The sequence below is a fragment of the Cynocephalus volans genome, chromosome 1 (assembly GCF_027409185.1).
Source record: "Cynocephalus volans isolate mCynVol1 chromosome 1, mCynVol1.pri, whole genome shotgun sequence".
Taxonomy (NCBI): domain Eukaryota; kingdom Metazoa; phylum Chordata; class Mammalia; order Dermoptera; family Cynocephalidae; genus Cynocephalus; species Cynocephalus volans.
This window is the reverse complement of record NC_084460.1, coordinates 76945292-77017380: the sequence shown is the minus strand read 5'-3', so window position 1 is coordinate 77017380 and position 72089 is coordinate 76945292. Positions and strand designations below refer to the sequence as shown.

Genomic DNA, 72089 nt, shown 5'->3' with positions numbered 1-72089 from the left:
GATGGGGAAGAATGGGGACAGCCCCTCTAGATGTTCCCCACATTCAGGGGACAGGAGCTAGAACAAGTCTGGATCTGCAAACTCTCTCCTGAGGCCACTTGCTCCTGAGAGAGTCTGTGGCCGAGAGAGAGGAAACACCAGCAATCATTCTGAAGAATCCCAATCCCAAGGGCAAGACACAGGACCTGCACAGCGAGAGGGTGCGTCTGAGGCCGGAGAAGGAAGTACCCAGAAGGTGCATCAAAGCTGTCAGAAGCCAACAGGGATCTGGGAGGATGAAATGAAGAGGGCCGGGCATAGAGACAGAGCTGAATTCGGATGTCAAGTAGAAATGGTTCAAGAATATGCCTTGAAGGTACTGGACTGTGATTTGATGCTGTATCTCAAGAAAGATGTGAATGTAATTGGGTTTAGTGAGGTCATTAGCAGGGCCTCAAAGAGACAGCCTCCCCCTACTATCTAACGAGGGATTCTTGGGTACAAAATAAGGACCCTGAACCAAAGCCCTGGCTTGTGTAGACAAGCCCCAGCACTCAGCAGGGTTCCTCACCTGCTCCATGGCAGCCTGGGCCTTGGTGAGTCTTGGGTCTGACCTCACTGGCTGAAGCAGTGGAAGCAGAGGTCTCACCCACTGTGTCTAAATCCCTATGCAGGACACTAAAGGAAAGAGGTCTTAAGGCTCAGTCTAGTACAGAGACTATGTTATCTACTGAAAAAATGGAGCCATGACTGCATGATAGCTAATAGCAAGAAGCCTTCTTACTATCGTGGCTTTTGATAAAAATGTACCCACCTGCCCCAAATCCTCTTTGGATTGTACATTTTGGAAATAATGATGCTCAGGCACTGAAGAAGGATAAAAGTATGTGAAACACACCAGGAGACACTCAACCTGGGATTCCCTGCCTCTGAAGAGGGCACACTCACCCACCGTAGATTCCCTTCCAATGTCCCAGCTCCTCCTGTCTGAAAGCCTGACTTTCTACATGTGAATTCACAGGGCAGTCTCTGAACTACCGGAGACTGGGTCTTGTGTCCTCATTAGCAGGGCAATCTCCTGTTGTGTCACATGCATGGTTAATTTCCCATTACAGCTTCTCCATTACTTAGCTCCAATCATTCTATATTAGTGTTTTCCCATGGCACACCGAGAAGGGAGGAGCAAAGCCTCTTCTCTCTCTTTGAATGTCTCATCTGTTCCTCACCCTCAAAACATTCAGAGACAGGTGGCCTAGCTACCCAGGACTCTAATTGCCTCTGACAAAACAGAGTGTTGGCAGCATGACCTTTCAGAGGTGGGGAACAATGAAAGTGAGACGTATCCATCTGATTCCAACATGCCTTTTGTCACAAGCTCACCAAACCTTTCAATGATTTCTGCATTTGAAAAGCAGAAATTGTTCATTCAAGGATGGGGGGAAGCTTCAACATTATTGTTATATTCACCAGTGTCAGCTACAGAACAGGAAAATGCACAGGATATGGATATGTTGATTCATCCCATCTCAAAGCTCTCTCTGAGGAGTTCATGATTGAAGTTAATTATGTTTTTTTTCTTTTTCTGTTTTTTTGATTGAATCATAATGGATCATACATATTTTGGGGGTTCAACATTGACGTGTGTTATCAAATCAATATTATTAGCACATATATTATTACAAATTGTACTTATTCTTTATGCCCCTTATCCAATCTCTCCCTATCCTCCTCACCCTCCCCCCTCCCCCCTCTGGTAACCCTAGATATCTTCTCTTCCTCTGAAAGAGTAATGGTTACTCTGTTGCTTTGTTGCCTAGATGATTTGTCCAGTGCTGAGAGAGGTGTATTCAGGTTCCCCAATATTATTATAGAGCAGATGCTGCTTCTATCACTCTGGAATGGGCTTTGTGGAGAGAGACATCCTCGTCTTTTCTTTGGTTTCTCTGCTGGTGACTTTCCTTGTGTCAATGCACTCAAGTGGCTGGCGGGCCATCTGCATGGTGGTTGTGGTGTCTAGCTGCTTTTGGAGCAGCTGTGGCTATTGTGGTGGCTGTGGTGGGCCACCCACATGGAAGTGGTGTTTTTGGCATGCTCCTTGCCTGGTTGCAGGAGGAGGGGTCAGTCCCCGGGTCCATGCCTCAGGACCCTGGGTGGCCCCATGGCAGCTGCAGCATGCCTGATTGTAGAAGGAGGGGTCAGGCCCCAGATCAATCTGTTTTTACATTCTAAGATGCTGTTGCAGAGCAGTTGGGTGGGAGGGAGAGAGGGGAAGGGGGAAGGAAATAGGGTGGGAGAAGGAGTAAGGAGAGAGGATATGTTGAGGCCCATGGCACCCCCCTCATTCCTGCGAGGGAGACCAGGGGGTTTCCAGTGGTGGCTTGGTCATCCCTGGGCTGGCTGCAGGTGTTGGGTAGGCATGGTTGATGCTACAGGCCCACACCACCCCAGCTCAGGAGCCTGGGGCACTTCCTGTGGTGGTTTGGTGGTCATTGCTGGGCTGGTTGTGGGTGTCGGGGGGCATGGCTGAGGTCCCCAGCCCTCCCCTCTCCCTGGCTTGGGAGTCCAGGGGACTTCGGGTCCTTCTAGGTGTTTTAGGTGTTCTTCGGGGATGTGAGACCTTTACTAGTTAATTTCAAACTTTGTCTCTGGTTTGTGGGTATTTTGTTTTTTCTTCCAGTTCTGTGTTGGATTATTTGCTGTTCCCACCACTTAAACTCTGCACTGGAACTAATTTGTTGTCCTTTGCTTACTTCTAAAATGGGAGAACTTCCTGTGGGGACCAGCACTTGAGCTCTGTGGTTGAGCTAAATTGCTGCTTTGCTGCTGATTCCCTAGGGAAGGCTTTTTGTGCAGCTCAGGTTTTAATAGTTGACCTTGTATGTAGTTTTACGTCTCATGAGATCTGGTACACCTGGGATGTGTAGAAACTCTGGTCTGGACCTGAGTCTTTTCATCAAACTGCACCCCATGCAATTCTATATTCCTGATCACTCTCCACTGAGTGGTCCTGCACTGATTGGGGGGCAGGTCAGCTGTCCTTGCTGTGCCCCAGTGTTCCCCAGTGGGCCCGTCTCCCCCACCACCCGTGCTGCAAACACTTCCCATGGGACAGGCCATGTGCTGGTCCCTTGCGATGACTCGCCAGCCTCTGAGTGGCTCCTTTTTTCATTTGTTGTGGTTCCTCGCTCCTATGTGGGTCCATGGGAATCCTATTAGTGGTCTTGCTGTCCTGGGGTCCACTGAGGCCCTCCTCTCCCCTGCAGCCTCCAAGGGCACAGAAGTGGCTTTTGCCAGCTCTTGCTCTATGTGCTCACCAGGGCCAGCCTTGAAGTGGTCAGAGCTCAAAATGATCAGAGCAGTCCTTTCTTTCTCTCATCGTGGCTTCTCCCACCTTCATGAACTCTGTAGGTCTCTCCTCCTCTTCCCTTGAGCTCTAGCAGCCCCAGCTTAGCTGTCATTGCTTTTTAATAGTTGTAAATTGGTTGCTTTGTGGGAGAGAGTGATGCTGGGGACAGTCTACTCCACCATCTTGACCGGTACCCTGAGGTTAATTATGTGCATGCATTATTTCTTTCACTAGACTGGAAAGTTGCAAGGGCAGAGACAATATCTATTGCATCTTAACTTTTGGGGACAAGCTGGAAAATATATTCATGCATACACAAATTCACACATACACATCATATGTCCCACAGCCTACACAATGTCTTTCCTATTATTGTAATAACTTTGACTGAATGATACTCTTCAACCATTAAAAACAAAACCAGAAGATGTTTTCAAAGATTTAATGACAAAAGCAAGATGTAAACCTGCCAATACAGATTGTTCCCTATATTGTCAAATATAGCTGCATAGAGATTGATGCAATAAAAGGAGGTAGAAAACAACAAAGTGTTAACAATACTTATTCTGAGTGGTAGAATTTTTTTTGGTGTTTATTCACAGTTTCCAAGTTTTGTTTGTTTGTTTCACAATGAATATATATTATTTTTACAATCAAGAAAATATTATTTCTAAAAACATTTCTGTAACATGGTTGTATATCTAAATTGTTAAATGGATTCATGCATCAATGTCCAAGATGTTAAAGCATCTGAGTTTGCCAATGAGGGTTTAAGAGTTTAAAGGAGAAAAGGGAGAAAAAGATGAGATTATACTACATTCTGTTTTTCAGACCCCAAGATCTGCTGCCTTCTGAACACGACTGTATGAGAAAGACTTCCCACTTCCACAATCATCACAATGACACTGGAGCCCCAAACCGCAGATGAGTCTGAGTTCCTATCAGCAGAGGCCTAAAGTCCTCACATTGGGAAGGCGGTGGACTGGAGGAAGAATGTTAGGTGTGGACACCCAGGGCCAGGGCATCCACTAACATGTAAGGGGCCTCTGTGCAGATTACAGAAAACCTCCCCTGGCAGATGAATTACACGAAGGCCCCTTCCCTACCAGGCTGCTAGGCTTGGTGAGCCTGGGACTGGATGTTCTCTTCCCTACCAAACTTTGGCACCTTCATGCAGGGTGCAAACTGTGATCCTTTGCTTCGGTCTGTCCAGTTAACAGGTAAATGCATACGTGTTGCTAGATCTTTGTCAAAACTCCTCCAGAGGGATTGTGCCATTTTTCATTCCCACCAGCAATGTAAGAGTTTCCGTTTCCCCCAGTCTTGTCAAACTTTTGAATTTCTGCCAGTTTTACATCTCAGCAGAGTGGTTTTTATTACTATTATGTTGTTGTTGTTGTCTTGAGTTCAGTTTTTATTCATCTTTGAGGGGTGGCTGTATTGTCTCCTGTATTACTAATGCTTGAGTAGTACTAATGTCCTCTTCGTATATCATTGCCACTTTGAAGCCATTGTCCCTCCTCTCCCTGAATCCCCGGCTCTGAATCTCGTGTGTAATTATCTTCTCCCTCTCACTTCTCCATGAGCTCAGTTCCTCTCCATGTCATTTTACCTGCCATTTCTCTCTCTGTCTCTCTCTCTCTTTTTAAAGAAAATTTAATATATAATTCATTGTTTTTAATCAAGAAATCTCAAAATTCACTGTACCACTTCCTTATAATGTTTCTCTTTGCTTAGAGTGTGTCTAATTTATGGATTCTGAGAACTCACTTATTGAATGTGTGCTTCCGCAGCCTATATGCAGAGGCTCGTCCCTTTGTTTAAGGTTTAATAGGATTCTCTTGCATTTCTTTTATTCTGAATGAAACTAAACATTTTCATTATGAGGATAAGCTACTTGCAATTCTTTTTCTGTGAACACTTTGTTCATATATCTTATCCGTTTTTTTTTATCAGCCTGCTTATTTTCAAAAGATGAATCATCCAAGGGAGAATTTCATGAAAGCAAAGCAAAGAGAACATCAATTAGAAACTGAGTGCTAAAAATAACTTTTTTCCTGTGTCTAAACACAAGGAAATATTTTCTGCTATTCTCAATACTCATCCCAAGAACTTGTCATTAGCTGGAAAGCAAAGCAACCTGGAGCAGCCAAAGCAGTAGAGATTAGTGATGCTGATTCTTTTAAATGTAACAAAAGTATTTTCCAGATTAATTGATCACATTCTCAAGACATATTGGAATTAACCTATGAGTAATATCTTCTCAGATTCAGTGTATATTGTTAATCATCTAGTTAAAACGTATTTTATTATATGTCATGAAACTTTTATCTTAATTAGAGTAAAATTTCATTTATTTCATTTTATAAAATGTTTAGTATTTTCTGACATCTATTAAAAAATAAAATTATATGCTAGCTGTTGGACCAATTAGTTTTTAGCCATATTTACCTTTCTCTTTTGTTAAATAAATTGGAAAAGTTTGATTATAATGTCACCCCCAAATTAAAATTATTTCAGACTATTATGCTAAATTCTAATATGTATTATTTTCCAAGACAGAACACCAGGGTTTCTATATGCTCCCACATTTAATTATAGGAGAAATACCATGCCTTTCTCAAACAACTAGCTTCCACAGTAAAATTACTTATAATGTTAGCTGCAAATTGCATTCCATTATTAGAAACTTTTTAAATTATAAAAATAGCTATTGATTTTAATTTATTTTTATAACTTACTGTATTAGTCAGGGTTCTATCAAAGAAGCAGAACCACTAAGATGGGATTTGTTATAGGAATTGGACCTCACACAATTGTGGGAGATGGCTCAGCAGCCTCTGTAAGGCTCTCATGTTCCAGTCTGATGCTGGCAGACAACTGGAAAGGGAAGGCAGATGGAAAGCAGGGGAGCAAGAACAAGCTGGAGCCCACAAAAGCCAGCTGAAAGCTCTGTCAGTTCTTGTTGCCTCTGACCTTAATGGTGTGAGTGTCCTGCAGAAGCCAGGTCCTTTTGTCATGTAGCTAAACACACACATGTGCCCAGGAATCAGAAAAGCTAAAGAAGGATCCAGGAGAAGGTACAGCAATTGCACATCCAGCTCTGCCCCTTGCCAAGGAGGTGAGCCAGCAGATAAATGCAGCCCGTGTGAACTACAGAAGGGCGTCTGCTTCACCTCCAGTCTCCAGATCCCCCGAGACTCTCCCTCGTGAAGCACCTGAACCAGAAACATGGGAAAGCGAGGTCTAAGCAATGTATTTCAGCCTAGCCAATTTGATGCATTTCAAAGCCACAACAGTCTACCCCTCGTCAACTGGCAGTCATACACATGTTCTTAAATCATACATCTCCAAATACAGAGACGAGCAGTCATACTTTTGCCTGACATGTTACAAATGTACCACACACGACCAAAAACACACTAATCCTTTCCTCAGGAATGGATGCAAGTCCCTCTTTTGTCCTTGGGTGTTGTTCATTCTTATAGATGATTCACACTCCCTTTTGCGAATGTGACTTAAATACTCAGATATAAAGTTAAATACATTTAACACATGTTATGTCAGATGATAAAAGGATAAGAGAGAAAAAAACAAAAATATTTGGTTAATATATATCAAAATAAGAGATACCCATATTACATTTTTTCAACTGGGCACGTGCTTATAGTTTTTGCCTTTCGTAGTCCTGTTGCCCTCAGCAAACACCTCCGCTAATCACAGCTCCTTGCCAGGTGGAGTCGATAAATCAATCCTAGCAGGTGCAGGAGATTTAAATAATAAAGTCACTGCTTTCATAATCTAGCTTGCAGGTTATTTTTCAGTTGTTGCTATATCCCTTGAAATGTGCAGAGTTCAGAGTTGAGTGCCATCGCTGTGGCAAAACTCCTTCCACTCCCATCTACTTACGTATGTGAACAAATGTTCTTATATCAATAAAAACAAAAATAGGAAAGTAATTGGTGATAAAACCTCGTTTGTCTAGAAATAAATTATACTCATCCAGATGCATAATTGAACAGAAAAATTTGTATTATTAAAGTTTATTTCCAATACAAGTTTCATTTTTGTCTACTATATGTTTATCAAAATTCATAGTATATTTGTTACTTTGATCAACTGTACACAAAAAAATAACTATCCCGATAACTCAGTCTAAGTAATGTTTTTAACAGAGCCTTAAGGTCACAGGAAATAAAACTAATTATAAAACTTTTATTTACAGAAAGTACGATAGGGTAATTGATAAAAGACTTTCAAGCACTAAAATGTATTATGTGAGAATAGATCATCATGTATTGTATACATATATTTAAATATAATTCTGTACCCCACGAATATGTACAATCAATACGTTTCAATAAAAAATTAATTTACAAAAAGAACAGAATTCTGTGGGGTAGTGGAATGGACATGCACATTCAAGAAGAAAAAGTAAAGAACTAAAATGTCCTACTTTAAATATTACAGAAGAGCTTTTACATTAAAGAAAAACTGGAGGTGGGAAAGGGAGAGGAGTTTGGGAGAAATTGGATAATGGACACAAAGCATAGTTACACTTTGTAATGATGAATATGCTAACAACACCGATTTGATCATCACATATCGTACATAAATACTAATAGTCAACTCTGTACCCCATGCATATGTATAATCAATTATGTTTCAATTAAAAATTAAGTTAAAAAAAAGAAAATCTTGTTCATGTGTTTTTAAAATAAGGATAGCAGGCATCAAATCATAGTGCTATTTATATACCATTGGATATATTTAAAAGATCAGTACATCGGTTTTAACTCAAAATGTTAATAGTTACTACATGGCAGAAATTACATCTTTTGCTAGTATATAAATCTGTACAGTAATGAAAAATTTTAGATGTCAACTGAAAGGTGTTCAATGGGTACATCATTTTCAAAAAAAGTTTGCTTAGGTGTATCCAAGCAAAAAATAACAGTATCAGCTAACACTTTCTGAGCCCTTACTGTTTACCACTGTATTAAGCTTTTCTTATAGTTTAATACTCTGGTGACAACTGTGTGAGGTAGGTATTATTATCCTCATTTTACAGAAGAGAAAACTAGGGTGTTAGAGGTATCCTGTCATCTATAATTTACTTTAAGATATTTAAACATAAACAGTGTGCTATAACTGTGTGGATTAGTTTAGGCTACACCATTGTGACAGTCATTGCCCTAATCAGGAATATACATTCCAGGAGTGGTTTGCTGCCATTTAATCAAAAGGTCCCACTCCAGAGAGGGCTACTATAAACTCCTCAGCTATTTTTATCTCAAACCAGCACTTGAACTTTTCTTATTAGCACAATAAATGCTTTCGCATCTTAAAAAACATGAGTTTTTATTGATAAATTGTTTGCTCAACATATATGGATGACTAAAATAATTTGAACAACCCACTTGCATAAATGGAATATAAGAAACAACTGTTTCAGTGACTTTCTAGGCTTGATTCATAAAAGTTCTCTTGCTGATTCCAAAGGATTCTTGGTTGCCTTACTCCAACCAAATTGTTCACAAAATCCTGCCACTAGAACAGAGTTGGATTAGTCTCAGATGCAACTTTTATGCAAAGAGCACTACAAGGAACTAAGAGCCTGGATTCCACCAAGCTTACTTGGGCAGGGAGTATGCACGCTTTGTACCTGCTTGCTGGGAAGTGTCTATGTGCAGCAGAATTCAGCCTGAGACCTCTTTTCCTTGAAACTCAGTAGTGAAGTTTCAGCAATTTGTGTAACACGGCCTCTACTGCTCCACATATTGAAACAGTACGTCCCAGGAGCAGTTTACTTTGCCAACCTGACTTAGGTGTGGTGGCACAATGGTTAAGAAACATGCTCAAGGTCACACACCTGGGATTGGAACCCGGGGCTGTCTGCCCCTAAAACCTGCCCTCTTAACTGTCCCACTCCACGGCCTCCCGTGGAATTCCCAGAAGGCAATAACCCAGCGTTACAGGAATGGAATCAGGGTCAGGGAGCAAGCTGCATGATAATCTTCAAGTGCCTCCTCCCAGGCAAGTTGGAGGCTTCGTTGAGCTTTCCTCCAGAGAAACAAATGTTTAAGCGTTAAGTGAGCACCGCAAACTGGAAATCCTCCTCCTAACTCAGACATGGGTCTACACACGACTCAGCTATGCAGATAGCACCCGTGACTGCGGGAAGCGTGGCTCTAGAGGGGATGTGCTCATCCCTGAGTTGTGGCCCATGGCAATCCAGCGATACAGCTGCTGTGACTTAGTCTCTAAGATTCTTCGTTCTCTCTCCTCGGAGGCCAGGCTCAGACATGAAGAGTTGTAATCAGTTTATGGAGGAGTGTGCCATTGCTAGTACTACAAACATGAAACAGTTTTGGGTTTTCTTCATGATTGAATCCCAGTTGTCTAAGTGTTGATTCGTATGTCCCCACTGGTAGCATGGCATCTTGGGCAGGTATAGCTTTCCAGCTACTGAAAGATCCACAGTTTATACTGTCCCATCAATGTTTGATGCAAAGCTTTTTCCTTCCAAGTTCAGCCATGCTGTGATACTGGGCCGGGTGTGGGGAGAGGTGGTGGTCTGCTCCATCTCCTGCTCTCACACAGAGTTCCCTGACTTGGGAGATGTGCTCCTGGCCCACCTCATCCAGCCCTTCAGCTCCTATCCCTGCCAGTCCTTCCAGAGCCTCTTGTTTCTGGGGCCTCTCACCTCCTTATCTAACGAGTCAGCAGTATCTGCCCCACTGCCATCACCTCCAGCTCCACCATCTCTCTCCAGTTCCCTTCTGCCCTGCTCAGGTAGGTGGTTGGCACTTCAACACGTCTACTGCCCAAGTCAATGTCCAATCAGGGAACTATGACTATGATAGGCTGAATAATGGTCCCTCATGATGTCCATGTCCTAATCCTTGCAACCTGTGCATATGTTACCTCACATGGTAAGAGTGACTTTCCAGATTATAACAGGCAAAAAATTATGATACCTTTCCTCACCTGTCATCGGGCATGGCCAACACTCCTATAACAAAAGACAGGTTCACAAGAGAAAAGCATAACAAATTTATTTAATCAAAGTTTTACCTGACGTGGGTGCCTTCAGAAATGAAGACCCAGGGAAAACTGTCCGTTTTTATGCTTAGGTGTGATGAAGAATGGATAGCCATGTGGAAATGTTATTGAACAAAGGGTGTGATCTAATGGTAATAGCCTGAGGGGAGAAACCCAGCAAGGCCTGTCCAGATTTTTCTTGGCCTCTCTGTGTTGCATTCCTTCCTCCCAGGTATGGGGTAGGACCCCCTCTGGAATGAGGGTCTTATGACTTACTTTAGACAAGGTAGGTCAGAAAATTTCTTTATGGCCAGCTCTTACACAGAAAGGTGGGGGAAGTTTAGGTTTTATGGCTGGCTTTGGGGGAGAGGGGTTCTAGTTTGTATGCCCCACCTTGGAAAAGAGAAATTCTGATTTCCATGGCTTCCTTTGGGGAGAAAGAGGGTCGGGAGATGGGAGGGCAGGAGAAGGTGAGAGAGACTTTGCTTCTGAGGCTGCTTCTAAGGCCTTCTGATCTCCTCTAGTTCAAAGTACTCAGCATGTCAAAGTGCCATACTTTAGAGTATCATTTTCTGAACCCCATAAAGATGCAGTTAAGTTAAGGATTTTGAGGTAGGGAGACCATCCTGGATTGTTCCAAGTCCGAATATATTCACAATGGTCCTCATGAGAGGAAGGAAGGGGGGTCAAAGTTAGGAGAAGGTCCTGTGACCCCCTTGGGATCCCTTCCCTTGACATTAGAATTGGGTAGGAAGAGCCACCACACTCCCACCCCCATAAGCTGGTGGCTCACACTCCAACACCGCTCTCTCTGCTGACCCCCATGCCCACCCCATTCCCTGCCCCCTGCGAGCTGTCTTTGGCCTGGGTAGAGGGGGAGGGACAGGGATGATGGCTGGGATCGGCAGGGCCTTTTTAGTCACCTCTTACTAAGCCCTGAGGAAGGTGACTGGCTCCAATTTTTAGAGGCTCCTTAGCATCTTTCTCTGTAGAATGTGAGGAAGATAAGACTCCTTTGTCTTTAGCTTTGGGTCCTGGTGACCAATCCCAGGCTAAGGAAAATTCCCATTCAGTATCCTATGAGAGTACTTCAAAAAGTTCATGGAAAAATGGAATTAGAAGATAATATGGAGATTATCATCTCTCCACGACCATTTTGAAGTACGTCATGTTGCTCAGGGATCTGATCCTGAAGCCGTAGGGAGCCACAACACTTTTCTCTGAGAAATCCCTTGTTCCTGCAGGGTTAGGTTCCACTCCCCTCACTCGGGACCTGAGTACACTTTGTGGGAATTTGGAACTCTTCATTATAAGAAAATATTAACAGATCTTTGTGATCATATTCTAAGAGATTAGCAATAGGGCCTCCCCTTTCCTTTTTTGCTTCTGTGCCTTGCCTCACCTCACTTCCAGCCACAGCAATGAAATCCAGCAATTAGAACCAAGATCACCCAAAGCTATGCAGTGCATACGCTCAATGAAATTGGTTCTATTACTAAAGGGGTCTCCTAGAGATTCCCACTCACCCTCTGTCCTTTACTGACTGGTGTTATCACTTAGGATGCATCGAGACTGCAAATAATAATAATTATACCTGCCACACAGTAGCAGCCATCTATGCAGAACCAGCTAGAAAGAGATATTCCACATAATGGAAACTTACATAGCTGATAAAAGGCATAAAGATGCTGATATGGAAACATCTCTGAGACATACTGTTAAGTGCAAAAAGTAAGTTGTGAAACAGTATACATATAATGTTGCCGTTTCTGTTAAGAAAGGGGGAAAGTGCATATTTGCTCATTTTTGCCTATAAAACACTGAAAGGCTACTAAAGCAGTTTTTACAGTTACCTGTAAAAAAGGAGAGGGGCAATGAAGACAAGACGAACGAAGACAGAGGTAAGAATGAAGCTTCTCTATGCACAATCTTATACTGTTTTCATTTTGAACCAGGTGAATGCATTACATAGCAAAATTTTTTATCTTTTAAAAAATCTGGTTACATAAAATGTTACTATTTGGAGGATCTGTGCAAAGAATTCTTTGTACTATGTTTCGCAACGTTTTTGTAAGTGAAATCATTCCAAAATGAAAAGTTTACAAATCTTAGAGATAGTGTTAGAAGGGTAATAAATAAAAGACCAAAAAAAAAAATCATATAAATATCAAACAGCTGCTCAGAAGGAAATAGGAAAGGGGGATGTGTAGAAAGCGAAGTGGCTGAGAGCACCGGGGAAGGACTAATTAAAAAAAAGCAAAGCTGGCGTCCTAGACCTCATTTTCAAGGGTCCCATTGACATCTCCCCAGGCTTTTTACAGAGAAAAGAAGACTCTACACTACTGGCAACTCAGTGGTCTTGACGGCCGCCCTGGGACAACCCCCTCCTCCAAGCTTTGCTTTCCTGTTGGATTCTTTCCTTCCCTCCCTCTTTCTTTCTCCCCAAACTGTGCAGGGGGCATCAGTTCAGGAGATGAGGCTGGAGTGTTCACAGCAGGATTTGATTTGCGCCCTTTTGGTTGGAAGCACTTTACACAGCCAGCAGGATTCACACACTTCCCTCCGCAGGAGAGATCATGCAAATTAAATCCTCACACCACAGGTCAACAAAAGTAAAAGGCTTTACTGTGGGTAATATGTTTACCAACCCCGGTGCCTGGAAACCAGAGGCCTCAGAGTCTGGTTGCAAGTGTGCAGGAGAAATCACTGGGAGGTTGATGCAGGGAAGCAAGCTTCTGCTCACTCACAGGCTACCGCCTCCCGGTTCTCAAAAAGTTCTCACGTGCACAGAGATTGTGCTACCTGAGGCCCTAGCCTAAGACAGTCTCAAGGAGTCCCTAGGATGGTGGCTGTGACAATAGTGCCAGCATCCGGGCGGTAGCAACCGAAAGTGAAAAAGAGTTGCTACCCTGAAACCTTGTATTCAGGTCTATTTCTTTAGCTTAAACATTCCACACAATCATCTAGTTTTAATTCTTTCCAAAATACATGGGCTAAGGCTGTATTTTCTTCTTCAAGAATGGGGGGGCCAAGGTGGAGTCTATGGGCAGGTCTTTAGAGATTGTACAAGTTCTGCGCTAAGTAGTAACTTACATTTGTATAATAATACTATATTGTGCTGCTATTTATTGAGCATTTACCAAGTACCCAAGACCATTCAGCCACAATATTTAATCAAATCTCAGATGCCACTATTATTTCAAATACCACTAAGAAAAAAATTGCTGACAATTAAACGCTGATGCACCATCAATTTTAGGACACCTCCCAAGTCAGAGACATTAAGTGTAAAAACCCATGGGTCTCAGGTCCTGAAATGCAATAGTGAGTAGTAGAAACACTCTGCAGCTCTGCTGTTTACAGGGCATCTCCACAGTCTTTGTTGAATTTATTTCTCAGAACAACCCGGTGATATAAAGCAGGCATAATTACCCCCATTTTCAGCTGAGGAAATAGGCTCAGAAGTAGATAAGCCATTTGCCCAGTCACACAGCTTCTAGTTATAACTCAAATAATGAACTCCTGGCTCCTAACATAGCATTTTCTGTATCATGCAGCCTCCACTCACCCCAAGGAATGCCTTAGCTATTAGTCATTTATCAACAGAATTATCTGAACATGCATAGAGGACAGGCAGAAGATCTCTGATTGTTACAACCCTGACCATACCTTGCTGACCTCTTTCGTGGTGAGGGAAATAAATACTGGCCCTTATTCAATTTAATTCATGTAACACTTCTGAGCGTATGCAATGAACTAGCAGACACGGTGCCAGGCAGGAGATTGGGGCTACTTTAGTTCTCAAAGTTTGCTATAAAAACTTTCAAGCGTACAGAAAAATTGAAAGACTGATACAGTGAACCCTCATTACCTCCATCTGCATTGCACAATTATTAACCTTTTGCCATATTTGCTCTCGTCGTGTGTATGTTTGTAAACTAAGTGAGCATAAGTTGCAGACACTGTAACACTTCATCTTTAATATTTCAACACGTATCTTCTAAGAAAGAAGCTGTTTTTCTACATAACCATGATACCATCATAACTGTGAATGTCAGTTTTATGTGTCAGCTTGGCTAGGCTACAGTCCTGTTATTCAATCAAACACTAACCTTCGTGTTGCTGTAAAGGTAATTTGTAGGTGTGATTAATGTCCATAGTCAGTTGATGTTAAGTAAGGGAGGTTATCCTGAATAATCTGGGAAGGCCTCATTGGCTCAAATTGAAAGACCTTAAGAACAGAGCTGCAGCTTCCCAGAAGAAGACAGAAATCTGCCATGGACAGCAGTGTCACCCCGTGCCCACAAGTTCCAGGCTGTCCCTCCTGATAGCCTGCCCTCCAGTTGCAGCTTGAAACTGTATGCAGCATTTGAAATGTTTGTACATTTTGTTAATTTTCCCCAGGGAGAGGCTAGCTTTCCTCAAATCCTCAAAAAGTGCATTACACCCTAAATGGTCAAGAGACACTGCATTAAACACATCTTTCTAGCTCCGTAAACCTGGCAGCAGTGATAACAGAAGGAATGGAGGCTGACTGGCTTTACGTGAGGCCCAGGGAATCCCTACGCGAAAAATCCGATTGTGGCGGGAAACAGCCAGCGAGCCTGTGGTGGTTCCAGGGTTTCATTCTTGTCAGTTCATGGTGGCACAAGTTATTTACAACACATTGTGGACCTCCTACAGACAAGAACAAAGGAAATCCCTGCAAGCTCCATGTTCGTGGCTCCAAACACAAAGCAACTTAAATTTAGCCATCCTTATGGAGCAAAGAAGCACAGTAAGGTTTTGCATTTAATTTTGATCACATCTTTTTTTTATAAATATTCAGCATAAAAGGCTGAAAAATAAACTAGTCCTTTGGCCAACATTCCTTCTTGCCAAGATTAAAAAGTAAAGAGAGCAAAAATGTCTGTTACCCATGGTGGGAAGTGGGGAGTAGTTGCTGATTGACCGAGTGGGAGGATGCCAATTAATGTCAGTCAAGATTACAGAAAGCAGAAAAACCCTTTTAGAGTTTCTTCGACAAAAAGTAGTACATCCCTAAAGAATGATTTTTCCCCCACTTTTAATTTTATTAAATCTCCATAAGAGATCAGCTTCATAGCTGCAGGCATTCCTCTAATTTACAAAAATCTAACTTTCAAGCCACCATATTCCCTTCTTGTTATGCATCAGGTAGCCACTGCCCATAACAAGTTAGAAAAGGGCAGAGCAGAATCCCCCTGGAAATGTGCCCCTCTCTGAGAAGGAGGCAAGTGTCCTTCCCCCTGTTCGCTAAGCCCACAGGCTACACCCAGCCCAGGCCCTGGGCTCATCCTTGTCTGAGCAGGGAACAGCCAGCAGTTCCAGGTACACTGTCATGTTGGGCCTGGAGTTGGTCAGAGAGCATAAAGCTAATGTCCAATATTGCCAGGATATGCCCTGTGCCCAGCTGTGACCTCCCAGCTATTGCCTTGCCCCAGTGAGTTGGCTGGTTCCATAGCCCAGCTTCTGCCTATGTTTCCTTACTTATGACTTGAGTTCCCACCTATGACTGCAACCTTCCTCCAAATACCTAAGTTGATTCCACATAAAGGAAAGTAGAGTGCTTGAACTGAAAAGGACAGTCCATTTCAGACTTGACATGCATTTATGCCAATCTTCATTACTGGGATCAGGGAGAAGTTAGTGAGTTTCCTGAATTCTCAGATCAAGGTTTTAATGGGGCTGTCTTAGTTCCTTTGGGCTGCTGTAACAAAATACCTGAAACTGGGTAATTTATAAAGAACAGAAATTTATTTCTCACAGTTCTGGAGGCTGGGAAATCCAAGATCAAGACATTGACAGGTTTGGTGTTGTGTGAAGTCTGCTCTCTGCTTCTAAGGTGGTGCCTGGTTGGTGCATCCTCCAGAGGGGACGAATGCTGTGTCCTCACATGGTGGAAGGTGGAAAGGCAAAAGGCGCCTGGCTAATTATCTCCAGCCCTTTTATAAGGTCACTAATACCATGCAGATCCCTCATGACTGTTCACTTCCTAAAAAAACCCACCTCTTAATACTATCACACTGGGGATTAAGTTTCAATATGAATTTTGGAGGAGACACAAACATTTGAATATATCAGGGGCTGATGGAGAAAAATGTCAAGACTGACAAGAGGAATTCAAAGATTCTTCAGGATCAAGATGCCTGAGTGCCATCCGTTCCGGTGGCTTGCCACCAAGTAAAGCCAAGTAAGTTGAAACTTGACAATAAAAAAAAGAGAGAGAAATTGTAAATTGTTAAAAATCATAAAAAGACAAAGAAACTATAATAAAATGAAGGGGGAAAACAGAAATAAAAGCTATGAGAGAAAATAAGATGAAATAAATATAAGCTAATGCTATGAACTACATGTTTGTGTCCACCCAAAATTCATATGTTGAAAACCCAGGCAACAATGTGATGATATTAGAAGGTGGGGCCTTTGGAAAGTAAATTGATCATGAGGGGGATTCGTCCCCTTATAAAAGATGTTGAAGGGAATGTCTTGCCCCTTCCGCCTTTGCTGCGAGGATGCAGCAAGAGGCACCCTCTTTGGAGCACAGAGTGACCCCTCACCAGACACCAAATCTGCTGGTGCCTTGATCTTGGACTTCCCAGCCTGCAGACTGTGAGAAATAAAAAGAAGGTAGCATAAAATAAGAAAAGCGAGCCGTGACTATAAGACACCAGCAGAAAAAGAGGGCTCAAATATGTCAAAGATAACACCATAAAATAAACTATAATCCAAATAAAATTGGGCCTCCATGTGCCCACTTTAGGTCACAGCATGGAGCTGCATACAGAAGAAATACAAGCTTGACTCTAGATAGAATAAGAAAAAAATAGAGGGCTTTGCGGTGGGTCTTGTGAGGAGCAAGATAAGGGGAGCTGGGAGCCCGTGCAGCAGGACTGTTCCCTGAAAGCCTTTCTGTGGATCCCTCCTTAGAGAACTGCCTCTGAGCAGCGGCTGGGACCTCATCACTGGGTTCTCCACGGGGTTTCCTCACTACCAAGCTCTCCTCTCTGCCTTCCTCCTTCTCCAAGGGACACTGCTCAGGCACTGCCTCCTTCCAAAAGCCGCACAGCCTGAGAAGTCACTGATAAGCAACTGTTTCCCCAGGACCTGTCACATGTCTCCTGTTCTAAGGACTTTTATCCAAGAAAGGGAGTTTTATCTCCCTCAATCTGGAATTCTAGTGAATTAAATTCCCTTTATAAAATTCAAATGATACTACAAAAATATAAAGTATTTATGAGGCTAGGAATAGGGAAGTTACCCTGAAGAATATTTAAAGTAAAATGGCAGAGCAGCAGAGGTTCAAGATTTAACACTAATGGTCTAGGTCCTGCCACCACTGGCTGGCTACCTACGTGCAGGCTGTGACACGCTCAGGCTTAGGGAATTACGGAGGTAGGCAAGTGAGGGAGGCCTGAGACTTGTAACTGGTCATTATCTCAATAAGAACTGACAAGGCAAAGCAACTACATAAAAAGGGAAAAAAAGAAAAAAAATGAAAAGGTGCTGTGACAAATAGGGTTCACCGTCTGTGCCAGCTGCAATCAGCCCATCATGGCTGCCTGGAGTGCTGGAGTGTGGCGCTGAGTGGCGTGAGGACACATGTGGACACAGCAAGCAGCAGTGCAGAGAGCAATTAGCAATGCTGGCCATGGGTGCAGGAGTGGGGAGAGGCTTGGGTGTGGGTGCGCGGCTGGCCCTGGCCCGGAGCTAGCTCTCAGCAGGAAAGCTGGGCCTTTCCCGATGCAGTCGGGTTCAGAAAGGCATAAGCTGAAAGGCCTGCAGGAGCCAAACAGGTAGCATGAAAGAACAAAGCAGGCAGGAGGGCCTGGGCCTGTGTGTGGAGAGCACATGGCTAGTAGAATATTTTTGGCAGCAAGTAATAGAAAAACCCAACTCAACTGGCTTCAAAAATATGGAACTGCATATTTCACCTAAGGAGCCTTTGAGAGGCAGGGTGAGCCAGAGGTGCTACAGGGAAGGTTCTCGCTCCATTTCCCACCTTTCTTTCAGCTTTCCCCTCCTCCATGTCAATGCCCATGTGGCCATCTCTACCCACTGGCAGTAACTGGGATGGGAGCCCAGGCCTAAACCATCAGGACTGGTCCAGGGATGTGCACGTGATCTAATTTGGCCTCATCAGGCTTCGGGGAATGACTTATTTCATGGTTTAAGAAGAGGTTTTTCTTTCCCTTCCTATGCATGTGAACAAGGAAGCTTATTGCCCCAGTCACTGCTGATCACCATCTTGCAACCACAGGAGAAAGTCAGCTGGAGGACACAGAAAAGCTGAGAGAAGGGTGAGAAGTGGAGCCAGACCCCTCACTACAGCACATCTGCCTCACCCTGCCTCTCAAAGTCCGACAAGGGTCTCACTGTGCTAAGATCAATATTTCAGCAGGGCCATGCTCCTTCTGGAATCTCTAAAGGAAACTCTATGTCCTTTCCTTTTGCAGTTTCCAATGGCCCCCTGCATTCCTTGGCTCATGGTTCTTTCCTCCATCTTCAAAGCCAGGGATGTTGCTTCTCCGACCATTCCTTCCTAGTTACATCTCATCCTAGCTACAACAAGGAAAGGGTTTCTGCTTTTAAAGGTACATGTGGTTATATTGGGCCCACCCCAATAATAATAATCTCCCTATCTCAAAGCCCTTAAGTGAATCATATCTACAATTCCCTTTTGTCAGGTGCTATGGTTTGAATGTTTGTCTCCTCCAAAGCTCATGTTGAAACTTAATTCTCATTGTAATAGTATTAAGAGGGTGGGAAATCTGACTATGGTATTTGAAAGATAGAACCTTTAAGAGGAGATTAGATCATGAGGGCTATGCCCTCTTTAATGGATTAATCTATTAATGGATTAAGGGTTGTCATGAAGTAGACTGGTGGCTTTATGAGGCGAGCGAGAGGGTACGTGAGCATGCTCTCGCCCTCTTGCCATGGGATGCCCTGTATTGCCTCAGGACTCTGTACAGAGTCCCCACCAGGAAAAAGGCCCTCACCAGATGTGCCCCCTTGACCTTGGACTTCTCAGCCTTCAAAACTATAAGGAATAAATTCCGTTTCTTTCTAAATTATGCAGTTTCTAGTATTCTGTTTTAAGCAACAGAAAATGGGCTAAGACACCAAGTAAGATAATGTGCTCACGGGTTTCAGGGATTAAGACTTGGACAGCTTTGGGAGGGTGTTCTTCTGCCCACCAGACCACCTCATAGTTCCTGCAGGCCCAGATCCACACTTTGTGTTCTATATTTCCAAACTGTAGACAGAGGTCAAGAAAGTCAGGGAAGAAGTATTTCCGCAGAAATAAAAAGAGAACACTAAGCAGATTCAGCAATGTGTTTCATTTGATGGGTAACAGTCTCTCTCTGGATTAAATGATGAACTATTCAAAAGGGCCCACAGGTTAACCTTCTCCAGAAGAAGGCTGAGCAGAGCCCAAGTTAACCCACAGAGGCTCCGCGAAGCCTTCGGAGAGCTTGCAGCATGAAAGCAAGGTCACAGGCGAGGTCGTATTTCTTACAACCCCAAGGACACAATAACTTTTATGTCAAACTGGAAATGAAATAAAATGCTGGCTTCTGAAAAATCTTCAGATCAAGAAGGACATCTCGACTGGACAATGAGAAAATACATAACTACTCAGTCGCCTCAGTCCTTTTAACTCGGGATCGTCATTCAATAGTTAACCCAGTCATGGAAATTAACTTATCCAGTCAAAAAGGAAGTGTCTGCCTGAGAACGAACACAGAGATCTGGCTACATTTAAAAAAAGCTCTTGCTCTCCTAGTTTGACTACTCAATAGAGAAGGAAGGGGAAGCATGAAAAAACATCACATAGAAAAGCAATAACGAGTTTTGCCAGTTGCATTTTTTTAAACGATGAGCGGCGCAGGGGAATGAGCACAAGGACTCAGAGCACAGCAGACCTTGGTTGGAGCTTCTGCTCGGACATTAATCAGTTGTTAAGACTTTGGTCAAAGGCCTTAACCTCTGGGGGATTATGTTTTTTCATCTATTTGTTTTTATTCTAAAAGTATTGACACATTTTATTGTTTTAATGCATTAAAGAAAAAACTCATAATACTCCCACCCCATGCAAACACACACACACACACACACACACACACACACACACACACACACACACACACACACACACACACACACACACTGCTCCTTTTCTCCCACCCTGCAAGGGTGTCAAGCTAGGGCTTAGCGTTCACAAACCCCTCAAGCCCGTTCTACAGACTGGGTCACAAACCCCTCACACGCAGATCCACAAGCTAGGTAATAGGAAAAGATCCTGGGAGCTGTGGGTAAAAAATTAATAGGCTGTATTCAGAGCTAGGAGCAACCACCCTAGTGGCCTCCCAGAGCGTCCCAAGAAGTGCCGGGTATCAGAGCCATTAGTCCTTTATACTTAGGTCCATAACCCAGGACACCTGGGTGCACATGTGTAATTACATTAGATAGTAACCAAGGAACACCTGGGCACACGTGCATATTTATATCAAATGCTCAGCAAGATTCTGAACATCTGAGGGGCCCTGACCATTTTCCTATATTTTCCCTACAAAGGGTCAAAATCTAGTGAGTGTCCCTCCCATACTTTTCTCCACACTTGTGTATAAGCATATGTTCCTACATAAAGTGTTTGAATTTTTTGTTCTTACAAAACTGTCACATCATGTTCAATACACCACAATTTCCTTTTTTCATTTAACTTATCGTGGATATTCTTTAGAACAATTTTACATCAATATAATTCATTTATACATATTCATTTAAATTGAAATTATAAATATGCCAGGTTATATTCATACCAAAATATATCCTATTGATGGACATTCAGGTTGTGTCTCAGTTTTGTTTTGTCACTAAAAAATGTGCAACAAGCATCCTTGATTATGTATTTTTATGTTCTACGGCTTTCGCACCTGAATATACTCCTCAAAGTGGTATTTGAGGCAAAAATACCTACTTTAAAAATTTTAACAGCTATTACTACACTATCTTCCCCCAAATAGTAATAATTTACAGTCTTACCTGTAATATATGAGGAGGCATATTTTTCTACTCACCACCAGCACTGTATGTTATTAGTCTTTTTTAAAAATCATATAAATGAATAATGTTTATTTTAAATTATTTTGTAAATACATTTGGTATTTCAATTTTAGAAAATAAAATTTTATGTGAATCTGCTTTTCACTGTTGAGTTTGAAATAACAAAAACAAATTCATGTGTAACAGACTCAGCTTTAAGATAGCTCCATGACATGATCCTGAAACAAATTGTAGCATTACTCATCCTTATACATCAATGAAGATCCTATTTCCAGACATAACGACATTTACTGGTTTGGAAGCTATTTTCATCTTAATATTAAAGAATATTACTTTTATTATTTTTTAAGTTTATTTATTTATTAATATTAGTCTTGTACATTCTATGATGTTGTGGAGCAGTTGGGAGGGGGAGAGGGGAAAGGGGAAGGAAATAGGGTGGGAGGAGGAGGAGATGGTTGAGGCCAGTGGCATCCCCCTCATTCCTGCAGGGGGCACCAGAAGGCTTCCAGTGATGGCTTGGTCGTCGCTGAGCTGAATGCAGATGTCAGGGAGGTGTGGCTGAAGCCCTCAGTGCCCCACCACCATGGCTCAGGAGAGCCCGGGGTGCTACCTATGGTGGCTTGGTGGTCATCACTGGGCTGGTTGTTGGTGTTGGGAGCATGGCTGAGGCCCCCAGCCCTCCCTTCTCCCTGGCTTAGTAGCCCAGGGGACTGCTGGTCCTTCTAAGTTTTATAGGTGTTCTTCAGTGATGTGAGACCTTTACTAGTTAATATCAAACTTTATCTCTGGTCTGTGGGTATTTGTTTTTTCTTCCAGTTCTGTGTTGGATTTTTTGCTGTTCCCACCACTTAAATTCTGCATTGGAACTAATTTGCTGTCCTTTGCTTACTTCTAAAATGGGAGAACTTCCTGTGGGGACCAGCACTTGAGCCCTGTGGTTTAGCTAAATTGCTGCTTTGCTGCTGATTCCCTAGAGAAGGCTTTTTGTGCAGCTCAGGTTTTAATAGTTGACCTTGTATGTACTTATAGGTCTTGTGAGATCTGGTACACCTGGGACGTGCAGAAACTCTGGTCTGGGCCTGAGTCTTTTCATCAACCTGCACCCCCTGCAGTTCTATATTCCTGATCACTCTCCACTGAGTGGTCCTGCACTGATTGGGGGGCAGATCAGCTGTCCTTTCTGTGTCCCGGTGTTCCCCAGTGGGCTCGTCTCCCCCACCACCTGTACTGCAAACACTTCCCATGGGACAGGCCATGGGCTGGTCCCTTGCAATGACTCACCGGCCTCTGGGTGGCTCCTTTGTTTCAGTTGTTGTGGTTCTTCACTCCTATGTGGGTCCATGGGAATCCTATTAGTGGTCTTGCTGGCCTGGGGTCCACTGAGGCCCTCCTCTCCCCTGCAGCCTCCAAGGGCACAGCAATGGCTTTAGCCACCTCCTGCTCTGTGTGCTCACCAGGGCCAGACTTGAAGTGGTTGGGGCTTGAAATGGTCAGAGTGGTCCTTTCTTTCTCTCATCGTGGCTTCTCCTGCCATCATGAACTCCATAGGTCTCTCACCTCTTTCCCTGAGCTCTAGTGGCCCCAGCGTGGCTGTCGTTGCATTTTAATACTTTAAATTGTTTGATTTGTGGGAGGGAGTGACTCTGGGGACTGTCTATTTTGCCATCTTGATTGGAAGCCTGTAATAGTCTTTTTATTTTTTGCCACTTGATGAAGAAAAACTGGTATCTCACATTGTTTAGTTTGCATTTCTAAATGCTAGTAAGGTTGACTGATTTCACTCTTCAGTAAACTTGAGTTGGTATTTCAGACTTTTACAGGCATTATGCTCATAGGAAAAATGCAGGAGTTGGGCTAAATCTCTAGCAAAATAATCTGTAACTTATCTAAACAACCATTTTAGCCAGAAATCAATCAGTACCTGAAAGCAGTTCATAGTTTGGTCATCATAATAACACCTCAACCACATTTTAAAGGAGATCCTCAAAAGCCTTCTGGAGATGTCTAAATTGCAAACAATGACCAGCACCACAGAGGCAGCAGAGATGAACGTCAAGTAAGTAAACTTGCTTTTGACACCTAGGCAGCATCAGACCTGGAGTGGTAGCAAAGCTGATAGTGACCATCTGAAGCACTGGGTTGAGAAACATTCTGAGGCCGATCGGAGCTCAGTGGAGAAGAGAGAGGGATTAGCAATGTGCGCCATGGGCACAAGAATTTAGAGGAGCAACATCCCAGGTGGAAGCCTGATATTGTCCCCAGCCTGGAAGGGGGTGGGATTTGCAGTCAGAACTCAAAGGAGCCTGGAGCTCTTTAATCTAGGCAGAGCAAAGACATCACTCCCATCGCCCACCCATCACAGCCTCCTTCTAAGCCTGCACAGGACCAGTGTACTCTTCTCCTTCTCCTTCCCCAACCCTTCCCTTCTTTGACCTTGTTGAATTTTATCCAGAATTCACCTGAATAAAAATGTTGTGGGAAATGGAGAGAACACTGAGATTTTTCCACACCCTAAATCCACTAGGAATGGCCAGACAGGGCTGGTAAGGGAGAAATTAAATGACATCTGAAAATCTGCAGAGATGAGAAATTGTAGGCAAAATGACAGACATAAAATCTCTGGTTCTCTTCGAGAATTAGCATTCAAACCAGAAACAAACAAATAAATGAAAAACTCTTACTGTGAAAGCTTAGAAGTCCTGCATTTCCGCTCCATCCAGGAATGGGGTACATGGAGCTTCTCCGCCTTCTCTCTTCTCCCTGTAACTGCACCTCCTTTATCAGGACATCGCCTGACCCCTAGTGGTGGCACCGCCTTCAGCTTCCTTTATTCTAAATAATCAGCATTTCTTTTGAAAAACTGATGTTTGCACATTACCACAGTGGAAAATGGGTCTCTGACTTCAAGAGAGTCTTCAAAAAGTCAACTTCAGAGAAATGAACAGAGAGTGCTAAACACCAAAGGACGCAAGCAATCTTTTGTCATGTGACAGCACTACGTGACATTTTTCTTGAATCAATTTTCTCCTGTGATCATAAACCTGGGTTCTAAGGCCTTTGAGTGCTGTCTTCTAAAAGGAGTGAAGGATTGCATCCAAGATAAGGAAGTGTCCACATGTCTACACATCCATCCAAATCCACCTTGCTCAAGGCTTCATGAAATAGGAAAGCCTAGAAAACAGAATATGTTCACAGTCCTATAAAGTCCATGTGCCTTGTGATGGATGTTGCCAAAATTAGTTCTAAAAAGCAGTAAAAGACAATGGGGAAAATGTGATTGTGAAATATTGTAATTCCTAGTATTTCACAAAGCATTAGGCAAGGGGTAGAAAGAAGTTGAAAACTGGGATGTATGGTTTAGACTGGACCACACCTAGGTCTACTCCAGAGTTTGCCTCCAAACCCCACCCTACTCTGATCAAAGTTGACTCAGGAATTAGGTAGACTGAGCTTCCAAGGAAAGGGTTTCAGAAGCCACAGCTGAAGGAATCTAGGGTGAGCAGGATTTCCCACTTCTCCCTCCTCCCCATACACACCCCAAACTGGCCTCAAGTACAGATTGCCCTTAAAGGTAGGGTGACCCTGTATTAGTCTGTTTTTGTTGCTTTTAACAAAGAACACTGAACTTGGTGATTTATAAGGAAAACCGAAGTTTATTGCTTAGTTTCTGAGGCTGAGAAGTCCAAAGTCCATCTGGTGGAGGCGACAGTGACCGGGGGGTCTCACATTGCAAGATGGTGGAAGCAGAGAGAGCAGAGAAAGAAAGACAGACTCTCCTCTTCTTTTAAAGCCCTCAGAACCACACCCTTGACCACCATTTTTAATTCATTCAGTATTGCATGGTCCCACAATCCAATCACCTCTTCAAGGCGCCACCTTTCAATTACCGTAATAGGATTTCCCACCCTCTTAACAGTCACAGTGGGGGCTAAGATTCTAATACATAAACTTTGGGGACACAATTCAAGCTCCAGGGAGTTTGGGGGGGGACATAATTCAATCCACTACAGTCCCCAATTTTTAAAAGGGCAAAAGTTTTATAGTTTCAAGTCTTACATTTAAGCCTTTAATCCATTTTGAGTTGATTTTGGTATATGGCGAGAGGTACGAGTCTAGTTTCATTCTTCTACACATGTATATCCAGTTTTCCCAGCACCATTTATTGAAGAGGCTGTCCTTTGTCCAATGTATGTTCTTGGTGCCTTTGTTGAAAATCAAAAAATTTTGCATATGGTTTTTGTTTGGGGTTTTTTGTGGGCTTTTTTGGTGGCCGGCCAGCATGATCCCATGACTTTGGTGTTATAAGGCTGCACTCAACCAACTGAGCTAATCAGTGGATGTGGGACTGGGCAAAGACTTTAGAATAAGATCTCAAAAGTGCAGACAACAAAAGAAAAAAATGGGATTATATCAAACTAGCTAGCTTCTGCATAGCAAAGGAAATACTCAACAGAGTGAAAAGACAACCTACAGAATGGGAGAAAATATCTGCAAACTATATATTCGACAAGGATTAATATACAGAATATAAAAGGAACTCAAACAACTCAACAGTAAAAAAACAAGTGACCAGATTTAAAAATGGGCAAAGAAGCTGAATAGACATTTCTCAAAGAAGACATACAAAAATAGCCAACAGATACATGAAAAAATGTTCAACATCACTAATCATCAGGGAAATACAAATCAAAACCAAATTGAGATATTATCTCATCCCAGTTAGACCAGGTATTATCAAAAAGACTGAAAATAACAAATGCTGGCAAGGATGCAAAGAAAGGGGAACTCTTCTGCACTGTTGGTGGGACTGTAAATTAGTGTAGCCATCATGGAAAACAGTATGGAAGTTCCTCAAATAACTACAGATAGAAATGCCATATGATCCAACAATCTCACTGCTGGGTATATACCAAAAAGGATGGAAATCATCACATCGAAGGGATACCTGCACTCCTATTTTTATTGCAGCTCTATTTACAATAGCTACAATATGAAAGCAACTTAAGTGTCCATTGACAGACAACTGGATAAGGAAAATGTAGTATACATACACAATGGAATACTACTCCGCCATAAAAAGAAATGAAATTCTGCCATTTGCAGCAACACGGATGAACTTGGAGAAAATTATGTTAAGTGAAATAAGTCAGGCACAAAAAGAGAAATACCACATGTCCTCACCCAAAAGTGTTAGGTAGGTAGGTAGGTAGGTAGGTAGGTAGGTAGGAAGGAAGGAAGGAAGGAAGGAAGGAAGGAAGGAAGGAAGGAAGGAAGGAAGGAAGGAAGGAAGGAAGGAAGGAAGGAAGGAAGGAAGGAAGGAAGGAAGGAAGGAAGGAAGGAAGGAAGGAAAGAAAGAAAGAAAGAAAGAAAGAAAGAAAGAAAGAAAGAAAGAAAGAAAGAAAGAAAGAAAGAGAAAACATTCACAATAATATGTTGAATTTTCAAAAGGAGAGGACGGAACTGTGGTTATTAGAGGCAGGAAGGGGGATTGGTAGGGGGTTAGTGAGAAATTGGTTAAGTGTCACAAAGAATGACTACGTTTTGTAAAGATGAGTATACTAATCATCCTGCTTTGATTGTCATGTATTGTACACAGGTATTGATATTCAACTCTGTACCCCACAAATATGTCTAATCAATTATGTTTCAATAAAAAAGAAAAAGAAAGCCGAAACATCTGAACAGACACCTCACCAAAGAAAACATACAGATGGCAAACAAGTACATGAAAAGAAAGTACATCATTCATCATTAGGGAGTTGCAACACAATAAAGTGGTGTTAGACTTTAACCTTTAGAATAAAGTAAATATCCATTCATCCATACTGATATAAATAAATGATTGAATAAATAAATAAATCGGGAAGAATAGACAAATCTTTCATGCAGAAGAATTCCAAATAATTTAGTATGTAAATCCCCAGTCCCCCCCATTAAGGAGCTAGAGCACAACTCCCCACTCCTTAAGTGTGGGCTGCACATAGTGACTTCCTTCCAAAGAGCACAGTGTGGAAAGGGGGAGGAAAAGATAACATCACAGTGGAGAAACTGACAAACGCTACCTCTGCCAGGTGACCAAGGGTAGCACCAGCAGTGATAAGCCGTGGTGATAGCACGTACCCTGATATGGTGTGATGAGAATGATACTTTACCGCTGTGGTCTTCCTTCCGCAAACCCATAACCCCTGTCTAATCATGAGAAAAACCAGTACTACACGATATTGTCAAGATCATCCAAAACAAGGAAAGTCTGAGAAATTGTCACAGACAAGAGGAGCCTAAAGAGACATGACAACTAATTGTAATGTGTTCTCCTGGAAGGGATCCTGGAACAGAAAAAGGGCATTAAATAAAAACTAAAAAATTCTGAATAAAGTGTGGACTTTCGTTAATAATAACATGTTAATATTGGTTCATTAATTTTGACAAACATACCATACTTGGTATGTAAGGTATTAATTATAGAGAAGCTAGATGTGGGATATATGGGAACTCTCCATTCTATCTTGGCAATTTTTCTGTAAATACAAAACTATTCCACAATAAAAAGTTTATTTAAAAAAAAAAAAAAAGTAGGATGAGTAACTCTTCCTAGTTTGCCCAGGACTTTTGGGGATTTAGCACTGAGAGTCAGGCATCCCAGGAAACCCGTAAGGAAGGGCAAAACAGGAAGGTTGGCCACCCCATGAGATTCAAGTCCCTTTACCTGTACAGATTCCTGTGTGGCACCAAGAACACATTAATAAACTGTCCTAGCTTTCCCTTTCTGAGGTTTATTATTAGTTATTGCTTAATTTATTTAAGGCCTGGAGCACTTGCTACTTCCCGTAAGTGACCTAGAAGCAGTGAGGCACAAACAGTGGGGACTTCACCTCAGTGGAAATATCCACGATGAGAAAAGAAAACTTTCTCAGACATAAATAATCAAGACAGCACCTCAACATTCCTAATGTTGATGGTCCTGTGGCTTGACAAATCGTTAGTAATCCACAGAAGCATGGTTAGGACAGCTTTGATGGGTCCTTACAACACGAGACATTATATGATTTCAGCAATGAATCACCTGCGTACACAAAACAAGTCAGGTGTGTTAAACTATCAGAGAGGCACTAAAATGTCAATGAAAACATAGCAAGGTAGAAAAAATTAGAATTTTCCTCCCTTTTCTAGGGAAGTCACAATACATGGATGGAAGAAATACAAATACTACTCAACTCTAAATCTTTTTCACACAGAAAGAAAGCTACACGTCAGGAAAATCATCCCACTGATGGTGTGGCGGTGACTTGCCTAATGAAGGTCTAGTTGGACTTATACATAAATGCATTTAGGAACTACCTTTTAAACTTAAACCATTTGACAGGAAATAAGCATCTGCAATTTGAGAGGCCACCAGGTTGGGAGGGTGTGGAGACATCCCCTCTTCATCCCCAGCCAGGCAGCAAACTCCAGAGGTGATCCTGTGAACTGCCTTCTCAAGAAGGGGAGTCCAATTAACCTGAGGCCTTTAGCTGTGCTGAGATTACTATGCGGGTTTGGGACCACGTGGTCCTCCTGCTCTGCCCCTCCTGCACACAGAACTCAACCTTTCCTCCAAATAAACCCAGAGAAAATTTTAGATACGTGCAGGTTTGAAGGACAGATAACTTATTAGCCTGCCTGAGGCATTCACGAGTTTGATCCAGTCTAGGCCAGGAAGGCCACTGTGTGGAGGGCAAAGGGTCAAGGCTCTGAGGATTCTGAGCTTCAATCCTGCCTGAGGCACTTACAAGTTATGTAACTTTGGGCAGAATCTTAACCTCTGGAGCCCCAGATTTCTCATCTCTAAAAATAAAGATAATCTTACCATCAGATCCTTTTCAATTGTGTTTGGAAAACACCTGCAACAGTCTAGCACATACTAAGGTCTGCGTTCTCTCCATAGCTTGCGTTATTCAAGGAGACTGGCTGCATACTCCTCAAATCTGTGGCAGGACATTCCCCCAACCAACATTCCCCCCACTCTCTCTGATGACCTCTCCTTACTCTCAGAAAGGAAGCATCCAGAAGGCAGCTCCTTCAGCCCGGCTGTCACAGCGACCAGCCTCCTTGCACCTGCCCATCTCTTGACCAGTGCTGTGAGACCCTCAGCACTGACCTTCTCAGGGACTGGGCTCTACTGATTATCCACTCTCTCTCGAACAGTGAACCTGCCTCTTGCCCATCAGCTTTTACACTTGCTCAAGTCTCTTGCTTAAAAAAAAAATTCTTTCTCAGCCCCATGTCGGGTTCTGCTTGGAATATCAACTTTCCCACCTAGCCAACTTCTTATAAGTCATGGCTGTCCTACGATCCCCAGTTCCTCCCTCCCATTCCTCAACCCTGGCAGTCTGGTTTCCATTTACCACACCCCTGAAAGTACTCTCCACGATTACCAGCTGTCTTAGTTCTGTCTGCTGTAACAGAATAGTATGGACTGGAAGGCTTAAACAACAGGCATTGATTTCTTTAAGTTCTGGAGGCTGGGAAATCCAAGATCAAGGCACCAGCCTATTCAGTGCCTGGTGAGGACCCTAGTCATGGTTTGCAGACAGCCACCTTCTCCCTGTGTGCTCACATGGCAGAGAGCGAACTCGGGCCTCTCTTCCTCTTCTTATGAGGACATTAAGTCCATCACAGGGACCCCACTCTCATGACCTCATCTAAACCTATTACCTCCCAAAGGCCCCACCTCCAAGTGGATTAGGGCTTCAAACTATGAATTAAGGGGACACAAATACTCAGTCCATAGCACTGGCCTTTCAGCCTCTCCAGCCTCTTCCCTGGGATCCCGTGGCTCAGGGGACCCGGATTTCCCCCTACCTCTCTCACTGGCCCTGAAATGATGGCCTTTCTCAGGATTCAGCCCTAGGTCCCCCTCTCTCTTCTGCACAGGCACTGTGGGTAACCCCATCCTTTCACAGCTTTAATTATTTCTTTATGCTGAAGATGTCAAAGCTCTCACTTTAGGCCCTCTCTACAGGCCCCTATATGCAACTGTCTGTGGATATCTCCACCTAAAGAGAGTTAGTGAGAAGGGGAGAGAGAAAAACTATTAACCTGTCTGAGGCATTGTATTAGCTTGCTAGCACAAACAAAATACCAGAGGTTGGACAGCTTACATAACACAAATTTATCTTCTCACATATCTGTAGGCTAGAAATCAAGGATCAAAGTGTTGACAGGTTTAGTTTCTTCTGAGGCCTCTCTCCTTGGCTTGCAGAGAGCAGCCTTCTCACTGTGTCCCCATGTGGTCTGTCTTCTGCACACACACATCCGTGATGCCTCTCCACATTTCCTCTTCTTGTAGAGATACCAGTCAGATAGGACTAGGGTCCATCCTAAAAGCCTCATTTTGTCTTAATCACATCTTTAACGTCCCTTTCTCCAAATATAGTCACATTCTGAGGTACGGGGGTGGTAGGGTTCCAGCATATGAATTTAGGGGGACACAATTCAACCCACACAAGCACCTACTTGGCACATCACCTCAAGACGTGTGAGTTCCAGTGCCACTTCAGCATCAACATGCCCATGATCCTCTCCATCTGCACTCTCAGACCTTATCCTCCACCTGTGGGTCCCCAGAGTGTGGCACACATTTGACTCATCACCTCCCATTGCCAGTTCATCACAGGCATACCTCTGAAATCCGCTCACTTCTCTCCACCCACTCTGCAACAAACTTGGTCCAAGACATCATCTTCTCTCATCTGGATTGGCACAGGGGCTCCTCACTGGTCTCTCTTCCAAGGCCTCACCCACCTCCAACCCATTCTCCATGTGGCAGTCAGAGTGAGCCTTCTCAAATGCAATTCTGATCATATTAAAGTCCTGCCTAAACTCTTCAACAGCTCCACATTGCCCTTAGAGCGAAGTATACACCCCTCAGTAAGGCTTACAAGGACCTACCTGACTGGCCCTGCTCACCTCTCTCACCCTGAATTTATTTCAGTGCTTTAAATGCACCACTGTCTTCTGTCAGCAGCCTTTGTGTGTTGTCTTAGCTCTTCCTGGGACGTGCTTCATCTTTACCCCAGCTAGCTTTTACTTTCGATTCAGTTCTTAGTTTAAATGTCACTTCCTCCAGGAAGTCCTCCCTGATCTCCCTACCAAGGGTGTTGGGTTTCTCACTTTGTACTGCACTGCATATTTAATTGGGTGTCTCCTCCACTGTAGATCATAAGAACAGGAAACATTACGTGTTGCTCTTCCCCCAGTGCCTAGCAATGCGTCTACAGTATAGTACTCAATAAATATCAAATGGATTGGGCTAGAAACTCATCTCTCAAAGTCTCTCTTGATTCTAAGTGACTGTAATACTTCATCCTGGTCCCAGGTAGAATTATACCGTGCCTACATGTCCAGGGAAGAGACTTTTGCCTGCTATTGATTCAGATAGAATGCCAATAGCTTGATGAAAATTTAAGAGTCCCAGGAAAAGCCAGCAGAAGATAAAAGTAATAAGAAAGACTGCTTGCTGACAGTAAAAATCTTCTAAATCAAGATGACTAAATAAATCGTTCTCGACAACAATCTAGAGGGAAAACAAAGACACCGAATGCAATGACTATCAGCGTCCCCTCCTCCTCCTGTGTTTGTCTCTCTTGCTATGTCCCCCTCCCCCCCAAACTCAGAGACTCTCATTCTTAATAAGGTGTGTGGGGGGGGCAGGGGGGGGATCGTACTTAAAATAAGATGATTACAAAGCAAGGCCCCAAACTTCTCTTTAGCTTGAAGAGATTGTTGTCTATTTCCAACAAGGAAAACATAATTTGTTTTAAGTAATAAAAGCTCCTCCTGATTTACAAGGACCAGGACTGGGGAGAGACCGGTGAAGAAATTTAACTAAGAAGTTACATCTAGAAGATCTTCATCGGTCATAGAAAATAGGAGGTCCATGTGCTGCTCACCTGCAGAAAAGCTGGCAGCCCACCTCTCTTTTGCTGCTTGCAATACCAAAAAATAAATATGACGAGGATAGATATATATGTTCATAAGTGAGGAAATTTTCAGTGATCTTTCCATGCATTTGCTTTATGGGGAAAGCTGGTTTAGCTACAGATTTGCAAATGTTATGCAGAAATAAAATGAAGACAACATGGAGAGATTCCACTCGACATGAGTGCCGTGGTGCAGCTTGCCAGGCATGGTGCAGAGTACCGTGGATACAAAGGTGAATAAAGTAGGCTTGTTCTCCAGGAGGTCAGTCTCTTGCAGGGGTTCCAACCTTGGCTGCCCACTGGAATCACCGGAGGGCTTTTTTAAAAAAAAACACAGATGTGCATTTGGTGGGAATGTAAAATGGTGCAACCAATATGGAAAACTGTATGGTAGTTCCTCAAAACTTTTAAAAATAGAATTACCATACAGTCTAGCAATTCCACTTCTGGATATATACCCAAAAGAATTCAAAGCAAGTCCTTGAAGAGATATTTGTACACCATATTCCTAGCAGCATTATATTCACAATAGCCAAAAGGTAGAAGCAGCCCAGGTATCCATCTATGGATGAACTGATAAACAATGTGGTATATACATATAAGGGAATATTATTCATCCTTAAAAAGGAAGGGAATTCTGACACATGCTACAGCATGGATGAACCTTCAGGATATTATGCTAAGTAAAATATGCCGGTCACAAAAAGACAGATTCTGTATGAGCCCATTTATGTGAAGTACTCAGAATAGTTAAATTCATAGGGACGGAAAGTAGAATATGGGATGGGAGACATGGGGAGTTATTGTTTAATGGGTACAGAGTTTCAATTTCATAAGATGAAAAGAGTTCTGGAGATGAACGGTGGTGATGGTTACAGAAAAGTGTCACTGTACTTAATGCCACTGAACTATACACTTAAAAACGGTCAGGACAGTAATTTTTATGTTACACATTTTTTACCACAATTTTAAAGTAAACAAATAATTAAAAAAAAAAAAAAAAAGAACACTGATTCTTGGGTGCCACTCCCAAAGAGTCCTATTTAATTGGTCTGAGTACAGTCTGTGCATGGGGATTTTTAAAACCTTCCAAGAGATTCTAATGTGAAGCCCAGTTTAGGAGCCACTGTTGCAGACTGTAAAAACCACTTGTCTGTAGAGAAAGAATTAAATCTGGAGTTAGAATACCCGGGTTCTTCATCATTTTAAGCCATATGAGTGTTTAAAACTTTGCTGAGTCTTGGTTTATCCTTTATGTATAAAATTACATGACATGCCTACCCCGTGGAGGTGTTGCAAGAATTCATTTAAGTTAGTTTATGTGAAAGGAGTTTACACTTTAACAATCATAAGGCATAATTAAGTGAAAGAAAATAACAGGTGCAAAGAGAGGTCATTTGCTTTTCTCACCGCCATCTAGATGCCTTTATTAGACCCCCAAGGTGAAATTAACCCTTCCCTCCTATCCTCACAAGTCCCATAGAACTTTGTTAGCATTTTTATCGTAGAACCAACACTGTATCACAGTTATCTACATATATGTCTGCCACCCCACAGAGCCTGGTTACAGAAAGTTAGGCCATGACTGATTCATCCCCCCAGGCCCCGCCGTGCCTAGCACACAGTGGGTGTTCAATAAACACTTGCCAAATCTGTTTGAATTGCATTATTTAACAGCATGTAAACCTGGTGCGTTCAGTGTGTTTCAAACAATATGCCCATTACCAGCAGTCTCACTACTCCAAAGACAAGCGTTATTTCCATAAATAATAAGATGCATATGTACAGAGCAAGAATGGTGACCCAAAAAACAAAGAGATGCTGTGATACATGGGATCATAGTCCAAATAAGGGCCCTAGTGTTCCTGACACCCAGGCCTCTCAACCATATGCTTCTACTTTGGTGCTGATATTGGTGTAGTTATTATGAACCAAGGGGTTGGACAATACGAGCCTAAAATAATGGCACATTTTTGTATAACGTAAAGGTATTTTTTCTTGAGTCTTTAGGAGATATTAAAGCAATTAGCTAGGCTAACCCTCTCAACACACCAGACCATCCACTGCTGAAATGAAAGGAGGGAGAGACAAAAGTCACTGCTGCTTCCTACCATTTAGTCATCCCTCTCTTAATCAGGGTATTGGTCCAAAAAATATAAGCAGCTCGGAAAGAGCTAACCCAGATGTAGTACAGGTACTGTGTAATCTCAATCGGCCTTTCATAAACTCCAGCCAGGAAAATTAATTTGGGAAGATATGGGGGGAAGAAATTACCATTTTTGAGTGCTTGCTATGTGCTAGGCCCTTTATTATCTTATTACATTTTCATAACAATTGTATTAGACACTAATGTGTTCAGCTACAAGTAACAGAAACACTAACTTATAGTGACTTAAGCAAGTAAGACTTATTTTTCTCACATATAAAAAAGTCTGGAGGTAGGAATTGTTGGCACTTGCTCTGGGACTTTTTTTGGCCTTTCCTTTTTGTCTAATGCCTCTTAGTTACAAGATGGGAGCTCTGGCTCCTGACATCACAACCACCGTCAAGGCAAGAAGAAGGGGAGGGGCCATGCCACTGTGTATGTTCTACCTTCCCTCTTTTAATCAGGACAGCAAGTGCCTTCCCCAAAAGGCGCTCCCACTGACTTCTGCTTGTATCTGTCTTAGGCTAGGTTCTTTAGAGACTATAACGGTGTTTCTTATGCAAGTGACTTATTGAGGGACTGATTCAGTGAAACTTTTAAGGAAGTAAAGAAAGCCATGTGGAGCAGAGGAAAGGAGCTAGGCTGAGATGTAATTCAGCTGCAATCTCGCCTCAGTTTGGTTCCACCACAGAGCCATCCCACATTGAACCAAGGGGTTCTGGCTTTTGAATCGCCGTGCCAGTCAGTTGTTGGCTACGGGCTGCCTAGGGTGTGTGGCATAACCTCCTAGTCATTTCCAAGCAAAGAGGCTCCTTTGGCTGAGGGCAATTCACAGCAGCTGGGGGATAAGCATGCCATCCCAGAAAAGGAGAGCTGGACAGGCCACCAACAGCATCTTCTACAATGTCATGACCCAAAGCTAGGTCAAATGGCTTCCTCTGGGTACAACAATGCTGGGAAAGTAAATATTTGGCTCTTCAGCCTCCACAGTGGGATGTGATTGACTCTCACTGTTGACTGGGTCCTGAGATAGGCTTCTTCTTTGTTAAGGAGGGAAATCTCTTTTCCTCACTCTTTGTCTCCTTTCATGTGAAAAGAATTCCACTAGAACAGCTGTTCCCAAACTTTTTGGCCTCAGGATTCCTTTAAACTCTTAAACATTACTGAAGATCCCCAAAACCTTCTGTTATCTGTATTATATCTATGACTATTTACGACATTAGAAGTTAGAAGTGAAAAATTTTTTAATTTTTATGTATTAATTCATTTAAAAATAACAACGATAAACCCATTAAATATTAACATAATATTTTTATCAAAAATAACTATATTAAAAAAAATTTTTTTTAAGTAAGAGTATGGTGTTTTAAAATTTTACAACCTTAATGTCTGGCTTAACCAAAGACAGCTCATATGAGCTGGGTTCTCATCCCTGCTTCTGCATTGTTTTGCAATATGTTGTTTTGGTTGAAATATATGAAAAGAATCTGGCCTCACACAGATATATAGTTAGGTAAGGAAGGATATTTTAATACTTGCAGACAATTGTGGCTATTCTGCTTTCCTACTACACTAAAAGTCAGCAAGTGGTAGTTTCTTAAAGGCTAATTGCAATATGAAATATGATGTCATATCAATATTTACATTAAAATTCTCTAATCTGTCTTGCAGTTTGCATGGATATTTGTAACATCACGCATTGAATATGTGGAAACTTTTGATTCACTGGCTCAAGCTGGTCTTCCAAATGTTGCCACATTTCATGATGCAGTATCCAAAAACCATATTCATTAATATCTCCATCAGTACCATCAGAAAAGTCGTTAAGTATTGGAAAGCTGTCAAGTCTATGGTGGTAGACACAAGTTTTCTAAAATTCCAGTTTTTGCTTGTAAGCACAAAGTTTGTCATTAGCAACAAGTACCATCACTTGTTTACCTTGAAGTGACAGTCACTTTGTCTGAGAAAACATCTGCCAAATGCCCAAGTCTGAATAATCATAGCTTGCCAATCATTCTTTCAAGTAAAGTGGTGTTCTGGAGGGAAAATATAGGTCAGTTCACAACTCAAAGAAGAGCGTGAGCGCTTTCCTCTGGACAGTCACAGGGTTTGGGACGCAACAGAAGTGTGCTCAGCGGTGGGTGGGGTACCCTTGATGGTGTTTGTCAAGGATATTCTCAATACAACTCTTTCAGTTTTTACTTTTTTCCTGGATGTGCAGCAGTGAGAACACAATGACTCCTGGCACAGTTTGGTGTCTTCACCTTGGTCTATGCCAAGGCACAAGCAGTTTTACCCATCTTTGTTTTTGCACTGTCATTGCGAATGTCAACACAGGAAAAAAGGCAAATAACATCTTAGCAGTATTATGAGAGTTCTTTTGGCCTTAATGACCCCCCTGACAGTGTCTTGAGGACCCCCAGTGGTCTGAGTACTACACTTGAAAAACCTCTGCCAAATTCATGTAGGTTTCCTGCCCGTCAACTGGCTTCCAGAAAGGAAAGGGAAGCTGAACTATGCATTTCTAGCTCTCTTTCTCAATCTCAGTAATCAGAATTCATTCCCCCAATTCCAGAAGGGTAAAATATGGTTTCTCCAATGCTAAAGATCCTCTCAGTTTATGACCAATTACAAAACCATGTTAATATCTTTTTCAATCACTTAGTTTACTTCTTTAGGTGACAAGCTTCTTAAAGCAGTGATCCTGGACCAAGAGGGGACACCTGACACAATCGTAGACATCAGATGCTCTTCCATGGGAATCTGACACAGGTCTGGTTGAATCCTGTCCCCCAAATAGTAAATACTTGCTTTAGAGTTGCTTAACCAGGAGGTCTGGGGAAGCAGTCCCTCCTAGAGCAAAGGGAAGGTCTGTCCCAGGACAGGCACCTTCTTGACATAGTGCCCCCGGTTTCTGGAACCAGCACCAGAATTTGATTTTGATTACCCAGCCCCATGGCAGGCAGTCAAGTGGATCTGTCAATCAAAGTGCATGTCCTCCCCAGCATGAACAAGAATCCCAAGCTGAAAAATCAGACATTGTTCTCTAGAATTGGAACCTTGAACTGAGTGACTCTGAGGCTAAAAATGAATGATCATTCACCCTAAAAGCAGCCCCAAGAAGACTGGTAGCTCTTGCTACCTAACCCTAGTTCTGTCAAAGACCACAGTTCATCCACTTTTATTCCTGTTTTTTGAGCTATCCCAGATCTTCCCAATAAAATCTCTTTTGCTAAAATCAGCCACGGTCTGTTTCTGTTGCTTGCACCAGATGACTCTAATTGATAGAGCCCCAAGCACAAATAGCATGATCTAGCCTAGAAAGCATAAACACCTTACAACTCTCCAAATGACAATTTTCCAGGCATGAACATGGTAAGATCCACCAAGCAACCATAATACTTCTTTGAGACCCAGGATTTGGGATTTGTGCGTATTTTCACAGCTGCTGCATTCATTTCCAAACTGCCTACCATCAGGCCCAGTGGGAAGTCTTTCCACAGCCATTTCCTGGGGAAGCCATGATATTTCCAAGCCCCAGGACATAACCTTTTAATTATTGTTTGATAGAGAAGACATTGCTCACTGGATTTTTATATCACGCTTTTAGCACAGAGTATGCTGGGGAAATTGGAATTTATGCACTGGTGCCATGGAGGACTGAGGCCATATAAATCTACTTGGTTATTTAAATATCATGGAAAGCACCAGCCAGAGAAGCCTGAGACATGACACTCCTGTTGAACTTACCAGTGTCCTGGCCACTCTCTGTGTATGTGCTGCTATCTCTGTTGACTCTCCCCCATCAGTATTATCCAGCTTCTTATCACGGAACAGAGTTTGATGCAGTAGGGATTAGAAACACACTATATGGTATTCAGGTTCAAGTGAATATTTTATACAATGGGATCACAAATTCAGATGGCTAAGGGATCAGGCATTTAGCAAAACTGAAAATAGCAGACTGGTGGCAACAGTTATCGACTCAAGAGCTCATGCCCCATTTCAACAGAGGAGCCTGCCACTCCACTCAGACAATTGGAGGCTGCCAATAAGAGATTTGTGGGCTGGATTTGACCTGTGGGCATCCAATTTATCACCACTGATCCAAAGGGTGTCTGGAAAGAACAAACACAAGTACTACGTTTATTGAACTAAACACCAGGTGTATTTGCATGCCTTGTCAAACGCTTTCTCTTGTTCTGTGCTCACAGAGTCCTACCAAATGGGTTCAAAATATCCTCGTTTTTTAGTTATAAGAAAAATAAAGTTCAGACATCTTAAATACCTGCCACATGTTATGTAGTTTTGCTGGACTTTGTTCCCAGATGTGTCTAAAGCCCTTGTTGTTTCCATGACAAACAAATGGTCTAAATGTCCACGTTGTGCAGGTTGGTGTTGTTTGGCCTACAAAGCTTTTAAAATGTTTGAACTCATTACAAACATTCAATAATCAAGAATTGTCACATAAAAATCTGGATTTCCAGGTTTAGGGGAAGACATAATATTGGGTTCAGTGGCAACTCTGAAAATGCTGGAATATCTGGCAGCCTTGGATGCAGAGTTCCCATTGGCACTGTCCCCAGGAACTGGCTGGTGGCTTTCCCCCCTCCGTGGGGCCAGGTCTGCCCATCGTGTCCCGCTGATTCATATCAGCCGGCCCTACTCACTTGCTTTATTGGCCTCACCTTTGTGGACATCTCAGTATGTCCACCACTCCTGTCCGACATGTACACTATTTCCATCCCAGGCAAAGAGAAGCTGTCACATTCTTTCCTAACCTCCCTGGGCAGGAAGTCTGCAAACTTCTGTGAAGCAAATACTGCCAAATGAAGTACAGAAAATTTGCCTGTGGTGTTTATTTGAATTGTGTGCCTGCAGCAATGTTTAGGATTTGAAAGCTACTTTAACCAAGGTATTTGAAATCAGTGCGTTCTTCCTTTGCTTTCTAAACACAAATGAATGTGCATCTTTATGCAGACTTTGATCTTACAAATAGCCATATTACTACCACAAGTGTCATTGGAGGAGGCACAGAACTAAACTGGTAGGACACAAGATTTTTTTGATCTTGAAGCCAACACACAGATCTACCATTGTAGCACTTGTCAGCTTCAAGCAAGCAAAACCATCATTGCGCCTCCTCACCAATCAGAAATTCTAAAAGCTAACTCACCTTAAGTAATATCTAATATTCCAAAGTTGAGTCTTAAAGTGCCAAGGATTATTTTGATCTATACAGGTCAATAGCCATGGTTTACAGGCAAAAAGAGAAAACACACACACACATACACATACACATACTCATACATACACACACACACACACACACACACACACACACACACACACACACACATATATGCATACACACACACATACATGAATGTTGCCAAATGAAATAATTCACTGATGACTGGTTTCACCTCACTTCCCCAAAAAGTCCTTCTTGATTAGTCCAATCTCACCTTCATAGGACTTCCCCTGACCGTCATGTTTTCAATCTGCCTTATATTATTTTATACATGTAGATTTACTAGCTCTTAGAATTGAATTGCAGAATTTAAGCTATGAAGGAATATTAAAGGATCATTTCATCTTTCATTTTATAGATGAAGAAACTGAAACACCCCAAATTTAAATGATTTGCCCAAGGTCACAAAGATAGCTGATAGAGGGCACACTAGACCCCCATTCCGTGGTCTTTACATTGTGATGTGAATCTACTTATTATGCACCCTACCAAGTACACTTTGAATATGGTGTGGCCTGGCTGTGATGTCTGTAACTTACTTTTAAACACTTCAGCTCAGTGTGATGTAAATGTGTGTGTCTGTTAGTCTTAATCTGCACTCCTGAGACAGGCAGTTGCCCTAATCAAGAATTCACAGATAGCATTTAATCAAAATGCCACACACCAGAGAGGACTATCTCAAGGCTTCAGCTACCTTCCATCAACAACAGAGGCTTTGCTAATTATAATATGAGTTATTAATAGGCTTTCATTGGTGAAATTAGTTAATTAGCATAACAGATACAATAAATTGACTGCCATTGATGAAAATGGTGCTGTTCAAGATAAAATGTTTTAGAGATAGTCCCCCCCTTTTCACGATCAGGGTGAACCCTTCACCTTTGCTCATGAGGATGGTACCCAGGGCTAGAATCAGAAATGATCCTAAGTCCAGCCCTGATTTCAGAGGATGCTAGTTAGCTGACACACAAAGGGTTAACTGAATCCTACCTCTGACTGAGGCATCTGCATCAGATGAATCCTTCATACAAAGTGTGGTTAGAACTCCTGAAGAGAAGATTGGTACTTCCTAAGATTACAGAACAGGTTTTATGAACTGTTCCTTAGCCTACCTATTAATACTTGCTTATTCAATAAATGTTTATATGTGTATGGATTTGGCTGAAGACTCACTTTGAATATGAGCTAGTTACAGTGAGATTTTTAAGTATCCACTGTCACTCACCTCTAAGGTTGGTGGCTGCTGACATCTACCAGAAAGAGTATAATAATTGTGAATGACTATCATGGGTTGAATTGTGTCCCTGAAAAAACCATATGTTGAAGTCCTGATATGTAGTACCTCAGAATGTCACCTTATTTGAAAATGGGATCTTTACAGTGAGGTCATTAGGTGAGCTCTAATCCAATATGACTAGTGTCCTTTTAAACAGGGGAAATTTAGAGACAGATCAGACACAAGGAGAAGACCATGTGAACACAAAAGCAGATATAGGAGTGATGTATCTACAAGCCAAGAAGCACAAAGACTTCTAGCAAACCACCAGAAACTAGGAGGGAGGTGTGGAACTGAGTCTGTCTCACAGCCCTCAGAAAGAACCAGCCCTTGCCCACACCTTGATCTTGGTCTTCCAGCATCCAGAACTGTGAGACAATTGTGAGCCTTTGTTTAAGCCACCCAGTTTATGGTACTTTTTTACAGCATTCCTGGTAAACTAATACAATGACCATATGGGTTTAGGTGTGTTTGTAAAGAGACTTCAATAATTGTTTGGACTGATACATCCAGTATTACAAGTCACTAATAGCTACTGGGTAATTCCCAAAACATCTAATTGCACTGAGTTGTACCACTGCTTGAAAACCTACCCAACAAACTTTAGAAAGAAAGGATAAGGCTGACACTACCTGACACCATTGTCCATGCTCTCCAGCCAAAGTCTACCAGAAACACACCTGCAGTCCAACAAAGTTGTGTTCACTGTCTCATTGCAACAAGGGAGAATGCATGCCAGAGGGAGCCATGCAAGTCTCAATGAGAGGGTAATGGAAAGACTTAGAAGATTTGGGCTTATGGGAATGATTTGGGGGAAAGTTCAAGGAAACGGGGCTTTGCTATTAATTGGATGCTGTCATGCAGCAGGGGTGATCCTATTACTGAGTATTTTAATAATTCTAACCTAAAAGGCAGATGGAACAAAGTGAAGCTAAAGCTGTCATTGGTAAAGATGCAACATCTGTTCTTATCAGCCAAGAAGGAAAGGTGTTTTGTGGTTTGGACAATGTTCTTTCTTTTTATATGTGCTCAGACAAGATTATGGAGTCGTCTTGTTTTTATCTTGCTCCACTATAATCACAGAGTGGTCTTGCCTGATGTTGATGTTCTATGAAGTTGCTGATGTTCAAACAGTAAAATGAAGTTGCTGATGTTCAAGGTTTTAGCTGCAAGTGCCAGACCAGCTCCCTTCAGGCCTTGCTGTTCTCTCTCTCACTGCTGAGCAATCTTAACATCACTCACAGTCGGGCAGGTGAATATTATACACCTCCAGGTCTGATGCAAGAAGAAGTGTGCTACAACCCCTGCAAAGTACTCTTGTCAGAAACAGGAAAAATTGAATCTGAATCTAATGAAGGCTCCGAACCAGCACTGCCCAATGGAAACATGACACAAACTACATAGGCAATTTAAAAATTTTAGGAGCCACATTAAAAAAGCAAAACTAAAGAGGTAAGATTAATATAAAATATATTTCAGTTAGCTAATACATCAAAAATATTTTAATATGTCATCAATATAAAAATATTAATTAAATATTTTATTTTTTTCATATTAAGTCTTTGAAATCTGGTGTGTATTTTATACTTACAGCATGTTTCAATTCAGATTAACCACATTTAAAATGCTCAGTCACCACATGTGGCTGGGGTCTACTCTATGGTCAGTGCAGATGTAGACCCAACTCCCAGTTTAACGGAAATATGAGAAATAGAAGAATACTATATCTGTCGAAGGATACAATTAGGCTAATCTAGAATTGTGAAATTCTACATGAAGGACTCATTTTCATTAAAAAGCATATCTTAAAGAATAAAAGGGAGGGGAAACTTTTACAGATTAAAAGATTCTTAAGGGACACATTAACCAAATGCAATCTGTAGACCCTGTTTGAAAAAACAAACTGTAAAAAGACATTTTTGTAGTCAATTGGGGAAACCATGCCAGAGGCTGTCTTTCAGATGATGTTAAGAAATTGTTAATTTTGTTGATGTGATGATGCTGTTGTGGCTATATTAAAGCAAAAAGTCCTTATCTGTTAAAGATATATGCTGAAGTATTTATATGTAAAATAATATCATATCTACAATTTGCTTTAAAATATTCTAGCAAAATTTTAGAAATAAGAAAGAGGTAATGAACAAAAATGGCAGAATGTTGATAATTGGTGGGTGATGGGTACCTGGGAGTTTACTGTATTGTTTTCTCTAATATTGTGTTTGTTTGAACATTTCCATAATAAAAAGCTTAAAAATAAGTGCAATTATAAAAAGGAAAATGATCTGTTTTTATGTTTATTATCTTAACTATGGTGAAGTTTCACTGGTATATACAATCTCAAACTTATAAAATTGAACACTTTATGTATGGTTTATTGTATATCAACTAAACCTCCATAAGGCTGTTTAATAAAACAATCTATTATGGGACCAGAAGTACTTGGGAACACAAGATGGATACAAAGGTTTTGCACACATTATCTCAATTGATGAGAGAGAGAATTTGTTAGAATTTTTCTGTTGTAAGTAACAAAATCTCAATTCTTTCTGGCCTAAAAATCAAAAACAGGGGAGGACTTTTGTCAGGTCTTACATTTAACTTTACCGTGCTCAAAGGCTACTGAGTTACCCATTAACTGTTTCATGAACGTTGGCAGAAGACGCAAAACTTCCAGATCAGAGACAAGAAACTTTATTACTCATGGTACAACAAGCAGCGTGCGCATCAGGATATTTACATTGGTTCCCTTGACTCCAAGTCCTTTGAGGGTGACATGATATGGCTCCAATGGATGCTTTGAACACTGTAGCTGAGAAACACTGAGTTTGGGAAATCCATCACTTTTCTAGCAAGCAATAAGAAAGCCTGCTCTTTGTCCTGGAGGGAGGCATCACCTCATCCCTCAAGATTGCTCATTACAAACATAACTGTGGGAAATGGCCCAGGTAAAGAGCTGGAAGAAAAGAGATGTAAGGACAGCTCCTCAGTCCCAACCATGCAAATGGGGCCATAATGGGGCCACTCACCAAGCCAGAGAAAGCAGAAGGGAAAGGAGCATGTCTGGGGGGGAAAGAGAATTGGGAGAAAGATTCACGCACAGGCTTTTCCACCTTATCTGACTTTCTGTAGCACAGACAGCTGGAAGACACAATTTTAAAAATCACTGATTTCCATTATCAAGTCAGATTCTCCTTTTTATTACCATCTTTTTCTCAGACTCAATGACAGCCTGTTATTGGATTTTTAATCTGATTAAATTAATGTCAAAGGAGAGGGATGTATTATTTGAAGCTTCAAGGTTATGTCGATTTTGCTGGTCCTCAGTGATCCCATTCTGTGCTGGGCCTGGCTGACTTGGATGAGACTCTGGGGAATCCCAGGTTAGGCCTAGGGATGTGGGGGTGAAGAATAGGGAGATTACTCAGGACTCTCCCCTTTGCCTTTCTTCACTTCTCACTAATAACTAAATGCTGTTTGTCTCACCAAAGGACAGGACTCCAAGAACAGTCCTGGGAGAGATGCTTGATATGCAACTCTACCTCAGCAGCAAGCTGAGAAAGGGGAGGATAGTGGGGGTCTCATTTGGGCTGGTACCTAAAGTAGAGAGACAGAAGGCTCCCCAAGGTAGATAAAAGTTTCAGGAGCTCCATACCTTCAGGTATACTGTTCCCTCTCTCTCTCTGCAGTCTTTACCTCCTTCTTTGCTTGTCACGTTCCTGCTCTTGCTTCAAGACCCATTTTCTTGAAATCTTCCTCATACTTGTCCAGGAAGTACTAATTTCACCCTCCTCTTTTCCCAACTCTATTATAACATTTATTACACTGTATTAGATTTTCAAAAGGATTTCCAGCAGGATACCTGAGTGGTTAAGAGCACAGTCACTGTAGTTAAAACAGCCTGGATCCAAGTCATGGTTCTGCCACTTACTGGCTGTATGACCTGGGACAAGATATTAAACCTAGATTCTTACTTCTTTATTTACAAAATAAGATACTAGTATGTGCCTCATAGGGTTCTTATAAGGATTAGAAAAGTGTAATGTGCTTAAAAGGGTGCTTAAAGGGTGTCTGATGTACAGTAAACACCATGTAAGAGTTATACCCCATCTGGGCTACTAACTCCCCAAGAAGTCAAGCCTAGGTTTGAGTTTATCCTTGGCCTCCAGAGGTGACACTATGGACTGCATAAATCTTTGCACTTGCTCAGCTGACCAAAGGCTACTACTTGGCTCATAGCTGCACCCTCCCCTCTGCCCTACAACTGAATTTCTGCTTGACCCAGGAAGCCTCTCTTGGAGCTCCAGACCCTCCGGACTGTTTATTTCCTTCTCTCCAGGGTCTCTAATATACTAACACACTGCCTTTGAGTTACTCTTTTTCAAAGGCTAATTTTAGCAAGTCACCTCCCAGACCCAAAGACCTGACTGAAGCCCCTGGTCCTTTGCATGGCCATGTTAAGGCCCACCTCTTCTGGCTGGCTGATCTTTTATATACAGTAGTACTCCCTTATCCACAGTTCACTTTCCAGTCTCAGTTACCTGCAGTTAATCGTTGCTTGAAAATATTAAATGGAAAATCCCAGAAATAAACAATTCATAAGTTTAAATTGTGTGTCCTTCTGAGTAGTGTGATGACATCTCATGGCAGCCCACTCTCCCCACCCAGATCTATGCTGCATGCACTACCTGCCCGTCAGTCACTTAGTAGCAGTTTTGGTTATCAGATTGACTGTCATGGTACTGCAGTGCTTGTGTTCAAGTGACCCTTATTTTACTTAGTCAGGGCCCCAAAGTGCAAGAGTAGTGGTGCTGGCAATTCAGATATGCCAAAGAGAAGCCATAAACTTCTTCCTTTAAGAGAAAGGGTGAAAGTTCTTGATTTAATAAGAAAAGAAAAAAAAATAATAGGTTGAGGTTGCTAAGATATACGGTAAGAACGAATCTTCTATCTGCTAAATTGAGAATAGTATATTGTTAAAATTGTTCTATTTTATTATCAGTTATTGTTGTTAATCTCTTACCAAGCCTAATTTATAAATTAAACTTTGCCACAGGTATGTATGTTTATGACAAAACACAGTGTGTACAGGGTTCAGTATTATCCATGTTTTGGGGCATCTGCCAGGGATCTTGGAATTTACCCCCACATATAAGAAAGGACTACTGTATCACTCATCTTGGGCACCAACCCTATAGCTAAATAAATCCTACACTAAAATAACTCCCAAAAGGCAAGAAAAACACTTTTTTTTAAATAACACAAGAAACACATGAATAAATTCTCATTGCACAAAAAGAAAAAGAAAAAAACCAAAAACCTACCAAAATGTACAGAATAGAAAGTAAAAGCTCCTTCATGTTCACTTACATTCCCCTGGATGGAGGCAATCACTGTCATCAGTTCACTGTCTTCTTCCAGACCTTTCTATGCCCTTTTAAGCATATAGGTAAATAAGCGGTAGTTTTGTTTTGCATGGTCCTTTTTACATAAATGGAATCATCATTTGGGGTCTTTTAGCTACAGCTTGCTTTTTTCAAGTAACAATTTATCTTAAAGACCTTTTCAAAGTTGCGGAGGATGTTGTAGGGTGGCCTTAATGTATTTCTTTTCCTGTTGATTGGTTTCCAAACTAAACGATAATTTCATTTTAATACATCTTCCATCACATTAAATTATCTTTTTAAAAATATGACTTTAAATCAAATAAGAAATAAAAACAAATCATTTTGTTGGCACTCAATTTTATAGTTGTATACAATATCATAAAATTTTTATTTCTACATTTCTTTCTATATAGACAGATAGCATTATAATAAAAATAATTTAAGAGAAAAAAAGTAGCTTGTTTTTTACATACAAGCTTTGTGACCTTGGACAGGTGTATTACCCCAAAGCTTAGTGGCTTAAAACAACAAACATTCATTATCACAGTTTCTGTGTGTCAGCTCAGCTGGGTCCCCCAGCTCACGGTCTCACGAGTGCAATCAATTGTCAGCCAGGGCTGCAATCACCACAAGATTTGGGTGGGAGAGAATCTGCTTCCAGATTCATTCACTGTTGGCAGGACTGGGACCCTTGCTGGCCGCTACAGCTGCTGGAGGCTGCTGTAAGCTGCTACTGCTGAGGAAGCTGAGGACTGAGCTCACATTGAAATGAACTGTCAACTCTGCCAACAGCTCCCGGCATCTTTCCCAATTAACCTAGCTTGAGACCTGCCTGTGAGGGGTCTGGTGACCCAGCTGGGTATGTGAGGAGTCTGTGACCCACTCTGCACAATGGATTTGAAGGGTCTGTGAGCCCTCCCCTACAAGTCCCAAGAGAGCTTGCTTCTTATCTTTGCCACGTGAGGACACAGTGAGAAGAGTGGAGTGCTATCCATGAACCAGAAAGCAAGCCCTCACTAGACACCTAATCTGTAGTGCCTTGATCTTGGACTTCCCGACCTTTGCATCTGTGAGAAATGTTTGTTGTTTAAGCCACCCAGTTTACTGTATTTTGTTATAACAGCTCAAGCTGAGAGAAACACACAGAGGGGCAGACAGCAAGACATAAGTCATAGTTGTTTTGTAACCTAATTTCAGAAGTGACGTTCTATCACTTTGGCCATTTTCTATTTAAAGCAAGGTTAAGTCCTCTCTCAGAAGGAGGAGATTACACAGGGGTGGATACCAGGAGGAGGGATCATCAGGAGCCATCTTGAAGGCTACTTACTACAAGTCATTTGGCCTCTCTGTACCTAAGTTTTGTCATCTATAAACATATGCCTTGTAAAGACATCATAAGGATTAAAATTAAAATATGCAAAGTGCTTAGAACAGTACCTGGCACAGGGTGAGCACTAGAGAAACATTAGCTAAGTATAGATAACAAAATATAGGCTGGCTGGTAGCTCACCTGGTTAGAGCATGGCGCTGATAACACGAAGGTGAAGCGTTTGGATACCTGTATCTGCCAGCCGCCAAATAAATAAATAAATAAATACAAATGCATAGACCTACTTTGTGCAGTACACAGTACTAAGTCCACAGTGATTGTTCAAGAAATATGTGAATTACATAACCCACAATTATTCAAAAGAAGTTTGAGGATGTGAAAATTACCCCAGAACCAGGATTTTATAAAGCTAAAAGTTCCTACCATCATTACCAAGGGGCCTCATAGTCACCTCAAATTTCCCAAAAGCTTTCCCCTTAGAAATTTCCACACAGCAAGCTTCAATGCACACCTGAGTCATCTAAACCTAAACAGAAAAAGCTGACCACATTTTGCTCTGCAAATGCACGCCATTTGCCTGATTGCAGAAGTTGCCCAATTTGCAAAACCACACAATTTGTAAGTTACAGAATGAAGGGCAAGAGCTTGTCTGCCTAGTTGGAACATTTCTCATTGTGCTTAGTAGTTTAGGTAAGATTAGGGGCTCACCTGTGTTTTTAAAGCAAGACACCCTAATAATTAAAGAAAAGAAAGGGTTACTCAGCACACCCCCGGTCTTTAAAGGTTAGCACAGAGCAGGAGATAGGTCAAGGAGAGGTGACCTGCTTGACATACTCAATCTGGGACTCAGTGGGTGGGGGAAGGAAGCCAACCTCTCATCTAGCAGTTGCGGTAAATGAGTCATGAATCTGGAGATAACAAAGGGCTGGACCCTTCCTCCCCCAGACCGCAAAGTCACCCATTAAACGGAGGCCCAGACACAGCAGCAACACTAACAAGGGCAAGCAAACCTGGCAACAGCTCTTAACTCAGCACCCATTCTAAGTGCCCATTTAGTGGGAGCTCTAAGCTGACTGCACTCTGGACAGAGGCGGCTTAGCTCAGTGACCAATGTGCAAAGGCCACACCTTTCTCTGATTCAAAAGCCGCATGGAAGGAGAAAGAAGAAAGGACTGGAAAGACCAGCCTGGCAGCCTGGAAAGGTCACTGATATGGCTCAACCAGCAGGCCTATCCACTCTCCTCCTGCCTACCTCAGCAGCCACATAGAGTTTATTTGTTTTGTTTTTATTTTTTAATTACCCTGGTCAACTTAATCAGGAGTGCAATGATGTGAAAGTGGAAACAACAAATTTCTCCGTATCAGGGGAGGCATCTGCCAGGGTAAGAGTGGATGGGTTAGCTGTATGTTTAGAAAAATAAACCAGTTTCTCTTTGCAGAGAATTGCTTTTCCTGTTGTTTCAATATCTCCCAAAACAAATTGCTTTTTGAATGAACAGGGCCTATCTGGCTAGAACACTGAAAACTCATGTCATCAGGGCAAAGGTGAGAACCTACTTCTCCAATTACACCTAGTAAGCTTGGGGATGGGAGGTACGTGCACTGAGAGGACGGAGGTGAGGGAAAGAAAAGACATTCCTGCAGTAAATTCCAGTTGCTTGGGTTTAAAATTAAGAGTGGAAAATATTACATTCTCTCCAATAAAACTGAAACTGTGGGTGATTTTTCCATCTTCACTATGTTTATGTAAAAAGGTAAAAATGGAATAGAGTATGATTTAATTTTTCTCTCAAGACCAGCTAAGGAAAGAATTTATGTAAAGTTTGTCCACAAAATTCAGTGCTTTATCACAGGCTGTGCAACTGTTTTCTGACTCTGTTGAGTGTGCTAATCTCAATTTTTAACCAGACTTTAAATAGGAGTCAGGCATAATTGAAAGGGCTAGACTAGTAGTTAACAAGGGCTCTGGAGCGTGTTCCAACATTCTCAGCTGCGTGATCTTGAGCAAATTAACCTCCCTATGTCTCGGTTGCAACTGTGAAATGGAGATAACGTAGTACCCGTCGTGGGTCCTTGCAGAATACTTAAAACCTTCCACGCCTGACACACAGTGGGCACTCAATAAATATTAGTTATTACTATTTTCTATTGCCCACAGCACATATCCAAAAACTCAGGTTGAGCCATGTTACAGAGCTTTTTTTTTTTTTTTTCTTGACCTGTAAGGGGATCGCAACCCTTAGCACTGTGTCGTCTGCACCATGCTCAGCCAGCAAGCTCACCGGCCATCCCTATATAAGATCTGAACCCACAGCGTCGGCACTACCAGCGCCGCACTCTCCCAAGTGAGCCAAGGGGCCGGCCCAGAGCTTTTCAGAAGCCTACAGTGGTTCTCCCTTATTAACGAGATAAATGTCTTAAGCCACTTAAGGTTCCCCAGGTGTGAGCACCACACCCTACACTACCATCACATCTCAAATCCCAATGCACTCCGCGAAGGCATTCTCTCGCTCTGTGCTTCCGCTCCTGCTACCACGTCTTCCCACCCCTCCTCCTCCCCCATTCATCTGAAATCCTCTCTCGGGAGTGTTTGGTTATTGGCATTGCTCCCTTACCAGAATGTAAACTGAACCGGAACAGTAGCTGGCACATAATAAATGCTTAGGAAACATTTACTGAATGATTGAATGACATCTGTACCTATTAAGTTTTTTTCAAAATTTACAGCAAATTCTACCAATTCCATGCATGTAGTCTTTCTAGATGCCCTTTGTAAGATTAAAATTTATTTATTCTGGGCTGTAAAGGCATATTTCTTGGACAGATTTTATTCACTGATATTCACTAATATTAATATTAAACATTCCCTAACACAGTAAAATTTTTTAAAATAGCAGCTAATGTTTAAATAGCACTAATGATGGGAGAGGTTCTGTGCTAAGAGCATGCTATGTATCCAACTCATTTAATCCTCACTACTCCACCTAAAAGTAGGTATTGATTCATCCCACTTTTACAGATGAGGAAATTGAGGCCCAGAGAAGTTAAAGAACTTGCCCAAAGTCACACAGATGGCAAGTGGAGGGCACCATTTTCCACCCAGTCTCGACTAACAGCTGTCCCTTACTGCTGTTTCTCCTACAAACAGTATCCGAATCCCACCCCCAATTCGTGTCGTTGGTTCAAAGTTGGCAATGTAAATTGGAAAAGCAATGTAAATCGGAGCACACGCAATACATTAAACTAACACGTGGTTCGCTCCGGGCTATCATGCCCTCTCTAGCTTCCGCTGGGCGTGCAGGGCGAGTGCCACACGTCCCATCAAAGCCTTGGACTTCGCCCAGGTCTCTATGATGAGGACGCGTTGTGGTGTGATGGAGGGTCACCCACTGCCTTCCTGGGCCTCACGACCCAACTCAAGTTTCTCGTATTCCTAGGTGACCTGGGACTCTCCTTTTAGCCAACGCTGTCAGCAACCCCCCTCCCCTCCGAGCGCAGCTTATCTTGCTCAGGGGCGCTCAATTCACCGAAGCTTCCTCCTTTATTCCTCCAAGGAATAAAGGAAGCTGACCCTCCTCCCCACCCCATGGGGCCCAACCCACCCTTAACAGCCCAGTCCTAGCTCCTGTGCACCCCGCAGACCCAATCCGAGCCCCTTGCCCTGCTCCCGCCCAAAGCTTATCGTCCTGACCCCGTGCTCCAGACTCGGAGCCCGGCTGACCGCGTCGCACGCCTCCCCCGCGCACTGGTGACTCAAACCGGGGAAGCGAAACCTCTCGGTTTTTTCCGACCCATCCAGAGGCGCCTGTGCCCCGCCCCTGCCCGCGTCCCGTCCCGCCCACTGCCCCCTCCCCCGCCCCGCCTGAAGTTGCCCTTCGGTTGGAGCCAGGGGAACGCGTCGGCGTGGCTCCCTGGGGTGGGGCCAGAGGTCTTCGTCGACACCTCCCCCGAGGGCCGCCCCTTCCCCAGCCCGGAAAAGGCCCCCCCGGGGCCGCGGCGAGCCGGGCCAGCTTTCTGGTGTGGTGCCAGCCCGAGCAGGAAGCTCCCGCGCTCGGCGGCTCCTGCGCTGCCAGCTGGAGCCGGGCGGAGCCCGCACCCCGGCGCAGGGTGGCTCTGCCTGTCCCTGCGCACACGTGTCCAAGCGTCACGTCCGCGCGCGCCCCCGGGGCTTGCGTCAGATCTGCCGCTCCAGAGCTGGTGGGCCGCGGCTCTGCTCGCCGCTCTGGTCCGGGGTCCGGGACGCCGCCGGGAGGAGAACGCCACGCGGGGTCGGACGCGGAGCGGTGTTGGGAACGCCGGGGGCGGCGGGAAGCGTCAGCGCGATCCGACCCCGGCCTGCCCCGTGCCGACCCTCTCCGCCGCCCGGTCTCGGGCTGGGCGCGGTGGCGTTGCCCCGGAGCCCGCCGTCCGCGGGGCGCGCACCGCCTTGAGCTGGGCGGCCCCGCGGCAGGCAGGCGCCCGCAGGTCCATGGTTGGTTCGGAGCGCGATGAGCCGCCCGTCCTCCACCGGCCCCAGCGCTAACAAACCCTGCAGCAAGCAGCCGCCGCCGCAGCCCCAACACGCTCCTTCTCCGGCTGCGCCCCCGGCCGCCGCCACCATCTCGGCTGCGGGCCCCGGCTCGTCCGCGGTGCCTGCCGCGGCGGCGGTGATCTCGGGCCCCGGCGGCGGCGGCGGGGCCGGCCCGGTGTCCCCGCAGCACCACGAGCTAACCTCGCTCTTCGAGTGCCCAGTCTGCTTTGACTATGTCCTGCCCCCTATCCTGCAGTGCCAGGCCGGGCACCTGGTGTGTAACCAATGCCGCCAGAAGTTGAGCTGCTGCCCGACGTGCAGGGGGGCCCTGACGCCCAGCATCAGGAACCTGGCTATGGAGAAGGTGGCCTCGGCAGTCCTGTTTCCCTGCAAGGTAAGCCCAGGGACAACCTGCGCACCTCCGCCCGGCAACCTTCTGGAACTCCGGTGCCCTCCACCCCACTCGCAGGCCCTGAGGGGCGGGTGGCGTCTCTTTTTAAAAAAACGAACAATGTTTACTCTTTGTCCACCCTCCCGCATGCTCCCCTGTCTACTTTGTAAGTAGCTCTGGGTTGACATTTGCCCTGGCACTGACTCCAGATGAACTGGTACTCGCTGGTCGTTGGAACATTTCGTAGCTCTCCCGGCCCTGTGTCTGAGTCCCCTGCAGACGTGTACTCGAGTGTGCTGGGCGGGGCTGGGCCGCGCAAGTAAAACTTGGCCCGGGAAGCTGCCTATCTATGGGATTGAGGGAGGAGGTGGGCGAGCTAAACGCACCCTTTACCAGCACTGGGCTTGGCAGGATTGGTAGTAGATTCCTCCTGCACCCCGCGCCTACCGTGTGCGAACCCCTGACACGTGGGAGCTCTCGGGAGTGTAGCTAAATTAAAAAAAAAAAAAAAGCGCCGACAGCCTGTTTTCCTCCAGCGAAGAGAAAACCCTGCAAGCCACGCCTTTCCCTTTCCTGGCCTCCCGAGGACCGGGAAGGACTGAGGAGTTCTGGCTCTTTTTGCACTAAGTGGGGTGAAAACAAGAGTCGATCAGGAATTTAACAAGGGTATGCAGGAGCTGTTGTTACAGTTCTTTTAAAGCCCTTCGTTTCATCTCTTACTTAATTTAAAAAGTTACCAGTGCTTTGGCGAAAAATGTAAACTACCATGACAAGTAAAGTCAAGTGAAAGACCGAGACCTCTCCCCTTTTCCCAACATTAAGTTTGGTGTCTTTGTAGACTTTTTAAAGCATGTATACATACACCCTCGAAGATAAATATAGAATCATAGATGTCAGTTTGTCCAGGTTTTTTAATACCTACATATAGGCATGTTTTTCTCCGAAAATGACTTATGCAACTTGCTGTTTTTAATTCATATTATCACACATTTTTCTATGCAGGAAACCTAGTTGAACCTCATTGTTTGAGGGGTTTTTTGTTTGTTTTTGTTTTTGTTTTTGTAAAAGTAACTGCTCTGTCTCTTGGGCCATTTCAACTGTCTTGCATTTCTTCTTTGTGCTGCTTATTTTGTAGAACAAGAGCTTATTTTTAAATTAAAAATAATCCGACAGAGAATTCAGGCTTGGGACTCAAGTCAGTAAAATGAGTGATTTAATTTGGTCTTCTGCCCTGCCACTAATCAGGTTTAAAATAGCGTATTCAAATAAGGGTTTGAATCAGTGTTTGGACTATGGGGTTTAAGGCAACTTTAATAAAGTGCTTTGCTTTTAACCCCTCCTCATATAATGCTTATTAATTCCCCCAGCCCAGTTGTTTCTCGTAAAATTTAGATAAACTATTTCCATAGTTTTCTTGGAGTCATGAAGAAGGTGGCAGCCTGGTGATCAGAGAAGATTTGGTGACAGTTGACAAACAGTGGATATATGATGTTTCAGATATATTGCAGGGTTTGGGGGATGCCCCACAGGGCTTCTGGGAAACCATGTTCACACCCCTTCACTTTCCCCTAAACCTTCAGTGGCTAATAGAAGAAATGGCTTCAGGTGAATTATAGTTCACAAGTGATCATTTGATATTAGTATTCCATTATTTTTAAAAAGCAGTTTGATAAGAGAATTGTGTTGTTTCCAAGAGAAAGGGAAGGAAACAGTTATAACATGCTATAGGGAATGTGAAGTTTCACTTTCAGGATCCAGAACTCTGGTTCCTATAGAAGCATATGTTCTTTCCTAATGTGTAGCAGGCCAGTGAAGTCATTCTTGAAGAGTGGTTCTCTTGGGAATCAGGGGTACTCAGCCTTTCCATACATGTCAGTGATTTTCCAAGTCTTTTCTCTATATGAATGCAGTTGGGCAAAGCCATCACTTTCCAAGCTGAAATTTAAAATGCTCATCCATTCCCCTAGACCAGGGACCAAACTTAGAATGTGATCTTGCACACTTTTGTGTGCATATGTGTGATATTTACAAAGCTAGTGTGTACATACCTCACCTTTGGTTGATCAATAATACAAACTATTGACAAGGCAGCTCAGCTAGTTAGTATGGATAAACCAAACTTGGATGTATACATAGGCCCAGCAACCAACCACCCAAGATAGGTTCGTTGGAGAGGATGAGAAACAGTAGGGAGTGGTGAGACCTGGGACAAACTTAAAACAAGGCAGGTCTGTCTCATCCCTTTGGCTTGCGAATGAAGCTCCTGGATATTATAGGACCTGCCTTGTTGCTGTCTCCACCTCCATCTCTCTCATGGGCTGGCTCAGGTGAGAGAACCAATGTTGGGTAAAGTACCAGAGCCCAGGTCTCAAGAGCTGCCCAGCATTGCTGCTGTTTGTCTGAGAGACTACCTCTGGGGACCTTGATTTCCTTGTCTCTAAATGAGGGATCAGACTTCTTGACTTTTAAGAACCTATAGTGTCTAGTATTCCATGAAAAGAAGGGAGGCTATGGGGAATGTTATTGGGTGCCATCTGAGTGCCAGATACTTTGCATGGGTCAGCTTTATTAGTTTGCCTCCCCCCCCCCCCCCCATGAGGACACTCCTGTCTATAGAGTGGCTAAGTGTTAAGCGACTTGTCAAATCACACAGCTGGTAACAAATGAGTCCCAAGGGATTCCCTTCACAGAGGAATCCCGGATCCATGTAGGTCTGAGTGCTGGCCACTATAGGATCGCCAATTGTACTCACCAGACAGAACTTAAAGGAAAGCCTTTTTGTTTTGGAAGACATCAATGAGGAGACAGAGGGTAAGATCCCAATTGCCTCACCAGTTGTCTGAGGGCTGGGGTTTATATAGGTAAATGTATCAGTTGAGACATGATGCTTTGAGAGATATATCAGGATGTATCAGGCAAGACAGAATGTCTGCTTTTGATAAAATCTTAATTAATCATTAAGGGTGAGCTATGAAGAGAAAACAGTTCTATGGTGTATACACTAGTGTGGAAGGTTTTCTATGTTTACAGATTTCCCCCTTCTGTTAACAACTTCCGCAGTCTTGGAGAAGGAATGAGGTTGCAGACATCTTGTCTAGTTACTTCCTGCTGGACGGGGTTGTCAGATTCTAAGGAATCCCCATGAAGAATTTCTGAGCCTGGAAATGAATTTCTTCAAGAGTAACTGTATATCCCAGTAAATATTGTCCTGGATTCTCTACCCCTCACTGTCCCCCCGCCCAATCCCCACTTCTTATGCACTCGTAGGCCCAGGGCAATGCTCTGCTAGTCAGTGGGCCACCTGTGAACCTGCATCCCAAAGGCACACATCCTTTGTACTACTCCTTACTACACAGGGATTGTGAATCCGAGTTTGTACTCCAGAGTTCCAAATCATAAGGTCGACATCATGAACAAAACCATCTGGTTGGATGAGTTCACCAGATGGGGCTCTGAAGGGACCATCCCAACATGACAACATACGAACATATTTCAAAAGTTTGTGGAAAAATAGAATTGAAAGCTATTACAGGGAGGTTGGCCGGTAGCTCAGTCAGTTAGAGCATGGTGCTGATAACATCAAGGTCCAGGGTTTGATACCCATACTAGCCAGCTGCCAAAAAAAAGAGAAAAAGATACTATGAATCTTTCTATGAACTTTTTGAAGTACCCTGGTACATGTTCACTATGAAATTCATTGGCAGGAGTTTTGTAGGTCATGTGGGGTAGGAAGACGGGAGAGGGTACAAACCTAATGTTTTGGGAGATTTCATCACAGTTCTGGACTGTTTATGCTTCTGTTGGCCAAAAAAATGGATGTGTCTCCAAATAGCTACCTTACATAGGTGTGGGGCCATTTAATTAAAGGCTAGAGTGCTGTCAGCTCCTTTGATACAGGGGACCACATGGAGTATCAGCTCTGGTCTCCTTTTAAAAAAGGATCTCTATTGAGTATGGCTCTCTTCCACTTGGTATTTTTAGTCCATTCTATGACTTGTTCTATGCCTGAGAACTTTTGGCATCCTGTTCCCATATCTCAAACCCACCGCCTCAGTGGAGTGTGGGTGTAGGGGAAGGAGTGAAGGTCGACATGTTTGTGTCAACAACACAGTCTATTTTACCACTCAACAGAGTATTTTGATATTGGCCAAGTATTTCTCTCCTTAACTATGGGAAATGCTAAACCACTCCAGTCCACTTATACTATGATACATTTCCACTTTTTGTTTCTCTAAAAATTTCTAGTAGTATATCTCCAAATAATTTCTGAGTTCGAATGACTCAGCCAGACAAGTCTTCCCTGTGGTTGGATTGTGAAATGTTGTTTTTGTTCCTTTAAAAAAACCAAGTCAGGTCATACAACCCAGTTGAAATTTTAAAAGCCCCTCATTGTGGCCTCATCTAGTCAGTGGACACCAGGTAGTGCAAGGGGCAGAGACATCTGGCACATGGCCTCAGGGTCTGAAAGACCTGGAGCAGCAGAGATGGTGGGGAGCCTGAGATGGCTACCACCTCCAGAGAGGGCAACTCTCACTCAGCTATGGCTGATGTGTGGGGGTGGGGATGGGGATGTGAATGCAGCCACGACAGACCTTTAGTCTTTTTCACAAAAAGCCAGAAATCTGGATTTTGTTGTTAAATATCTCAATTTTTTCCCCCCTAACATTGGCCAAATTCAAACTATAGCCAGAACTTGCAGGCCAAACCAACCATGTCTGTAGGCCAAATTCCCGCTGCTGGTGCACAGCAGTCTCTGATCTAGTTTTCTTGTACAAGGGTACTTTAAAATAGAATTAATACGAATCTTTCCATGAACTTTTTGAAGACCACTCATAGAAAGTGATCATTGAGCCTGGAAGTTCTCACTTAATTCTTGCTGTACGTGAATTTTGGAACTCTGATAGGTCCCAACCAGGGGTGATTTTATGGCTTTTTTTTTTTTTTTCCATCTTTATTTTGCCAATTCTGGCCATTAAGAGAGCTGAACTGTCACTCCTAGTGACTAGACATTTGACATTGTACAAGTCAGTTTATTTTTTGCACCTGAGGGTCTTTAAGAGAAGAGTTTGGACTAGATGATTATATAAGGTTTGTTCTTAAAATTTTAGTAAGCGGCCCCAGGGAGAAGAGCACTAACCAGGAGACAGAACTGGCTTCTTTTCTTGGCCTTGAATGACTTCGGTCCAGTCACATCCTTGCCTGAGCCTGTTTGTTCATCTGTTAAAAAGAATGGAGATAACACGTAGTTAGTGGGTGCTCCGAGTCAGGTTAAGATTGCTATAGAGGGGTTTTGCTTCACCATAGCAAATGGAAGACGGGTGGCACTGGTGTGGTTGTAGGGGAGGATGATCACCTAGAAGTCTGAGGAGATGAGCCGATTAGCCAAAAACAGTTTCAAAGATCTCCTCTTAACCTAAAAAATTCTCCTAAGACAAAATCATTTACTTTAGAAATTGTCCCTGCCGTCCTCACTGAAATTGACCAGGTTGGCCCATAAAAGAATAGAATGAGCTAGCAAAGATCAGAGTCCACATACATTATCACCAAGGCTCAAGATTTTAAAGAACAAAATGGACAATGCAGCTTTCAAATGTAAGTAAAATTCAGAACAGAAGCACCAGAATACTGTACAACAGTACTAAAGTTTAATGCTGGTTCTACACATAATTGGCCAAAGATTTTTTCACAGGTCACCACCACCTGGAACTGGAATACATCGTTAAAGTTAATCTGTAGTACAACCCGAATGGGGGCTTACCAAAGGTTCAGCAGGTCTGGCCTATAAAGTATCAGCCTGAGATTGGATTAGATTCTCTTGTTCTGCATTGGAGCTCTTTTTTGAAGCCACATAAAAGTGCTATATATATGTGACTACAGTAAGTCCTCAGGGTAAAATGTCCTAAGAGCCAGACTCATACTTCTGACAAAATTTGTGAGAAATGGCATTTCTTAATCAAGCACATAAGGTCCTCACTCTTTGAAAGGGACACATAGGAGGTACACATTTGCCAAACTGAATGCCAGCATTCAGAGCTACTGTGTTTTGCTGGCAAGTTGTGCAGGGCATGATCATACATGGAGTATTAGAATGTGGTCCACTCCAGACATCCTGAAAAGGAGAGTAAGAAAGTTCTCCTGATCAAATATATCTTTATATTAAGCTTTTGGGTATACTTTCTAAGGCTTGTAAGAGAAACTGAAAATTCTCTAACAGAATTTCATCAACTTTGCCTCAGATGCCCATCTTTCTCCATTAGTTTCTTGAAAGTTGGGAAACTCTTATTTCCCTCGTTTCCAATTTAGTAAAGATTTTATGTAATGATTTTTAGACTATGAGGAGTCTTCAAAAAGTTCACAGAAAGATTCATATTGTCTTTTAATTCTATTTTTCCATTAACTTTTTGAAGTACCCTCATAGCGTCTATGGGATAAAAGGTTACCCCGCTCCCAGTTTTTGGCCACAGATACTGTAGAGATGGATGGAAGATATTCCTGTGTTAAATTTGTGGGTCTGTGCACTGTATTAAAACTTGGAATCAACAGAGGTGTGATGTCTTTGGGTCACCCCTCCCTCCAGGCTTCCTGTTACTCTGGTAGTTTTGAGGGCAGGTCCTAGTTGTGCCTCCTAATCCAAATCTGCTCCATCCTCACTGTGACTGGCTGGTGGCCTCCCCAGGCCCTCTCCGAGCCTCAATGGTTCATTGGTAAAATGGGGCGATGATAGAGTTTTTTTGAGTATGAAACACGCTAACGATCCATGCGAAGTACCTAGCATAGCCTTGGCACTAAATAAATATGCACAGTTAGAAGCCGACAGAAAGCAAACGTCAGTGTCTGACATGTTATGTCCGGGCATAAACTTGAAAAAGAGGAATCTTATTTTCTCCCGCAGATTTTCCCACTGAGCTGCTTTCTCTTCCCTACTCTTAATCATGTAGGGTTTTCTTAGAGCTTGATAAGTTGGCCCTGCCATTGGTTTTTCAGTGATGAGACTTTTTTCAATTCTTTAATGCTTTTAAAAGGGAAAGTATGGTTAGATTAAGCAACATTTTAAAATATATGTATTATATTTTGTGTATTTTATTTTACATAGTATGTTTTTTTAAAAAAATATGATCATTTTATAATGTAGGACATATAGAAAGTAATATAAAATTAAAATCCCATATAATCCCCCCACCCAGGAATAACCACTGCACCATTTTGCATATGTCTTTGCAAACTTACCTCTACATCAGTGGAGTTTCTCATTCAAAAAAAGCAGGTGAGATGGAGAACCCTGTTGTACATGTTTTATAACCTGCTTCATCTAACGTGTTGCAGTTGCTTTTCTACACTGATAAATATTCTTTAAGGTCATATTTAATATTGCAATTCCATAACAATACCAGAGTTATTTAATCAAGCTCCTGTTTGTGGTCATTTAAGTTGTTTTGTTATTTTACTGTGATTTAAAAAAGAAAAATAAAAAGACTTGCAACTGACTCCTTGTGCATAAGAAAATAATTATTTCCTAAGAATAAATTATTAGAAGTTGGATGGTAGAGCTAAAGGTAGTGTAGAAATCTAAACTTTTGATAGTAAAGACATATTGCTTTCTCATTTGGAGTTATTGACCATGGAGTGCCCATTTCTTCCCAACATCACCAGCACTGGGTGTTATCCTTTTGGTTTTCTTAATACTGCTGCCTGCTTTTTCTCCCTGATGTAAACTCAGGCCAGAGTTGACTGTTGCCGATTACTTGATGATTAACTTTGATGACTAACTTTTAATCATCCCATTCTTGCCTTGGAATCTCCTGCAGTCGCAGGCCCTCTTCTTCCTGCAGCCACCTGCCTAGCTAGCCGTTGTCTCCACTCACCCCTCGTCCTTCTGAGACTGTGTCCGATGGAGAAGACGAATGTGCTAACAAGGCAGCAGAGGCTTGTGAAGTGGTAGGCGCAGAGAGGGGTCTGGAGACCTCACTGCAATGGTGTTGTCAGCTGCGTTTTGAAGGATAAGCAACAGTTTGTCCATGAAGAAGGAAAGGATAGAAGATCATGATGGGTTTATGCGAGAGGCCAGCAGAGTTGCTTGTAGAGGACGTTGCTTGCCTTGCTTATAGGTGACCTGAACTAGGTGTATTATGTCATATCATCCTCCTCATTACTTTGTAAAGGAGATAGGATGTGGTTAGTATTCCCCCTAAGTGGTTTGCCTAAGCTTATACAGTTTATACGTTTGGGCCTTCTTATTACACTTATGATGTCTTTTCCACTTCAACCTCCTGCCTTTTCTGCTGCTCACTCTACCCTATTGAAGAACAGTGATCCCTTTTCCCATCCCAGATTGAGTTAGTGGCTTTTGGAGAGATGGCAGTAGTACCAGAGGGGTCTACTTATTAGGGTTGCCAGGTAAAATACAGAATGTTCAGTTAAATTTGAATATCAGGTAAACAACAAATAATTTTGAGGGTGGTATATCCCAAATATTGCATCAGAGATACTGGGCATCTTCTATCTTTATTTGCTAATCTGACAACTCTACCATTTAATTCCTCGGTAAATTCAGTTGCTTTAGTGGACAGATAAAGACCGCCGAGGGAAGTTGCCCTGTGTGAGTAGTTGTCAGGGCAGTTAAAGTGATTGTGCCGTTGGGAACCTGGCAGAGAAGAGTGAGGACATGTTGAAAAAGGGTGGGAAGGGTATGGTAATGTGGCATTAAGCCTTTAACTCGGGCTTTTCCTTTAAGGCCCTAGGAAGGGACCTCACAAAACTGGTTCTCCAAGACAGTGTGTGGTTTTGCCTGCTAAATCTGGCTATGCATAGATGAGAATCATACGTGGTCAAAAGTCAAATTTTGTTTAAATTTCTAAGATTCAAAATAAACTCCTGGCCTGCCTAGTGAGCCTTTGTAAGGCCATACGCACCTTCTTCCCCGGCAGAATGTTCTCAGATCTCTGCACTAATAATTATGCCAAAGACACCTTCAGTAAGAAAGCTCTCTGCAACATGCAATTTGTCAACTTAGGCAAAAAGGATGAATTTTTTGAGCCCAAGGTTTTAATGAGAATTTCTTTTCCCAGAAGAAAGTTTGTAAAGTTAACAGTTAAATATTTTCTTAGTCTCACCATTGTTTGGTGACACTGCTCGACAGTTTTTATGCTGAGTAATATTGTCTTCTCATATTATTATCTGTAAAACCTTTACTGCACTGCTGGTTGATAATTACCTCTTCACACCGCTTCATAGCAGAGGTGAGGAATTGACTGAGCTCAATGAACATACACTTAGGTGTATTAGAAGAGGGATGCTAGACAGGTGCAAGCTGAGTATAATTTAGTCACAAGAAAGAGATTTCACTTTCTACTGTTGCCCAAGTCTAAACATGATTAATGTGACAGGTCCACAATCTTCCTCTGTTACTAATGGCCAAGGGATGAGTCGTAGACAGTTTTATAGACCCACTCAGAGGGTAGGCTCCGGGTCACACAGGATCCTAGGTACTTGAGTTCTAATCATAGTTACTCAACTAGTGGTTGTAAACACAATTTAGGCAAGAGGAACATACCGCCATCAAAAGGACAACAGCACCGTTTTCTCGTCTATGTGAGATTTCCAAAGAGCTATAAACACACCAACCCCAAATAGTTTATGTAAATATGTGAAACACCTTTATCAAAAATGACAAAACAAAGCCATAGTACCTGAAATCTAAAATAAACATTTTTTCTTACATGATCTCAAGGTCTATTGAATTTTTTTTAAATGCTGAGTTCCACAGTAAGATTTCTGATTAAAGTAAAACTGACAGGGTGAAGAACATTCCATCTTCTGCAGATAAACCTAATATTTATTCATTTATCAACAAATATTGTGTAGGCAAAAAGGCAATGAGTCAGTGATCAGTAAACAAAATTAATAGACCCATAAATTAACTGGAAAATAACCTGTGATCATTCAGTGGTATTTGGGGGACAGGAAAACATTTTTAATCACAAAAGAGCGAGCTCAAATTGCTAGAAGTCCTTTTAAAAAGGGGTAAAATTTAAGTTTAACTGCTGGTTAAAATATAAGTTTTACCATGATGTGGATCTGTACTAGGGTTAGCTGCAATTCCCAATTGAACAAGCCTAAAGAGTGTTGAGAAGATAGAGACTTCAACCAGTAATTCCCTAATTATCTGCTGATAGTACATGATAAATTACACTGTCAGGAATTCATCCTTCCTATTGGACTCATACAGCTTTGCCTCCCTTTCTGGGTTAACCTCTCTAGTACTAAAAGACAAACCTGTGTAAGAAAAAGAGGACTTAGGTAAATCTTATTCCTGGAGCTCATCTGTAGAGGGGGTCTGGAATCGAATAGTTTTCCTTGGACCACTGGAGGTGGTGGATAATTCACCTGCAGTGGCCGGAAACTCCACGCCTGGGCACAGACTTGTCAGATGCCCACAAACCTTTAGACTGATCAGAGGTCAATGGAGACTGCTTTGTCTTCTATGAGGGCCAAGCAAGTGTTGGTCATTATAACAATTTATTCATTGCAAAATTGTACTTAGTTCACTAAAATGAGTCTCAAAGAGCCTCTGGTAAAAGACAAACTATTAACTATAGTTGCATTTACATGTAGATAAGTAGTTAAAAGTATATTTTCTTAAAAAAAAAAAAACACTATTATGATAAAAATTAATTTCACCAACTCTGCATGAGAAATCTCTATCCCATAAAGGATAAGTATGCTAACTCAGTTCCTGCCTTCCTTAATCCTTTTTATTTTGATATTATTTCAAACTTATCTAACAGTTGCAATAGTAGTACAGAAAGTTCTCATAGTCTTTATCCAGATTCACCAGCTATTTCCTTTTTGCCCCATTCGTTTTATCATGTGTGCTCTCTCCATTCATATGTGTGTTTTTAAACCATCTGAATGTAAATTGCAGGCATCATGCCCCTTTACCCCTAAATACCTCACTGTGTTTCTCCTAGAAACAAGAACATTTTCTTATATAATTATGGCACAGTTATCAGAATCAGGAAATTTGACACACAGTAGATAATATTATCTAATCCACAGTCCATATTCAAATTTCACCTGTTGCCCAGTAATGTCCTTTGTTGCAATTTTGATTTCCCAGTCTAGGGTCATGCATGCATTAGCCATCACTGTGCATTTGGCATCATTACAGCTTATTCAGATCGAAGGAAAGCACCATTTGCTTTTGCTTACTACAAGACAAGGTTATTCTTGGATTTAAATAAAAAATTTAGGAGCATCAACAACAAAGTATCGATTGTGCTTTGTTTTTCTTGAGACATTCTCATTTGAGGCAGTAGCAGATATTTTGCTAATAAATTTCAGGCGTTTCCTAGGAGGTAAGCAGGTTGAGGCAGGGTGGTTCCCTCGCAATCAGTCCCCAGAGGGGCATGCTTCTGTTGCAGAGCTCACGGTGTCTCCACGGAAGTAGATTGTTGATTGTTGGAGTTCAGTAACTCATTCTTGACTTGCATGGAATCAAATTTAATTAAATAGGGCCGACCCCGTGGCTCACTCGGGTGAGTGCAGCGCTGGGAGCGCAGCAGCGCTCCGGCCACGGGTTCGGATCCTATCTAGGGATGGCCGGTTGCGATCCCCTTACCGGTCACAAAAAAAAAAAAAAGACAAAAAAAAAAAAAAATAGATGAAATCATGTGTTCTAAACCAGTCACGATGTCGATGACCTTCACTAGAACTCAGCTAAGAAGGGTTATTTTGCTTATATACTCATTTCATAAGCAAATATAATGTGACTGTGGTTATTGGGTAAATATTGATGTCCTGACATATCTCATTGTGTGTATTTGTGTACAAAGGGGCTTCTGCCAAAAAGGAAGAAACTCTGCCTGAATTCTATCTTAAATACAACCTTCAAACTCCATGTCCAGGAAAAGAATGGGAACTATTTCTGCTAACACCTAGAAACGAGGCGCCAGGTTTGTGCGTGGCCTGTCAGTGGCTGAGTGCATTAGCCCAGGACTTTCCAGCCACTGCAGTGTGAAGTTTCTGAAGAGAAGTCAGAAATGGGATTTCAACATTTCTTTGTTTCTTATTCTGCTGGGCTGTCTTCACCCTTCCTACATTCTTCTTTTGGGCTTCTGTGTGTGTGAGATCTGTTTTTTTCTTTTTTTGGTTGTTTTATTTTTCCTTTAGAAAAGGAAAAAGGTTTACTTAAAATGAATTCACTCCCCCCCCCACCCCCCAGTGGGAGGCAATGAGCAGGTATTTCCCTAAGGAGAAATCACACTTATAGCTGTGGATGTGTCCCAAGACACACAGGCAGCCCTCTGCGATCCAGCCAGGTGCTCTCTCCCAGTAACAAGAGGGCCCAGCTAAGAGAGCCCTTCTGGCTCAAACACAGAAGTCCTCTGACCCAGTCACATTTGGTGGGGCAAGCCCTAGCCAGAGTGTGAAAAGTGAAACCTCAGGACTTTCTTGCAGGTGCCAGAGACGGGTGGGAGGGCCTGATGACTGGTTACTGGTTTGGGAGGTGCTGCTGCCCTTTCCTTAGGGAGTAAGGCCTGTTTTTCTGCTTGCAAACCAAAGAAGCAGTTAATATTAGAACCTGCTTCCCAAAGCAGTGCACCTGTGGACTCTGGGTTTGGTGTGTGTTGGGTAGGTGGCGGTGGGCTGGTGTGGGGGAGAGGCAGGCAGATGTAAATCATTTCTTTTCCTGTTTTTCAGAATTGTTGATTCTTTGTTTGATTCCTGAGCTGTTGGGTGCAGGACAGAGCACTGAGGGAGCTTAATCGGAACACAGGGCTTTGCTCCTGGCATGGCCAGAGATGACCACACAGCCCTGGCTGGTCAGCCATGCTCTTTGAGCCTATAGTTTCTAGTCTGTAAAACGGGTGGAACCAGCTCCCTGACCAACCTCCATGCTTTGCAGGAGATCCAGTTCTGGTTGTGTCAGGGCTGGCATTCCTGAGTTTCCCTGCTAGTGCCCCCTGGGTGGGGCAGTGACCAGCTGGACCTGCTTGCTGGCGGGGGCTGCTCCTGCAGCTGTGATTGTGGCTGCCAGAAACGAGGTTTTGTGGTTCATCAGAGTCGGAATCAGTGGATCTCATCGAAATCATTGGTTCTTAACTAGGGTGATTTTGCCCTCTAAGAGACATTTGGCCATGCCTGGAGACATTTCTGGTTGTCACAACTAAGGGGCAGTGGACAGTTGCTACTGGCATCCGATGAATAGAGGCCAGGGTGCTCCTAAACGTCGTGTGATGCAAGCCCAGCCCCACAACCAAGAACTACCTGTTCCAAAATGTCAATAGCACCACTGTAGAGAAACCCTGATATAAACTGACCTACTTTCTCTTTTAGTTTTTATCCACTACCCTGTGCTAGAGCCAGATGGAACTCCTTTCACAATCTGCTTCATCTACAGTAAGGCTTTCTTACCCCTTCCTTCTCTTTCCCACTTTGAATTCGTCTGTCACCCTCCTGGTCTTCCTTTGCATAGTCGTCTGTATTTCTGATGAATTTGAGTTGTTTATGGTTGCGGCGTCGAGCCCCTTTCGACTGGAAACACTCAAGAGCAGGATCTGCTGCTGGTTCCCCCTGTGTGCTCTAGGACAGAGTTCATGGCCCTGGCAGCCCTCAGAAATTCTTGGAGCTTTTCAAGAGAACACAAGCCCAAGGCTAGGGGCTGGTGAGATTTGAATTTTCTGCTCAGAGGCACCTAGACAGTTTTACATACGATTTTAGGGAATTCACAGACCCCTGAAGCCCTCCCTCTAATCCCTGGATGGGAGGCCCTCATGTAGGTGACAAGAACACCCATTGTGCTCTGGAATGTCATTCCAAAACAATGCCAAGACTATTATAAGTATGAAACGTGGCACAGGAGTGCGTGTTCATGTGTATGTTTAAAGTTTAGATCTTTTCAGAGATCATCTCTAATCCAGTCGTCAAAAAAATGGTACCAGGGGTCGTGAAGACCCCTAAGGCTATAAAAATATATTTACGTAAGTTAGTAGAGGCTGTAGCAAGATCTTTCTCATAAGGTCGTTGTTCACACAAATACAGAGTAATGCCTTTCCATTTGCACTTTGGGAGGTCCCTGTTGTCTATGTTTGGATTGAAGGAAGAGATGAATGTGTGACTTGTAAGGCAAACAAATTAATTCAGAATATAAATATTCCTGTTGAGTGGGAAAGGTTCTCAAATGATAAATACTTGTTGTAAGTGCTGAGCTTGTGAACTGAAGTGGTTTGGGGCTTTGGGAAGAGGTGCAGGTGGTACTTTTCTTGTGCTCTTTGCCAGAGTTCGTCTGGTTCCCGGGGTTATTCCTGGGCAGCCGTGGTAAGCAGCCCATGCTGAAACATCTTCACATATTGAGGTCTTGTTTTAGCCCGAGAATCTGCCAGGCTCTGGCTAGTTCTTGCTATTTTTATTGTGGGCGCATGCGTGTGTGTTTTTAAACTCTGAGCAGAAGCACCTCGCCCATCCCTCACAGAAGAACGTCAGAAGGCTCTGTGTTCTTAGCCACACCCTAGATTTAAGACACAGCTAATAAGGGTTTGTTTTTTCAGGCCTTATAAAGTTAGGAACACAAAATATAAATATACATGAATAAACAAATGTGTTTCTTCTTCTGATTAAGTTTTTATACCCAGGCTTTTAAAATTAGCCTATGGTTTAAAAAGATGAACAAACTAAAATTAGCCTATGGGTAAAGTAAATAACAGTGAAATCTTTCTGCAGTTTCTAGTGAAGATTATAATCTGCTTTAGGGACAGAGGAATGAATGTATTTCTTTCTTTAAGCCTTAGTTATTAGTCTTAAGGGAGACTAATCTCCGTAAGAGAGGAGACTGCGGGATCTTATCTGTGGCCGTAGCTTAGCATCTTGTATAGAGAAGGTGCTCAGGTACCTGCTTGTTGCTAGTGAGAAATTCATCTGTAAAGATTAGAATTTGACTGACATAAAGATTATAAGGGTAAGGCAGGGTAGAGAGAAGTAGAAACATCTGTGTTTTGGGGGGTTTTGTTTTTGTTTGCAATCGGACACAGCATCCTAGAAAAATGACCAGGCCCTGCCCTTATTTTGTGCCTTTGTGTCTCCGTGGAGCAGGGGCAATCCAAGTGCAGTAAACCAGATGGTTTACCTGCTGCCCTGTGCTCCAGGGGTAGAAGACTGACACCTAGTTTCACCCAAAAGGGTGATTCAGGTTTCTTAATTCTTTACAAGACAACAGCATAGTACTCTGGGCAAGTGCCTATTTGTGAGCTGATTCTCCATCTGGTACCTAGGAATTAATCTTGTCATTGTGAGAGTCGGGAGCAGACGTCTAATTCTTTTCAGTGTGGTCTTTTGCAATGATAGGTGTGATTTGTCCAGCGGGAATGTTACCCTGAGTGCGAGGGAGAAAAAGGTTTTGTTCCTCCCCTATTAAGGCAGTGTCTGAGGGGCAGACTGACCATGCCAAGAAACTCATCTAACTCCCTTCCTCCCGGGCCTGTCATGAGGACCTGACGTACCTGGTCATGACAAGATGTGCACTTGAACTTGAAGAAGTGGTCTGGGGAAAGTCCACTGGGCTTTGAGAGGAGGGTTAGGCCCTTCTCATTTTAAACTCCCCTGGCTGCAACCAAACTAACAAGCAGTCTTCAAGGTAGTTACTAGCTCTTGGATGTGATTTCCTTCCACCCTGAAGATATGGGCAAAGCCCCCAGGGGAAATTAAAAGGAGATGGTGAGGCAATGCTTCCAGCAGCGTGAAGGGGCCTCGAGCCCTCCTCCGCCCTAGCCTTGTCACTCCAGCAGTCAAGAGCAAGGAACCGAAGGGCAGCCTTCCCCATCCTGCCTGCTTGTTACCAGTTTGAGCCAGGAGGGAGAGGAGGGGGACAACAGAATTATACTATTTTCAGAATTGTCTTTATTTGAAAACTAGTCTGGAGATACTATTCCTTCCCCAGCCCCACCCCCAAGCACTTAAATTATTAAAAAAAAAAAAAAAAAAACAGCTTCACAGAAAATCAGGGAAAGCCAGGCTTTATAGGTTTAAACAGTTTTGCTTGAAATGTTTATAGTAAGAGCACAGCAGGACATATCTGTTTCAGGAAATGCCCTTGGTTTTATGCGTAGTTTTTAATACTGATGATGAATAGAAGCTGACACGTTCAGTCTTAAATATTTCAATCATCATGAGCAAAAGCAGTTGAGATAAGAATGCAGTTGAAGCCCAGGAAACCTGAGTGGGTAAATACTCACAGAGGTTTGCAGTAGAAGTTGTGAGATGGCCTGGTGGCTCAATGTCTTTCTTTCTGTCCCTGCAGTATGCCACCACGGGCTGCTCCCTGACCCTGCACCACACGGAGAAGCCAGAACACGAAGACATCTGTGAATACCGTCCCTACTCCTGCCCTTGCCCTGGTGCTTCCTGCAAGTGGCAGGGGTCCCTGGAAGCCGTCATGTCGCATCTCATGCACGCCCACAAGAGCATCACCACCCTTCAGGGAGAAGACATCGTCTTCCTGGCTACAGACATCAACCTGCCGGGCGCTGTCGACTGGGTAATGATGCAGTCGTGCTTCGGCCATCACTTCATGCTGGTGCTGGAGAAACAGGAGAAGTACGAAGGCCACCAGCAGTTCTTCGCCATCGTCCTGCTCATCGGCACCCGCAAGCAGGCTGAGAACTTTGCCTACAGGCTGGAGTTGAATGGGAACCGGCGGAGACTGACCTGGGAGGCCACACCCCGGTCCATTCATGACGGCGTGGCCGCAGCCATCGTCAACAGCGACTGCCTTGTTTTTGACACAGCCATAGCACGTCTTTTTGCAGATAATGGGAACCTTGGAATTAATGTGACTATTTCTACATGTTGTCCGTGATGCACCGTGTGGCTTTCGTAAACCATTGAAATTATTTGGGCATAGTGCTCGGTATTTAATAAAGGTTTTTATAGATGCTTTATTCGGTATGTCTTCACAAGTCAGGACCCACAGTTACCCTGTGTTTTATTTGAACAGCAGCTTCTCATCTGGCATCAGCCCAACAAAGTTTATGAAACTGGGATGAATGGGGTTGGCCTGTTAGTAATTTGGAGGCTGTTCTGTGATCTAAAATCAACTCTATTATTTTATTTACTTTCTGAACAACACTTGACAAGTTGCTCGGGGCTCCTGTATGTTAGAAATTGGAGGCTCCTTCCCGCCTGCCTCTCTGCATTGGTCCTTCGACATTGACAAAAGCACAGTGACTGTCAGCAGATTCCTTTACTTTTGTTTTCAGAGGGTAGGGATTGCTTTAGTGCATTTTAAACAGTGCTCCTCAAACTGGATGGCTGACCAATATACATAGAGTCACCTGGAGTGCTCATCTGAAAACTGCAGATTTGAGGAGCCTGTGAATCTAACAATCTCACTGGGTGATTCTTTTCAACAGTAAAGTTTGAGAATTACTGGGTTAAATTGTGGAAAAGGGTCCAGATTTTAAAGGTGCTTTAAGATTGCCCTCTACTGATAACTGTTTGTCTTTCTACTGTTTCATCCCCCAACCTCCCCCCACCCTCAAATTAAGACTAGAATATAGATCCACATGAACACACTCCTGAGATTGGGTCACTCTGTGTTTTGGGTGGATTGCCTAGGAAAGCAAGTCATGGCTATTGATAGTTCTCACATCGTGAGTTTTTGCCCACCACTAGTACATAGGACCTGTTTACACGTGGCTTCCCTCGGAAGCCCTCTTTGACTGTACCTGGTGTGAAAGACTAGATCAGTAGAGTTGGGAAAGCTTTATAACCAGTGTAATATGCTTGCTATTTAAAGGTATGTTTTTTTTTGTTTGTTTTTGCCACATTCACTTTAGTTTTTTAATAAATATTTTCCAAAAATGAATATGCTTCACCTTCCTAGTTGAATAATGTGTACTGATTGAGCACTGACTGTGTGCAGGTGCAGTGACGCTTCACTGCTGTCACTGCTTCCACATGAGGAAGCTGTCATTCTCCAAGATCATGGTACGGGTCAGTGGCAGCACTGGAGTTCAAACTCACATCTGAACCATGGATCGGAGTTGCAGATCTCTTCCCTGGGGCTGTCCTTTCTGTCTGATAGTACCAGCTCCTATGCACGAAGAGTATTGCTCCTGCTTGACAGAATCAAAAAGAAGAGTCAGGGCTAATGCTATTGTCCAGAGTATTGAGATTGATCCTCGGTCCCAACCCTAAACTCTCAAAAGAATTCAGGAAATTTACCCCAAATACTTGGCGAGAATTGAAGACAGCTTATTCATTAGCATAGCACCAGGTGAAGAGTACAATGTTGAGTTTTTAGCCAGCATAGAGTTCTGGCAGTTAAGGAATTGCTATAGTAACTTATTTTCTAAGCTGTTCTTCAAATAGAGGTGAAAAAGAGGACAAAAGTAGGTGCTTACAACACGTTTGGTGAGTGAATTAAAGCCACAACTCTTATTACTAAGAAAGTCATGTTTCAAGCCGGTATACAGAGGGATTCATGGAGGTAAAGCTAAGATTCAGGAGCAGGTGGACTTTGACCCTCAGGGGCAGACCTAGTCTGGATGTGGCCATCCGGGGGCTGCATGGCATCCAGGCAATGTGTTGTGTGCATGAACTAGCCAAGCCTGTCTGTATGGCTCCATGTCCACATCGTCCCCTTCTTGTTACATGTGATGGAGGAAATCAGGATTGAGTGGCCAACAGTGCACCAAAGGGTAAAGCTATAAACAAAAGACCATGAAGGAGAAAGTAGAAACAATTACTCCAAAAGCACAAAATGTTAGAATTTCAGCCCTGAGAAGTAAAATGGTGGGTTAGCAGCTACACTGGACACTTGTGACAGCACTGACTCTAAAATTCAGGCTTCTTGGGCCGGCCCGTGGCTCACTTGGGAGAGCGTGGTGCTGACAACACCAAGTCAAGGGTTAAGATCCCCTTACTGGTCATCTTTTTTAAAAGAAATTGAAAAAAATAAAATAAAATTCAGGCTTCTTGACTCCCCAAACATGCTTCTAGAATTTAACAAATAAAAAAATTTTAGGCAACAAAGCAACTTTTAATTTTCTGAGTACCGTAGTTCCCTTTAATCTCTGTCACTGGGAATCTGTAAACTTAACCTTTATTCTATCTTGAATCTACGTATTTTCTGCCAGAAAAAAATCCCCAGGTTATTCCCTGTTTTAAGAGGAAGTGAAAACAGCAAAATAGATTATGTAAATTGAAATGCCTTTTTATATAGTTGCAATTGCAAATGCAATTTAAAAAGTAACAATAGATATTTGTCAAAATTTATCACATGGTTCACTTAAGTACCACATTTTTTTTCTTTCCTGTCCTAGTTCAATATTCTAATTTGGTAAAAATCTGGCTGATCAAACAAGATGATAGTTCCAGCCTGTG

The 72089-nt window shown here is 42.8% G+C and overlaps 1 protein-coding gene across 1 annotated transcript; it reads left to right on the top strand.

Annotated features, from left to right (window-relative positions):
• The first annotated feature begins 51998 nt into the window (after window positions 1–51998).
• Window positions 51999–70569, top strand: SIAH2 (siah E3 ubiquitin protein ligase 2). The gene is made up of 2 exons (XM_063108068.1): window positions 51999–52715; window positions 69004–70569. Exons 1-2 carry the CDS (start codon window positions 52299–52301, stop codon window positions 69559–69561), a joined length of 975 nt encoding a protein of 324 aa, XP_062964138.1. The 5' UTR covers window positions 51999–52298; the 3' UTR covers window positions 69562–70569.
• The last annotated feature ends 1520 nt before the right edge of the window (window positions 70570–72089 follow it).

Excerpts from the sequence above, each read along its gene's own strand:
- SIAH2 (XM_063108068.1), top strand. The coding sequence starts at position 52,299 with ATGAGCCGCCCGTCCTCCACCGGCCCCAGCGCTAACAAACCCTGCAGC. Across the intron at positions 52,716-69,003 it reads CAGTCCTGTTTCCCTGCAAG|TATGCCACCACGGGCTGCTC; the intron begins GTAAGCCCAGGG and ends CTGTCCCTGCAG.